This window comes from Gossypium arboreum, chromosome 9 (genome assembly GCF_025698485.1).
Source record: "Gossypium arboreum isolate Shixiya-1 chromosome 9, ASM2569848v2, whole genome shotgun sequence".
NCBI lineage: Eukaryota > Viridiplantae > Streptophyta > Magnoliopsida > Malvales > Malvaceae > Gossypium > Gossypium arboreum.
In genome coordinates, this window is record NC_069078.1 from 54,591,703 (window position 1) to 54,663,791 (window position 72,089).

Consider the following 72,089-nt stretch of genomic DNA (forward strand, 5'->3'; position numbering starts at 1 on the left):
GAAGAATTAACCGACGCATGATTTAGAATTAGCCGCTATTGTGTTTGCTTTGAAAATATGGCAACACCATTTGTACAGTTACAAATGTCATATTTTTACCAACCATAAGAGTTTAAAGTATTTGATGACTCAGAAGGACTTGAACTTACAGCAACGAAGATGGCTCGAGTTGCTGAAAGATTATGAGTTGGTGATTGACTATCACTCGGGTAAAGCGAATGTAGTCGTAGACGCCTTGAGAGCATTGAATACGAGATTGACCTTATTTGATGACGGTTCTATTCTAGTCGAGTTGAAAGCTACGCCAATGTTTATTCAGCAGATTTGTGAAGCCCAGAAATGTAACAGTGATTTGCAAGCCAAGAGAGCTCATTGTGAATCGGTTAGTGATTCAAATTTTCATGTCAGATCTAATGATTGTTTGATGTTTCGAGGTAAAGTTTGTGTATCGAAGAATGATGAACTTATTCAGAAAATTCTTCATGAAGTGCATAATGGTTGTTTATCTATGCATCCAGGTAGTACGAAAATGTATAATGATTTGAAGAAAATGTATTGATGGTCAAGCATGAAAAGAGATATATCTGAGTTTGTTTTGAGATGTCTGATTTGTCAACAAGTGAAAGTCAAACACCAAGTGCCTTCGGGTTTACTTTAGCCAGTGATGGTGCCCGAGTGGAAATGGAATAAGATTACGATGGATTTTGTAACAAGTTTGCCTTTGACTCCGAGAAAGAAAGATGTTGTATGGGTTGTGGTTAATAGATTAACGAAATTGGCTCATTTTATACCTGTACATACTGATTATTCACTTGACAAACTAGCTGAGTTGTACATTGCTAAGATTGTGAGATTGCACGGGGTACCTATTTCTATTATTTCGAATAGAGATCCGAGGTTTACTTCGAGGTTTTGGAAAAAGTTACAAGAAGCCTTGGGTATGAAATTGAATTTTAGTACAGCATTTCATCCACAGACCGACGGTCAATCCAAAAGGGTAATTCAGATACTTGAAGATATGCTTCGATGCTGTGTTTTAGAATTTGAGGGTAGTTGGGAAAAATATCTGCCATTGGTCGAATTTGCCTATAACAACAGCCATCAATCGAGTATAAAAATGGCACCTTATGAGGCATTATATGGCCGCAAGTGCCGAACACCTTTGTATTGGACCGAGCTTAACGAGAAACAGATTCACGTGGTTGACTTGGTTAAGGAAACTAAAGAAAAAGTGAAAGTGATTCGTGATTGCTTAAAAGCTACTTTCGATAGACAGAAATGTGAAAGTGATTCGTGATTGCTTAAAAGCTACTTTCGATAGACAGAAATCATACACAGATTTGAAAAGAAAAGAGATTGAGTTTCAAGTTAAGGATAAAGTATTTTTGAAACTATCTCTATAGAAGAAGATTCTTAGATTTGGCCGCAAAGGCAATTTGAGTCCACGTTTTATTGTGCCGTATGAAATTATTGAAAGAATAGGACCAGTGGCATATCGGTTAGCTTTACTGACAGAGTTGGAAAGGATTCATAATGTGTTTCATGTGTCCATGTTGCGACGATATCGTTCCAATCCTTCACATGTGATTTCTCCTACAGAGATTAAAATTCGACCGAATATGACGTACGGTGAAGAACCGATTAAGATTTTAACTTGAGAGGTTAGATAATTGAGAAATAAAAGTATAGCCCTAGTGAAAATTTTGTGGCGGAAACGGTATTGAAGACGCTACGTGGGAACCTGAGGAGGCTATGAGAAAATAGTACCCAAACCTATTGCCTGGTAAGATTTTCGAGAACGAAAATCCCTAAAGGGGGGAAAGTTGTAACAGCCTGATTTTGGGCCTAGTCGAAACAGTGGTTTCTGGACCACAAATCTGACGTAGGAAAATTTAATTTTATTAGATTTTCATGGTCTACAGTTTCACGGAATGATTTCATGAAAATTTCCTTCGAAAATTTTGATGTTTGGGCACTCAATTTAGTAAAAAGTACTAAATTGTAAAAAGTGCAAAAGTTTAGTTCTACATGCTAGAGGTGTCCAATTGCTATGAGTTTTAAATTAGAGGTCCTTATATGATAATTAAACCATTTTTTAAGTTAGTGGACAAAAATGGACATGGTGAGATAAAATTTTAAAGTTTGGCAAAAAGGGCATTTTGGTCATTTGGTAAATAAAAGAATAAAAAGGGAAAATCAAGTCAAAATTTTTTCCATCATCTTCTACCTTGGCCGAATTTCATAAGGACACCATAGTTAGGGTTTCTTCAACTTTCTTTCTAGCCCCGTTTTTAATGTTCTTTACATTTTTGAAGTCCTTCTAACCCGATTTACCTATTTCTACCATTATTTTGAAGTAGGGTTCATATTTAAAAATTTACCAATGTGTGACATGCATGTATTTTGATGTTTTATGGAAGATATTGTATGTTTAAGGTGTGATAAAAAACTTTTACTAAGTGATTTTTCATGAAAATACCTAAAAAGGACCTATTTGTAAAAAGTTATAAAATGGGTAGTAAAAATATGATTTGATGAAACATGTGGGCTGATATGAGCATGTTTATGATTCGACTAGGCTTAGGCAATAAAGAAATTGAGTACATTTCATTTTATGAGCCTAAGGACTGATTTGTGAAAATGTGAAACTTTAGGGGTAAAAAGGTAATTTTTCCATAATATGATGTTTGGAATAATTTGAGTAATTTTAATATTAAATAAGCTAAATTTTTTATTATAGATCAAGAAAAACGAAGTTCGGACCTTGATCGGGAAAGAATAAGGTGTTTGATGATTAAATCCTTACCTACTATTTTGGGTACCGAGGTAAGTTCGTATGTAAATAATGCATTATTATTTATGCCTTAATTGTGTTAATATTGTATGAATTGTAATTTACTCTTTGAATGAATTCAACAAAGTTCGACAAGCGAGAAAATCCCGGTTGAACCTTAAGAATAGTTAGGATACAAATGTCATGACATTAGGGTTAGTTGAAATTATGTGTAAGACCATATCTGAGATATGGGATCAATATGAGATTTCGTGTAAAACCATAGTTGGGCTATTGGCATTGATATGAGATCCCATGTAAGACCATATATGGGATATGGCATTGGTATGGTATTATGTGTGTAAGATATCTCGAGTATCCTTTAGTATTCCAAGTGGTTCAACGGGAAACTAAACAGCAATGTTAAATTTGGGAAAGACTATGGTATGTTGTGAAAGATTATGGTGAGTTGCAAGTTGGTACAAGTATGTACACAAAACTCATGCTTAATGAGTTCGATATGTGATGAAACCTCGGATTGGTTTGATCAAGTAAGTTATGATGTTAAGATTTTAAATACATCTATGCTAAGCTTGATTATGAATTCACAATGACATTTATGTTAATTTACTTTATGTTAAATTTATGTTAAAGTGTGTTAATTTACTTTATGTTAAATCTATGTTAAAGTGTGTTTGACGCATATTATTTGCATTGGAACTTACTAAGCTTTAAAGGTTACTCCCTTTCTTTTCCCTTGTCTTATAGTGTCACCAAGCCAGCTCGGGGATCGAAGGCGGTCGGAGATCTATTCACACTATCAAATTATCATTTTGGGTACTTATGATTACAATATTTTGAGCTATGGCATGTATAGGGACTTGGTCTTTTGTTATGTGTCATAGTTGATTTGGCCAAAAGTGTTGGCTTATGTTATTTGATGATTCATTTTGTAAATGGCCATTAAAATTGGCTAATGTTGGTTAAGTATATATATGTATATGAAGATGTCTTTCATGGATGTGGATTTTGCATTGTTTGAGATGATAAGTATGAGATGTTGCATGTGAGAAAATAACATGTAATTGATGTGTGGATAACTTGGTTGTGGTTGAATTGGTTGTGTGTATATACTTAGATTTGTGTTCCTTGTTGTTGTGTAGGCCGGTGCAAGTAAGGTTGGAAAAATGGCTTGATAAATGGCCTTATTTTCGTCCACACGGGTAGACACACGAGCTTGTGTCTAGGCCGTGTGTGACACACGGCTTGTCCCATGGGCGTGTGATTTGGCCGTATGTCCCCTGCATTTTGAATTTTAGCTTCGAATTGGACACACGAGTAGAGACACGGCCATGTTTCTCAGTCGTGTAAAGGACAAGGCCTAGGGACATGGGCGTGTGAAGTCTGCACCTATTTTTATGAAAAATTATAAAAATTAAATCGCCTACACAGCCTAAGCACACGGGCGTGTAACTTGGCCGCGTGACTTTAATTTGTTGATGACATCATAAACAAAGAGTTAAACGGGTTAGGGACACAGGCGTGTGTGATCACATGGCCTACCCACACGGGCATGTCCCAAACCACACGGGCGTGTGACCCTATTTTGATGAAAAATTTTCTAAGTGTTGTAAAATTTTCTAAAGTTCTCGGTTTGGTCCCGAACCACCTCTAATGTATGTTTTGGGCGTCGTAGGCTCGTTTAAGGGACGATATGAATATTTTTGAAAAGTTTTAAATTTGAGTGGAAATTCATGTCTCGGTTTTAATTGTTTGTTTGGGTTTAAGTTCGGAAATGCCTCGTACCCTGTTCCGGCGTTGGATACGGGTAAAGGGTGTTACATAAAATCCCTTTTTTTTTTTCTAAATTAGACCTTAAAATTGAATTTCATTCTAAGCTAGTTAATAAAATAAAACTTGATTATGCAACTTTAATTCTTTACTTACTCACTTACAACCCTATGTTCCAATACCTGACTCAACCCTCAGTTTAATGACCTATTTCTACTAAACCGAAACTACTAGGTCGAGTTTTGGGGTGTGGTATGAGCCTTGGAAATTTCACTGATTTCTGTTGGCACAATCCACGTGATATTTATTGAATTCTGGTATTGTGGCAAATGTCATGAGAAATTTTCACTAAAACTAAAACTAAAAATGAAATGGAAAGTTATACTAAAATTGATAATGATTTGATATGAAATCTTCTAATAAATTGAATTAATAAAATAAAGCCCTAATAGCTTAGTGAGTTAGCTAAGATACGACTGACATGTCAATAAGGGATTTTTGTTATTTTTTATAAGAGATGTTGTTTCGACCATGATTTAGCCTTCAGGCATAGTACTTTTGTAGTTCTGTTATTAGTACTTCGATACTTCTATTACTAGCACTTCGGTGCTTTTATTACTGGCATTTTAGTGCGATATTGTTCTAGTCTTCGGATGCTTAGATATGATGTTGCTGCTATTATGATGTGTTGGTTGGTTAGTCCAGTGTATCCAACCTTTGTCTTTAAGTCTACTAAAGTTTTAATTATTTGCAAATTGATTAATAAGATTGATCATGAACATAAGAAAATGAGTATCAATAATGGTACGTAATAAAAATGTAATAAGCTATATGAATTTTAAAGAACCGAATGGAAATATAAGCCACTAACAAATTGGTGTAAATGCATGACTTAACCAATTGTGGTATGACTAAAAAGTTTAATGTGTTATTAAGGTGAGTTAATAATTGTGTGAGACCCTGAGATGAAAACTGAAATTGAATGGTAAGATTCATAAATGAAACAAATGTCAAAACTGGAGTATATGCATAATAGAAACAATTAACAATTATCAATCTATGAGTTGGGGCTTAACTTGCAAATTCACATGAAAGAATTAAACTAATAACAATGTAGCTTAAATAAACTTAAAACTATGATTCATCTAAAGGGCTTAAGGTTATTAAAGACTTAGGATAAAGTTTGATTATCCTTGTTACTTACTAAGGTTTATACCTTACGCATTAGTTGTTTAGAACACATAGGTACGAGCTTGCTAAGAAGTTGTTATGATAGCTAGGGAGTATCACACCACCCGACAATCCTATAAGGTTTTTTTGAAATGTTAAAGTGTAATTTGTATCATATTATGGCATATATATTAATTCTCATGAAGAATTTAAAGAATGTAATGTGAATGGCATGTACTTAGAGCATTAACGTGTATAAATATGCTTATTTCATATTAAAATAGTACTTGAAAACTTGGGTCATGGTATAGTGGTTGAGTGCTTAATAAATTAGTTAAAGTTTAAGAAAATGCAAAAATTGTAAATAGTTTTAGTACCATCTAGGTGGCAGCTTAACAAAATTAGTATTAACTACATCATCGCTTGAGTGGTGGCTTAAGTCGCCTAGTGGCTCCTTAGGGAAAAAAAACTAATAACTTCAATATCGCCTAGGCGAAAGCTGTTACTGCTTGGGTGGCAACTTAACATATTGTTATTATTTTTGTTATACTTAATTTCTTATTAATTCCTTAAGGATTTAAGGTTATTAAGTAACCTTTAAAAATTTAAGTAACTTTACTATATTTTATAGATTACCTAATTCTTTTGTTTTAATTAGCACGGTAAGATTTTTTAAAATTTTGTTTTGGAAGCATAAAACTCATTTTGAATAGAATTTAAATATTTTTTATAAATTTACAAAAATGTTTTATCACTTTATTTTCTTAAATAAAGTATTAGATAAAATAAAGTATTAGTTTTGCTCTAAAAATGTTCCATTAATGTCTCATGTTCATGCCAGCTATCAGGACAGGCGAAGGGCATTACACTTGGAGGTTCTAGAATTGTCCCTATAGCTCTAAAAATTATTGAGAGTTGGTATTCTGGTTTTGGGTTGTGTAAGTTTGATTTTGCTATTGGTGATTAGGGTAAGTTTAATAATACCTCTATTGATATGGGTATGGTGGGGCATAATGATTATAAGGGTCGTAGTAATAGGTCCTAAGATTTTGGTTTGTTTGGGTTTGATTAACATTTTGAGCTTGGTTTCGAGTTTGATCAGTAGAGATATTTGCTTTTAGGTTTTCCATCAAAAAAATATCACGAGAGTGAGTCCATACTCACCACACCAATTGTTGATGATAAATCCAATTGAGAGGAGAAAAATGATGAGGATAGGTAGTTCACCTCGCTCGAAGCAAGGTGGAGAGCCATCAAATATGCTAGTCAAAGAAAAAAAAGGATAGGATCGAGGGAGAAGATAAAGGGAAGATGATGTATTAGGTATGAGAGAGAGAGAGTGTGTCCTTGACCTGTGGGAGCTTTGGGCTTTATATACCCTTAGCTTCAATCTTGATGCACCATGTGTTGAGCTCTTACAAGTGGGTCAGATGCAAGTGAGCAAATAATTTGCCACTATAAATTTAAGTAAGATGACAATTAAAAATGTTTTTAATCATCTTGAATGGGACATAATAGTTGAAGTTGAAAGTAACGGTTATAAATGCTAAATTAAAGAATGTTTCTATGTGTACGATGGGTTTACTAAACTTACCACTTTGGTCCTAAAAGTTAGGGAATAGCACACTGTATCAACAAATTCAATTCCATCAATCCATCTTTTCTTTAATTTTGTATTTTTCTTATTTTATTTTAATTCTTTTTTCTTGAATTAATGGATTAACTTTTGGAAATTTTTAGATTTTAGGATAGTTTAAATCCTAACTAAGATTTGCCCTTATCCATTCGAAATTTCTTCCATTCAATTAACTTAATATTCAAATCCAAGATCCTTCGTCATATATCATCAACTGAATAGTGGATAATAATATACATATGCTTACAATGTAGAACAATTATATTAAAAACTGAATGGTTGGTATTTATCAAAAAAAACTGAACAGTCGGAACTTTTCGATTCCATCTTTAATTAAATTAAATAATCAAAATTAAATTTAAATAAATATTAAATGTAACAAATATTTAAATAAAATATACACCAATCCCATGGTTAATACTAAAGCACAAGGAGGATAGAATTCTAATTTCATTAGTTGCAGAAGGTTTGAAATTTAAAATATGAAAATATTAATACACAATTATTATTTAGAAGATAAATAAATATTTTTTCAAATTTTGTATATGTTACAAAATCAAATAAATCTCTGTTTTCGATTCAACCAAATAATTTAATTTTATTCACCCATCTACAACGAGTATTTGTGAGACAAAAAAATACAATAAATATTTTTGCTAATTGATAAAATTTTTGTACAAAATGAAAATTAAGGGGCCGAACAAGCTTCAGCTCTGACTACGAGAGAAGACTAACATGAAAATTTTCTTCATCTCCTACCTCACTACAAAAAGATGCTACTCAAAAGATTACCGAATAACTACCTACATACCCTAATGAAAATGTTAGAAGTCTAAGAACTATATTACAGTTGAGGTAGTGGATCTCGTAGTGTAGGATAACACTTGTATATAATGGGGTATAGTGTCTAAGAAAAAAAGAAGAGAAATTGATAGTAGAGCCTGTGGCTTAATCCTGTAGTAAAAATTGGAAGGCTGGATTCTCAGTAAGTTCTGCAGCAGGTTTTACCTTGGCGAATTCTTTTACTCTCATAGAACCAATAATGTCCTCCACTGAGAATGGAAAGCTACATTCAAAGAGGAAGCCATTAACCTTTCAATATTAGAGGAACTAAAAAGCAACTTTAGTTTTCCAACTCTTACCTGATATCATCTTCCAACAGAAAGGTACTGCCACCATCATCTGCGGAACCATCTGATAATAGATGTTTCATGCTGGAAATTACCTGTACAATTGAAGAGGTAAAAAAAAAAAAAAAAAAAGGAAGGTCGTCCCTTTGTTGATAAAACTTTGTACTACCATTTAATTTTGGTGTGACTTACATCTGGTGAAACACTTGGAGCGTTGTTGCTGTCATCCCTAAAAAGTGCACATATTCGGTAAAGTTGTTGAACACTCAGAACCTGGAGAAGGACATATGTTTCAAATTCTGAAGAATTTCATATTTTACAAGCAAAGGATTTCCATGGTGAAAACAGAAAGCAAAGGATTGCTTGTATCATGTTTCACTTCCAGGAGGAACATGTTCAAATACCACAAATACATTTCTTATTGATTTTCTAATGGGTATGTTGTATGAAACCATATTTTTCACCATCCCCATCACCTGAGGGATGGTTGAAGGAAGAAAGAAAAAGAGACTTACAGGACAAAGTTCATTTGTGATTTCATTGTAAGTTATGCTGGATTTTTCTTGCAAAACCTGACAAGACAAGAACAGTTGTTTAAACTGGAGAAATGAAAGATATCAGAATAACTAAAACATGAAACAAAGAGCAAGAATTAGTGATTAGCTCATTGCATTCTGTTGTATACAAACTAAAACCAAAATTTGACAGCATTTATAAAGACCTTGCAAAAGAACTGATAAGAACAAAATCACATTTCTTTGAAGAAAAGAACTAAGAAGTTAAGGTTAGCAGATCCTAAATTATCAAGCCTTGAAATTCAAGAAAAGATCATATGTTTTCAATTCCACAACATACCAACCCTAAAAAGTATATTTTAACATAAAAAAGAGACCGAGGCCGGTTTATACACTTCAAAAGCCACAACTGCGACTAAATATTACAAAAACAAAGTAGCATGATTTTTGTCAAGGAAAGAAAAGAAGTAGTGCATATAGCTTGCACTGCGTCATCCGTTTCAAGCTTACCAGGCACACACAATTTAGATTGTTGAGAATCTTTGATTATTTGATAGTAGTGAATAACATGACTATAGAGAATACAGCTGATTTTTAGGGATTTTATTTAGAGATACTTTTTCCTTAATTGATTCAATATTTCATGTATATATAGCTGTACATATATCTAAGAAACACATACTTTTGAGTGAATTTTTCCTCAGATACATTAAGAGTATTCATCTTTAATTTCATAATGGTATCAATTTTTTATCCGATTTTTTGAGATTTTTTTTCTTGATTTTAGATTTTGTTTTAAAAAAATCCTAGAAAACACAAAATTGGTACTTTCCACCCTAGTCTTATATTTTTTCTCTCACTGCCACTACCATTGGAGTCGACATCCATTCGTTGACAAAACCCCAGAATCCGGTGGCTAGAAGACCTATGCGTAGGCCTCACGTGCCGCTGTAAGCTTTTACATCTTTGTTTCACGTGTCGTGCGTGGCCTTCACTTGCTGCCTCTGTGTTTTTTCCGACGCTAACGCTGTGCTCTCTGCTCCCTTCCAGTCATTCTCTTCTAAGTGGAGGTGTTTTTTTCGCGTGGCCTTCACCTGCTGCCTCTGTGTTTTTTCCGACGCCAGCGTTGTGCTCTCTGCTCCCTTCCAGTCATTCTCTTCTAAGTGGAGGTGTTTTTTGGCTAAATTTTTTTTGGTATCTCTTTTGTGTTTTTTTTTTTTTGGGTGTTTTTTCCCCTAATTTTCCAAGTAGTTTTTTTGGGTATTAGTTGTTTTTTCGAGCATTATGTCTAAGGACGAGAAGCTCATAATTTCAACCGATAGTCCCTTGTTGCAAATTAGTCCTATGAAGCTTGATGCATATAATTACCTTGCTTGGTCAGGGTCTTGTTATTTATCGAGGCTCGTAGCTTGCAGGGATACATCACTGGTATAACGTCGAAACTTAACTCACTGATTTAACATTTATTCATGGGATTCAACAAACTTTGTTATTATGGCATGGCTTATCAACTCTATGTAACTCAATATTTTCCAAAGTTAGGTCCGTTTGTTTACATGTAAAAGGTTTTAAGGAAAATATGGAAAATGTTTTTTACATTTTTCTGTGTTTGTTTCACAGAAAATAGTTTGGTCAAGGAAAATGACTTACAGGTCAAAGTAAAATAAGCCATTTTTCCTGTAAAATGACTTACCCTTTTAAAAAACTTAAGTCATTTTTCTAAAAAGAGCTATCTATAGATAATTTTATTTTTTATAAAATTAACTTAAATCAAGCTTAATATTATTATATTGATAATAAAATTTATTTTTATTTTTAAAATATTTAAAATATTATATTTTTCAATATTATTAAACATGCATATTTCATTATTTATATTTAGTCATATAATAAATTATTAATATAATTTATTATTTTAATAAATTATTTAATATTTAAATTTTATTTTAATAATAAATTTTAAAATAACAAATTTAAACAATATTATTCACATTATTTGAAAATATTCAATATTAATATTTTAATAATAAATATTTATTACAATTATAAATATATTAATAATAAATGTTTTGTAGTATAAAGGTTAAAATATGCCATAAGTCTATCTACACTTCATGATTTATAATTTAGCCTTTATACTTTTATTTTCAAGAGTTTAATCCTTTACTTTTCAATTTTAAAAATCAAGTCCAATTGTTGATATCATTAATTTTTTGTCGGTTTTGTTAATGTCATATTTTTAAATAAAAATACTTAGTAGTCATGTAATTAAAAATGACGTTATAATAAATCTGAATTTAACATAACATTTTTAATATTTGCAAAAACAATGTAAAATATAAAATTATAGATAAAAATAAATTCAATGAAAAATAAGAAAATCTCAAATGCATGTTTGTTTAATTGAAAACAACTTTTTATAAAATATTTTTAAGAAATCTACCAAACACTAGAAAATATTTTACACATTCATCCAAACACCAGAAAATATTAGATTTTCTAGAAAAGTAAATAATTTTCCGGAAATTATTTTCCGAAAGTTATTTTCAATGAAACAAACGGAGCCTTATTTGTTGCTTGATACTACGGAAAAAATTTGGAATATTGCTGCTCTCACCTACTCTCGTGTTGGGAATGATGCGTAAATTTTTTTAAATTCGTAATAAGGTCAATGGTACAAAACATAAAAAGTAATGATTTCTCAATATTTTGTTGAATTAAGTGGGTTTTGGTAGGAATTTGTTTATTATCAAGATTTTCAGGCGTCTTGTACCAATGATGCTGAAAAAATTCAAAAGACGGTAGAAAAAAGCACGTTTTTTATTTCTTGGCTGTTGAATACTGAGTATGGTTAGATTTGGGTTCAAGTTCGTAGCAAAACTTCGTTCCTTTCTCTCCATGAGGCATACTCGTATATACAATAAGAGGAGAGCCGTTGTGTTGTTATGCTCTATAATTCACCTCTTGAAAAAACAGGTCTCATTGCTAACCAGGATGGTCCATCAGGTGGTAAGTTTGACGAGGATCACTTGACGTGTGACTATTGTGGTAAGCCTCGACACACTAAAGATCCATGCTAGAAGTTGCATGGTCACCCCAATCGAAATCGTGATGGAAAATAATAGGGTAATTCTCAGCCTCAGGCAAATTTGTCAGACTCTGTGACAACAGAGGACAAGTCCACTTTTGTTGGGATTTTTACCCCAGATGAGATTAACATCTCTGATGCTTCTTGTCTTAATTGGACTCTACCTCGATTGCCAAGTCTAATCATGCAAAATCAGGTACTGTTTTAAATGTTTCATCTACTCTAAATCTTGAATTATTGATTTCGATGCGAATAGACATGATAGGGTCAAACAAAAGCTTATTTAACTATATTACTTGTCCATCTAAAGATAGTGTGCGACTAGCCGATGGCTCTCTAACCTCCGTCTCTGGAACAAGTTCTGTTGTTTGTACTTCCAATCTCACTTTATCCTTTGTCCTCTATGTTCCTAAATTCCCGGTTAACCTTTTATCTGTTAGTACTATCACTAAAGTCTTAAATTATAAACTAGAATTCGTTCCCGATCAATGTGTCTTTCAATATGTCTCAAGCCTTATTTTCATACAATAAAGATGTTAATCGGGAGATAATTCAGTGGCATAGGCAGTTAAGACATCTATCATTTACTATTCTTTGCCGAGATGTTTCCTACTTTGTTTTTAATAACTCAGTTAGACTCTTTAGTTTGTAATGCCTATAAGTTTGCTAAGCATACAAGAAACAATTATCCTTTACGTAATAATAAAAGTACTGTTCCTTTTGATATTATTCATTCGAATGTTTGAGGTCCTATTTGCCTTACTTCTTTACCTAGTAATCATTGGTTTATTACATTTATTGATTGTTCCACTCGGATGATATGGGCATTTTTTTTAAAGTACAAAAGTGATTTTTTTCATGTTTCCGTCCTTTTCATAAATTAATTACTACTCAGTTTGATGCTAAGGTTAAGATTTTTTGAACTGATAATGGAACTGAGTATAACTTTAATTATTATTTAGAATCATATGGGATTTTGCATCAAACCAGTTGTCCAAGTAAAAGTGCTCAAAATGGTATTGCCGAAAGAAAAAATTGACATATTTTGAAGGTTGCTAGATCACTTATGTTCACTATGAACTTGCCAAAGCCTTACTGGGGGATGTGATTTTGGTTGTTTCTTATCTCATTAATCGAATGCCTCTTCGAGTCCTTAATTTTAAGTCACATAAAAACCTTACAAGGCAAGACAGATTACCCAGTTTCACTAAAGTTCTTTGGTTGTGTTTACTTCGTACACCTTCGACATGGGAGCAAACTGAATCCTTGAGCAGTTAAATATGTTTTCATTGGATACTCTCCTACACAAAAGGGTTACAAATTTATCATCTGTCATCTAGAAAGTATGTAAATATGGATGTAACATTTCGTGAGGATGAACTCTACTTTTCTTCATCACACCATCTCTTCAGGGGAAGATTATTTAAAATGAAGAGATGACACCCTGTTCTATTACCCTTCCGAGGGAGAATTTAGTTGCAACAGAAACTTTGGTTCAAGAGAAGACTAGTGGACAGTTGTTGGATAGACCTAATTTAAGAACATATACTAGGAATAGCAAAAAAAAAACAGATGTCATCATACAATCTACTTTATGCCCTGACTTTTCACTATCAGGTCAGTCTTTTTTATCTAAGTTTGCTATTGATTTAGAATTACTAATAGCCCAACAAAAAAGTATTATAACTTCCACTTTACATACTATCTCTGAATTTGTCTCTAATGATTCTTTATCTCTGTCCTATAGAGTTTTTGCACTATCTTTGTTCTCTATGTCTGTTCCATAGGATTGGAAAGACGCTATCACTGATTCAAGATGGAAAGGCTATGATTAAATAAATGTGAGTTTTAGCAAAAAATGAGATATGGGAACTAGTTAATTCTCTTGAAGGGCAGAAAATGGTTAGGTGCAAATGGATGTTTACTATCAAGTATAAGGTTGATGATTCAATTGAAAGACTCAAAACCAGATTAATAGCGCAAGGGTTCATTCAGATATATGAAGTGGATTATCAAAAAACATTTGCTCCAGTTGTTAAATTGAACACAATTAAAATCCTTCTATCATGTACAACAAATCTCGACTGGGACTTAGTAGTTTGATGTAAAGAATGCCTTCTTATATAAAGACCTCAAAGAATAAATGTATATGAAAGTTCCTTCAGGATTTGAGGATAAAGATACTCAAGGTATGTAGACTGAAAAAGGCCCTATATGAACTAAAGCAATCTCCCGGAGCTTGATTTAACAGATTTAGTAAGGTCATAGTGTCGTTTGGCTATCAACAAAATAATGTTGATCATACGCTCTTTATAAAATATCATAAGGGTAAGATTACTCTCCTTATAATTTATGTTGATGACATAATTATGCCAAGAGATGACAAGGAAAAAATGACCCAACTAAAGAAACAATTGGTTCAGAAATTCGAAACCAAAGACTTGAGAAAGTTACAATATTTCCACGAAATAGAAGTGGCTAGATCGAAAGTGAGAATACTTATTTCCCAAAGAAAATATGTCTTACATCTTCTGATAGAGACTGGCATGTTAAGTTGCAAACCAACAAAATCTTCTATTGAAAGTAACCACAAGTTACAAGCAGGGATTGGTGAAATGGTGGATAAAGGGAAATATCAAAGACTCGTCGAACAATTGATTTATCTTGCTCATGCTTGACCTGATATAGCCTATGCGATTAGTTTGATAAGCCAATTTATGCATGATCCTCGCGAAACCCATATACAGGCCAGGCAAAGGTATTCTCTTCTCCAAAAATAGTCATCTCAAAATAGAAGTATTTACAGATGCAAATCAGGCTACCTCTCTTGATGATAGAAGGTCTACAATGGGCTATTGTACTATTGTGGGAGGAAATTTAGTCACTTGGAGGAACAATAAACAAAGTGTTGTGACTCGATCAAGTGCATAGGCTAAATATAGGGCCATGACTCAAGGTGTTTGTGAGCTTTTATGGTTGTAAAAGGCATTGAAAGAGTTAGAGTTGTTGAACGAAAATGGATTAGCTTTGTACTGTAACAACAAAACAGCCATCAGCATAGCTCAAAATCCAGTGTAGCACGATAGAACCAAATACATCGAAATAGATCATCATTTTATCAAGGAAAAAGTAGCCAATGGTGCCTTAAGCCTATCTTATCTAACATCCAAAACACAGTTGGTTGATGATTTTACTAAAGGGCTCAATTGTAAGACTTATCATAATTTTCTTTACAAGTTGGACTTGCGAGACATCTATGCTCCAACTTAAGGAGGAGTGTTGAGAATATTTGATTACTTGATAGCATTGAATAACATAACTTTAGAGATTACAACTGATTTTTAGGGATTTTATTTAGACATATTCTTTCCTTAATTGATTCAGTGTTTCATGTATATATAGCTGTACATATTTCTAAGAAATACATACTTTTGAGTTTTTCCTCAATATATTAGAATATTCAGCTCTAATTTCATTATAGATAAAAAAAAAGCATTGAACGAGAATGACACATTCTTACAACCTTTTATGATTGATAGTTTAACTCATTAAAGGGAGATTAGAACCTTAGGACTAGTTAAAAAAAGACTTAAATCTCTTTAGGATATTTTTATAGAAATTTTGCTTAGGGTTTATTAATCTATACATCCATTTATATAATGACCTACCTTATTACATAAATAGGAAACATATTCTAAAAAAGAAACAAGTTAACTAAAAAAAAACAATAAAAAAACCTAACGAAATAATTAAATTGTAGTTAAAGCCATAATTGGGAATTGGAATTAATGGTTTGTCTCCTTTTAAGGTTTGGTACTCCTTTATTGAAAGAGCTTTTCCTTAAACTCAAGATAAACTTGGCTAACGGTAACTTGCTCAAGATTGATTGACAGTTGTCTAATGCTCACAAATCTATCAGTCATCACCAAAGTTGAGTCAAAAGCAATTTTATTAGATAAATCTACCACTGCCACACAATTATTTTTTCCCATTACCAACAATCGAAATCGATAAAAGTTATGAACCTCCACGAACTCATTCTCATTTATTAGCACCCGTGAATAAACCGCTTCAAACTTCTCACCAACATTAATAATTTTAAAAAAATAATCCTGCAATGCTTTCTCTATCAGCAACTCCCATAAACCAAAGCATGTCTTTGGTAATAAAAAATAGTGTATTCTTGATGATAAAAGACAAACAATTGAGTCCCTTTTATCTCCGATACCCCTTCCACTAGGTAATTCATCAAGTTTAGACCCATTAAACCTTTCAGATTTGGACGTTTATAGGATTAGATTTAAAGAAAAGGATGGTTGTTGGACATGAATTTAAAAGCGGTTAATAAGATAAGGAAATGAACTTGGTTATGATTGCCATCGCTTTTGTCTAGATAAGTTTAGGAGTGTTTGATGCATAGGATACAAAAGATATATAGGTAGAGACTATAATTGTTTGGTCCACCTTCATATTCTACCATAGAGTTACCAACCTTTTACTGGTAATCATTTTATCTATTCCTTGCGCATTTGATTGAACATTTGATTTCCATTTCAGTAATAATTTCATCAACATTCCGCAACGTACAATCAAGCATCTGTCTATCGTCACTTGCATATGTTTGAGCTCATTGTGTATTTTTCCTCACCACTCTCCATCCATTGTTCTGCCATTATAAAGGATCATTGGCTCTGATGCCAAATTGTTACGACCTATTGTGGTTAATAGTCGTTGATATAGTTCAACTTACCAATGGGAGACTGAAACTTTAAAAGTCATTAGAGAAAGATTCAGATATCTTTCAGGCTTATTATTCCATATGTCCCTTTAAATAAGGGTTGATCTTATTACATGAATAGAAAGGAAATAAATTAACTGACGAAAATCGAAGGAAAGAAATAAAATCACAATCTAAACCTTAATTAAAGAATCAGAATTAATGGTCTAACAAACCGTTTTTAGTGAAATAGGAGCAGTAGTTTCAGAACCACAATTTTGACGAGTAAATTATTATTTTATTATTTTAATGTTTACAGGAATATATTAAGGTCATGTTAATGTTTACATGGTTAATTATATAAAAAGGACTAAATCGTAAAATAGATAAAAGTTAAGTTCTACTAGCTAAAGGGATCTAAAAACTATGAAATCTTAAACGAAAGGAATTAAATGGTAAATAAACCATTTAATGAATTAGTGGATGTACATGGCGTGGTTTTATTAAAATTTTGTTAGTTTTTAAGTAATTAAAGTTAAAAAAAAAATTAGGTATCATCTTTTATTTTCACAAACCTAAATTGATTTTGAGAGAATGAAACCTCCACGAATGAGTGCTTTGTTCGGAAAGCTTCTTTATAGTGCATGGTATGTGTTCTTCATCCTATTTTTAATGATTTTTTATGTTTTTGAATTCGTTATAGTTAAATTTAGCTAACCTGAGAGTTAATTTGTAAAACTGTTAAAGGTTGAGGGTTATGTCATGAATGTTTTTTAGTAAGTTTTGATGCTAAATGATAGATTATGCATCTTTTTTTATAAATAAACAAATTTTGTTAAGTGAATTTTAATGAAAATGGCAATTAAGGATAAACTTGTTAAAATGTGAAACTATAGGTTTTATTATGAAATGATGGTAATTATAAGTTGTTTCAAGGTCCCATGTATATGTGGTTAAATTGGATTTAAGTTAAAATGGTTCAATTACAATATATGAACTTAAAGATTAAATTGTAAAAAATTAAAATGTTAAGGGCAAATTGATAATTTTGCATAAACATAAGTTATGGATGAAATTGAATATTAGAAGTACTAAATTGATTGAAATTACTTATCTAGATCAAGATAAGCCACGTAAGGACCTACATCAAGGCAAAGAAAAAGCTTCGAATTAGCTCGATTTAACTTCTATGCCCCTCGTCGCTGAGGTAAATTCGTATAAATAGTTATCATATTAATGCTATTTAAATCGTAAGTTATTATTTTATTTATAATGTGAATTGATCGATGCATAAACAAATCAATACTATGATGGTTAACAAATCCCAATTGAACCTTAGGAATTCGTAGGATACAAATGATATGTCATTAGAGATTTCATGTTTCAAGTGCTGGTCTTTAATATCCTACTGATGAGTGAGGTCCTACATTTGTTGCAGATACTCCACAACTCATGTGAGCAGCATCATGTAGCTTACATTCCGACCCACAGCTCGTGTGAGCAAGTCCATTTCACAACTCGTGTGAGCAATAATATAAAGAAAAAAGTACGGTTATATGTAAAGGTACACTTCGTATAAGCTTTCCTGAGTATCCGATTATTTCCTAGATGGCTCAATGGGTAAGAAAAAGGATTAAAATGGTAAGCAAGCATGACCTTATGAAAAGAATGCATGAACTAATTGATGTATTCTATATGAAAAATGACTTATATTATGGTTGGTTCATTTGATTTATATGCAAGTGTGCTAACTTGTATATTGATAGTGATGTATAAGCTTATGGCAAGCTAATGATTTGAGTTATAGTATGCTTATACTTTATATTATGCAAATGAAATGGTAAGTTATGTTTTAATTTATATGAGTTTACTAAGCATTAATTACTTACGTAGTTTCTTTCCTATATTTTATAAATTATCAGAAGTTCAAATTGTTTGAAAGCTCGTCGAATATCTATCACACTATCCAGCAAATATATCGGTAGTTTTTAAATGTTTTGGCCAAGGTTTATAATGACATGTATAGGGTGAATCGTAATGGCATTTTCTTAAATGTTTAGTTGGTGATTTGGAATGTATAATTTTTTGAATGTATAAGTTGTCATTTTGGTTATCTTATAATGCATGGTTTGAATGACTTCTATGGTATGTTTTGAATTGATATGATTATGGTCAAGTTATGGCATGTTTTGGAAAATATTGAACTAGTAATTGATTATTGAAATGTGGTAAAATTGATATGTTTATGTAAAAGCTATTGAATGCTTTTGAGTTGCCTTTAAATGGCATATTGGTTAGTTGAATTAGGGTCTTGGAATAGCATCTACATATGTATGTTTAGGTAGGATTTTGATGCCTTGAAAGTGTACATCCAAAAGTTTATGCATGAAATGGTGTTGGAAAGGGATTAATTTTAGGTAAATTTAGGTCCATACAGCCTGAGATACGGGCATGTGCCATCTGATGATATCCTAAGTTGCAAGTCAAGGAGTTACACGACTTGGCACACGAGCGTGTGTCTCAACCGTGTGAGCCACACGATCGTGTGACCCCTGTTTCCAAATTTTTGTGACTTTTTCTTAGACTTTCCAAATGATTTAAAATTGGTCCCGAATCATTTATAAGGTATTTTTAGGACCTCGAGGGCTCAATATGTATATGATTGGTTTATGATTTGTTTATGTTATGGAATGAAGTTAAGTTTAAATAACTCTGATTGTACGGTAATACTTCGTAACCTTAATCCAACGACGGATACGGGTTAGGGGTGTTACAAATGGTGTTTCTCTTTCTAGGGTTTGGGCCATAATACAAGTACTACATTAGACCACAAGAGTATAAATTAGTAACTCAACAAATTCTAACCTAGTAAATGAATAGAAGAAACATACCAAGAAAGCAACAGCTTGCCTTGTGTGTTTGAGTTCACCCCATGATGATCCTGCATACTGTAATTAGAGGAATCATCAAACACTAATTTTTAACAAGGAATTGAAATTCAATAAGGTGATACAAGCCTAAAACTAAAATAAAGAAAAGGTAAACTTTTCATTGAATGTGACAATGCGACCAACAATAGTCCTTAGTGAATTAAAGAAATTACCTCTTCTGTCACTTGGGCACACCATAGTTCCAGCTCAGCTAAGCCATACTTCACATATTGCCCATTGCTAAATGTGCAGCACTCTCTACGAACAAGAAAGCTGTAGCAGAAAATATTAACTTTGATTTTTTGTAATATATTCTTATTATTATGTTAGGAATATAAAGATAAAATAGTGATATACCTATTAAAGAGCTGTGTATTTATATATGCAAATATTTGAATGAAAATCTTCTGAATAAGTGTTGGAGGCACCTGAAAAGAATCTGTAACCATAAGTTCAAGGTTCATTAAAATGATGGCACTACTCCACTTTAATATCATTAAGACAACAAGTTACATACAAAATTTTCTTTTAATGTGCTCAGATGCTTGTTCAGGGATTCAATAATTCTTTGCCAATGACAAGCGGGAGAGCTATCGACTTCTTCTGACTCTTCAAACGTTTTAAAAGCAGTTCCCTTTGATGCCCTAGGTACCTGACATGAAGGGTAATGCATTAACATTCTAAAAGTTCAAACATAGAGCACTATAGAAGCTGGGGAGATGATTTAAAAAATAAGCCTCACAATGGTTTCTCATGTATATAGAAATCAACAAAAGTTTGAAAGTAAATCAAATAAATCAATGGAGAGATTCTGCATGGCTCCTTATACCTGGATGCAACAAGAAAGAAGCAATGACAAGTCCTTTTTCAAGTTGTCTCTAATGATTCCATAGATTTTTTCTACATATGCTGTGAGCTGCTGCTTGAAAAGTAGAGCTGGATACTTGGCCTCAACCTGGCGTACTACACCAACTGCTAGATTCGCAGAAGATGAACGAAAACTCTGAAAAGGAACAACACCTTATCGGATAATTTTCCTAGAATCATTCAACACTACATCCACAAAATAAAATATCCAAAGGATTTTGAAATATGAAGTAGATTCTTTCTTTCTTTCCTCTTTTGGGATCTTTTCAACAAGTGTTCCGAAATATCATGCAAACAATTTACAGACATTGTAAGTGAATTATGTACTTGGGTCATCCTGGAAAAAAATGAAGTTGGAGCAGGAGGCTTCTGTACTGCAGCAGAGGATTTCAAACTACTTTGAAGCAAAAACAACAAAGCAGATGTGTTCGACAGCCAATAAGCCATGTGATCATTGTCATCTTGTTTCTGCAGAACATCAAACCAGATCAAGAATGTCATATTTGATTTATTTATCTAAGTCCCTAGCAAAGAGAGTAATTCAACATTCATTCCCAGTCTCTGAATACGACAATAGTACAGTGATATCATAGGTACCAGCAAGAAAATGGTAGTTAATATTGATGAAAAAGATGGGCTTTGTGTGATAAATAAGTTACCTCTAGTGAAGAGCCAATCATCTGAATAAGATTATCAAATACACTTGTCCTTTCAGCTTCTAATGTTCTCCAGTGAACAAGGCATTTGTATATTGTAAATGCTGCAACAGGCTTTTCTTGGCTGAATCCAAGATTCTGTGTGGTACATTTTATTAGAGAATCAACACCCTCTTGTGCCTAGGCATACGACAAAAATTAATCCCAAAAAACTTCGATCCAATACAAGTTGAAAAAAACACAAAAGTAGAAATCCATATCATTTGAGTTAATACTTGTGGCAATTCAATCTTAGATCTCCTCATTCTGCTATCTTCTCTACCAAACCTTTTTGATGGACCAGAATTCAATTGAGCCTGTCAAAAAGCTCTTTCTATCTCAGGTTCAAACCAAGGATGCTGATATAACTGATACACTGAAGTTAAAAGCTAATCATAGAATCTCTTCATTCTTCACTTACATGATTACCATTTTGCAAAGGCTGCAATGTGAAAAAAAAGACCAACAATGAAAAATAAGGAAAATGAAAGTAACCACAACCAACAAACCAACTGGAGAAAGATAAGAACATGTTTAAACGTAGCTTACTGTAGATGACGCAAATGACGATTGTGGTGACATTTTCCTACTAGGTGCACTCTGCAATGCTTTCTGTCTCAAAATCTTGTCCTCAGTTTCCATGTCTGAGATCTTTTCTTCTAATCTGGTAAATATAGATAATTACTTGAATGGAAGAAAAGGAACAATTCAATTGACTAAATAGTCATACTATCATAAACATCAAACATCTATTACCACAATATAAAATAGGGATAAAACCTTTGCATTGCAGTTTTCAGCTCAATTATCTTCATCTCAGCCTCCGAAGCCTGCTTTAGCCGCTCTTCACTAAGCTTGTTTGTTTCTTCAATTTTCTTTTCTAATGAAGTTACCAGAGCCTGAAATGGCATTTTCGCAAAAAAAAATTCAAGAAACATAAATGAAATATCACTAAATTTAAAATGACATTAAGCAAGCCTTCTGTCCAAGTAAGGTCCTATTCAGAAGTAATAACCATCTAACAATACCTTAAGCTGTTCATTTTCAGCAGTAAGCTTAACCATAAATTCATTATCAATTACTGGGACCTCCTTAATTATAGGAACTTTTCCAGCAATGTTCTTTGTGCCTCCGCTTTCCTTCATTAGTAACTCTTTTTCACGTTGCAACTTCTTCAACTCCCATGTAAGTTCTTCAACTTGCTTTTCCAGCTTAGTGTTGGCTTCTAGGAGGGCACCAGTTTCCTTGGCAGCCTGCAGACAAGCAAGGAGAATCAACTGCAACAATCATGCACAGACTATCACCTCATGAGTGAACCTACGAGAACATCACATCAAACAGGTGAACGCAATCAAAACCTATAAAGGAAGCTCTTGATCATCCAGAATGGAAGCAGTTTTAGAGGAGATGAATGCACTGAAAATGAGCTGCACTTTGGAGATAGTTGACTTACCAAGAGACAACAAGACCGGGGGATGTAATTGGGTATTTACTATTAAATGCAAGGACAGTGAGAGTGTAGTCAGTCATGAGGTACAAGGCAAGACTTGTTACAAAAGGGTTCACAAAAAACCATGGAACTGATTACCAATAAACATTGCCTGCAGTGGCTAAGGTGAACTACATCCGTGTATTACCCTCACAAGTTGTGATTTCAAGCTGGCCATTACACCAATTAGATGTAAAGAATGCATTATTAAATGGTGATCTAGAAGAATTGTTTATGGATAGACCACCTGGTTTTGAAGGTAACTTTTATAGTTAAAATGTGTGTAGATTAAAAAAATCTTTTTATGGCTTGAGACAATCTCTTAGAACTAGATTTAAATGTTTTGGGAGAACCGTGAAGATTCATGGGTGTTCTAAGAGTCAAAACCGATCACACCATGTTTTATAAGCACTCAAATGAAGGTAAAGTTGCTAATCTAATAATCTATGCGGACGACATAATTGTGATAGGTGATTATGGTGTTGAAGGGTTAAATAAGGTATCAGCTAATGCCTTTGAAATCAAAGACCTAGGTGCTTTGAAGTATTTTCTGTATTTTTGTTTCTAAGGGAAAGTATGTCCTTGGTGAAACAGGTTTTTTAGGGTGTAAAGCTGCTGAGATGCCTATTAAACCTAATCTGCAACAAGAACAGGTCAAGAATGAGGATGTACTGAATAAAGATCAAGCTCAAAGACTTTTTCAGAAGTTAATTACTTGTCACATGCATGTCTAGATTTAGTTGTTAGTACCGTAAACAAGTTCATTTGATGCAAAGTATGTCTTCATCTGCAATTCCTATAGGTGGGAAACTCATTCTCTTCAAAAAACCCAACACAAATATAATAAACCAATTTTCTTGAATGGTCTCAATTGGTTAAGTTCATAATTCGAGGCAAAGGAAAAATTGATTACTTGCAAGATGAAAAGGCAAAACCAAATGAAGAAGTAGGTTACTCAACTTGGGAATCAAAGAAGTCAATGGTCACATCATGGTTAATTAATTCCATGGAACCCAAGATTGGCCACACTTATGTATTCCACAAGACAGCAAAGGAGATATAGGACATGTCCAATGATATGTAGAAGTTAGAAAGCTAGAAAGGTGTGATGTTAGGAACGAAAACGGAAACATAGAGGCTAAGAAAGCCTCTTAGAAGTGAAATTGAAATCAAAGACCTTGGGTATTAAGACACTTTTTAGGAATGGAAGTGGCAAGAAGCAATAGTGATATTTTTATCTCACAAAGAAATTATACTTTGGATCTTTTAAGGAAACTGGAATGTTTGGTTGCAAGCCAGCTAAGACACCCATAGTTGTGAATACGAAGCTTGGAGAAGCAAGCAATGGAATTTCAGTAGATAGGGGAGATATCAACGTCTAGTGGGAATAATGATTTATTTATCTCACACCAGGCCAGATATCACATTTGCTGCAAGTGTAGTCAGCCAATACATGCATTCTCCACGGGAAGAGCATCTTGAAGTAGTCAATCAAATCATACGGTATCTAAAATTTACTCCAGGTAAAGGCTTGTTCTTTAAGAAAAATGAGGAGTCAAGTGTGGAGGCACTCACTGATGCAAATTGGGCAGGTTCAATTGAAAGTATGAGGTCCACATCAGATTATTTCACAATGCTTTGGTGGAATTTGGTTACTTGGAGAAGCAAGAAACAACTGGTTGCAACTCGCAGTAGCGTAGAGGCTGAATTTAGAGCCTTTGCACAGGGACTTGTGAGCTGATTTGGTTAAAGAGGTTAATGGAAGGAAAGGCAGCTGTAAGTATTGCATATAATCCAATTCATCGTGACCGAACAAAGCATGTCAAGATAGATCACCATTTTATCAAAGAAAACAAAGAAGATGGGGTAATTTGCTTCACTAACTTAGCCTAAGATGTATACTATAAATATGTATAATTTTTCCTCATTGAAGTTAGAGAGCATAAAATAACATTAGTATTAACATGGCAATGGAGTACATTACTCAAAAATATCATTTATTAAGAACTTGTTGAAGCAAAAATTGAGAAAATGCCCATGCAAGACATCATGAGGTTAAACTAATTCAAGAATAGAGAAATGAAAAATCACCATTCTTATATTCCGTAATTCTCTACGTGCAAGTTTTCCTCTCCAAGCACATTGTGTGGTGATTGCTGCTTTCTTTAACCTCAAGTAATGACGGCTGGCTAAGAATCGGCGACATTGACTCTGTTACAGACATGAAATCGAATGATATCAGTATGTTGATAATGATATACAACTATAACAAAAGAAGAAACCAGACATTGCAGAAACAAAAAACAGCATTAGTAGTATTTCTTTTGTTGAACTAACCAGCATCAATATTTATCGCAACACAACTAAGATAACACTTCAGTGAAGAGAAATGAGATTTCTTAGAAAGAATGAGTAAAATCTGAGCTATTAGTATTTCATTAATTGAAAGAAATTTTATCTTTACCTGAATTACTGTTACAGCTCTCATCTGCTTCCTCAATAGAAGTTTATCACGAGCAATCATCCCACGAATACCCGCTTGGATGGTAACAGATGAGAAGTACAAATTCTTGTATGCTTTCCTAGCAAGAAACTTGCGTGAATGTTTTTGAATATTCAAACAAGCAGCTGCTCTTCTCATCCTAGCATACTGATGGCGTACTGCTTGTCCTGCAACCAGGTTATAGAAAATAATAGGGAAAATAAATAAGTCACTGGATACAGGGCAGCAATTATAACTAATGATACTATCACAAATGCACAATATGAAATGCTTATTACCTCTACAGAAGGCTTGAAGTTTTATGGAAGATAACCGCAACAAGATAAAGTGTCTGCGACTCAAATATGCACGGACTTTTCTCTGTATAACAATTGCTGATACTCCTAAAACCGCACCTCGACGTGCATCTAGTTCAGCCATCTGACCCGCCCTCAGAAAAACTTTTGTTTTACCAACCTACAACGGCAGCAAACCTATAAGCCATAGTATTAAGCGGTGGAAGAGCATAGCGGAAGCAATAATAGCAAAATGCAATATATGCAAAAACTGATATGATCAACCAGCCAACAAGAGATGTGACATGCATGATATTCAAGAACGACTTAAGAAACAAATGGAATGACAATAACTTTTCCAAAGCTATTTTATGAAAATATATAAATGCAAGAAGTACCTGATAACCACTGAGGTTACTCTTTTCCAGAATCCTCTTGCTAGCAGCAACATCATTATAGCTACCACAAAATAAGCAACAAATAAAGAGAGTAATGCACCTCATAGGTAACTTAGGATTCTGGTAACATAATTCTAAATAATAAAAGATACACCAACACAGAAGTAATAATTTTGAACTACAAAAGAAAATCTTGGAAAAGCTACCTCCCATTGAGAACCTCTGGAGCCAATATGGAAAACCGATTTATAAATTCACGAAACATCTTTCGAGAGGGAAATCCAGCAGTGCTAATTCTAATTGCTTCCATCACTCCCTGGAATAAAATATGTGCCAAACCATCATACAAACAGGCTGCTCAAAGCAAGGATTGACCAAAACATGAAAACTCACCCCACAACGAAGTTGTTGTAGTATATTATTATTTTCAAATATTCCTGGCTTAAGAGCATTATTTGGCTTTATACAACGTACATAGTGTGGTTCAGTGGCATTCAAAGTCTCAAGTAAAGATTGGAGTTGTTGCTGTGTAAAATAGATAGTATAAGTGAAAATCCAATAAAACAAATGACGTATATAATTTGCCTTTGATTTAGACAAAGGAGCTGTGACAGACCTTGAAGCCAGTAGCTATTGAGGAAAATTTTGATGATTTGGAAGTTTCCTCAGGTAAAGGAGGAAACAAGCTTGAAACAAAAGAGCATTTGGAAGCATTCAAGAGAGCCTGATGCTCTGGAACAACTAAATCTTTGTTCTTCTCCAGGAATAGCTCAGTTTGGTAAGTCACCTGTAGCAAAAATCACTTTATAGTAAATGCTCAAGAATTGTTTGTTTCATAAGTAGATTACAGAATGATATCTGATACTATAACATTTCTAGCTAATATTGAGACCACTTTACATTTATATAATATCGAATATTGTCGGTTGAATTACTTGCAGTACAAAACAATGCTACCGGTTTATGTTATTTAATTTTTCAAATCGAGGCTTTTTAGGGGATTCAGCATTTGCTAAAATGGATTGTTAATTGAAGTTTGAGTAGAATTAGCTAATTGGATTTGTCCTTTAATCTTGACCAGTTTAGGCAGTGCTTGTTAGTCAAGTTTAACTTGTCTTTTCCAAGCTGGAGATCATCATGTCAACGGGTATAAGGTGTCATAAGCAGAAAAAATCACTAGATAATATAAATTTAGTAGAGCAAAATAGATATTTCCAACAGCCTTATGTTTTAGCTTAACATTAAATGCCTCTTTGATGTGATTCATAAGGATGCCACAGCATAAAGATACTTACATCACCAGCATAATGGCAAATGGTGAAGTCAGTGCGTGACAACTTAGGCTTAACGAAGCGTTTATGGTCCTTAAAAGTCTGATAGAGTTTTTCCGCAAATGTCTCATGTGTTGATCGAGGAAACATGCTTGAAAAATAACAAGAGTTATTGTCACAATTTCAAAGGTTATAAAATCAAAAGAAAATAAAAATTAGATAAACCAAATTTCTTAAAAGGGAAATGGTGGTTTAACATTGTTATGTATCAGATACCTACCAAGCCTCGTCAAGAAGAGCAATGATGCCACCAGGTTTCTGTAAGCAGAAAAGTAAACATTATAAGATAAAACTATCCAATAGAGTACTAAAATATGGATTAATTCCACCAACCCCCTACAGTTTCAACTTCTCCCACATAACACTTTTTTTCCAATTAGCACCATGTGATTAAGATATATTTTGAAAAGATGTTAGACTGTTAATCTTACCAAAAGAAAAGTCAATCTTATTTGTTCACAGTTAAGGGTATTTTCATAACTTTCTCATGTAAAACTAACAGCTTAAACTCTATGAGAACAGTACTTATTCATTAGTAGTTATTAAGCATGTGTTTAAATCACAGTGTTATGGGAAGAATTGAAACCAAAAGGGAGTTTCCCTTGAAATTTTCATGACATTAGCTTGTTATTAAGCATGTGTTTAAATTTTCAAGTGTATCCTTTATTTTAAATTTTGCTGGTGTTATCATTTATTTTGAATTTGCTGTTGTTGTCGTTTTTTTTAAATTTTGTTGTTTGTTAGTGTTTCGTAGAAATAAGTCTCCTACAGAATAGGAGTAGGCTTTTTTTCACCTATAAATATCTTGCTGCATTCAACAATCATCTTTCTTTAACACTGTCACTTGCATTTATAATTGTAACATAAATTTTCTAAAAGATTCTCATTAACATAAGCAGACAATAATCTTTCATGATTTTAGCATCCAATGTATAAAACCACCATCACCCAAGTTATAATCTTAGTCATCAGAAAGCATCATTTAGAGTTCCTCATACTCCTTTAAAAGGTTTACATATCCATATGAATTTTAGAAAAACTACCCCCACCCACCACCCCAACACACACATATTCAAGGCTTATATGTGTATTATATATATATGCAGAGTTTTTCGCATAAATTGCATATTGCAAATAAGACACTGGCATAAAAATGACAAAATGGAATAGGACTGATGTTGTACCTTTTCAACAAGATCAAGAATATCTTGATTATCAACAAACTCTATATAACTCCAGTCAATTTGTTCCTTTTTATATTCCTCCTGCTCCATCTTAAAAACATGCTGGAAAAATGACGGTATTTGGTCATTTTAAGCATTGCTTTAAAAGCTGAATATTACCTAAAGACAACAGCATCAATGTAATGTATAAACCTGATTAAAATGCTGTTGCAGCTTTTCATTCGTCAAATTGATGCAAAATTGCTCAAAACTGCGTACAATGGAAATGAATCATGTAGGTATTTACAGAACCAAACAAAGAAACATTGTCTATAGATCTGCACACTGTAAAACTTGAATAACAGACACAATGTGCAGGAAGGATGAATCCAAACTAGCAAAGAAAGAGCAATAGTAATACCCACAAATTTAATCAACAATATAGACCCTGCATAATCGTTAAGGAAATTTTTAAAATCTCGTGGACTTAAAATACTAAATTGCCCTATCTAGACATCCCAATCATGAAAAAAGCACGGGGATGCCATGAAAGAAATTGATGTTTGTAAATGATGAAAACAAAGCATACCAGTTAAGCACCTGTTTGTCTTGAAACTCTCAAATCCATAAATATCCAGGACACCAATCAAGAATTTTGATTCCAGATCCTGACCAATAGAAATATTTATCTTCTGAACGAGCCTGGGAAACCAAAGTGCAGAATGTCAAGAAAAATCATAAATGAGATGTATTTAATATGTGCCTTCACATGTTTCTCTCCAGAATGAATCTACTGGTACATAGAAAGTTACCAGTCAAATAATTTTGAATAAACAATTTTGGCCAAAGCATCCCTGCTGATAGCTGCAGTAGCTGGATCAAGAGATTTTGTAATGCGATCACCACGAGTCACAATAACACGTTTACATAAGGAGTCTTCAAGAGACTTTTCATCACACCTAAACAAGAGAGGCATATTAGTGTTTTTCCATTCAAATATACCCTTGAAGACAATAACATGGATATCTAAGTATAAAACTAGCAATGATGAATTACATGAATAAGTCTGCAGCAGTTTTTAGATGCATCCGAGATTTATCATCTTTAGGTTCAGCACCATCTGTTTTCTTTCCCTTTACAAACTCAACATTTCCTAAATGTAGAATAGCAGCCACAACTCGAAATATTGCCTCCTGAGATAGTAACAAGAAGAGGTTTAAAAGAAAAAAAAAATCATAGTCAAATATCCGAGCTAAAATAACAATCAAGATGCATTACCTGCTCTGCCTGGTTGATCCCAACAATATCCATAGCTCTCTTAGTCTCAAGATACTCTTTAGAATCATCTAGTACATCCAGCTCAAAACAATTTGACTGATTCAAATAATGAAAAGTTCGTGGATTTCCAACTTTGAACTTCTCAACATCCTAATAAAATGTATTAGAAAATAAAACCATAAAAGTTTTAGATGCCTCTTTAGTAACAAAAAAAAATTCAATGGAGGCAAAAATAACACTTGATGTTAGAATAATGGAGTTGACTTTTTTACCACTAAAGGTATCAGCAAGGTTAAAAAAAAGTTTTAGTCTCATGTAGCATTAACTGTGTCCTTTGCAAACCTAGATTATGGAGCTCTAAACATGGCTATTATAACACATTTTAGCTTGGAAAAAAATTCAAAAATAACAACCAGAATTTGTCACCGCTAACCCATACAACTTGAAAGTGCTGCAGGATATATTATTAGAGATCTTTTGAAGCAACTTAAAGATCACCGCTTTTCTTATACCCTACATTTCAGTCTAAAAAAATAATCATTTGTTTTAAAAAAACCTATATCTAAACAAAAGAGCAAGTCTAATGCAAATAAGACTTCTACTTTGATTTTTTTAGAATTCCTTACAAAATAAAACCTGAATTAAACTGTGAAGACCAAATCTAAACCAAAAAGCATTAGTTCTAATATATATGGGGTCAGCTACTGGAACCAAAACATAGAAACATTTACTTCGGATACACAAATTCTCCCCTTCCAATCATTCCTATCCACCACCATCCTCTCTTCAAATTCTAATAGTTTCACATCATTATGCATCACATCCAACCTTTTTATTTCTTGGTTTCCCTTTCAACCTTTTACCATTTGCAATGTCCATTTGCTCCATCCTTCTAACAAATTGAATTCCCCGATACAGGCCCTATCTGGCGAAACCACTATAAACAATTTTCTCTCACCTTGTCCTATATAAGAGCTATTCCAATTTGGAGACAACTATCCTCATTTCTAACCCTATCCTTCCGAGTCTTATCACGCATCCATCTTAATATTTGCATGTCAGCCGAACTTATCTTTCGCGTATGTTGATTCTTTTAGCCCAATATTTTGCACCATAAAGCAAAGCCAATCTGGTAGCCGTCTAGAAATTCCCCTTCAACACAAAAGTATATTACAATTAATAGAATTCCTATTGTGATTCTCCACTAAAGCCACCAAGCCTTGATCATATGATTAACTTCTCCATCAATCAGCCCATCATTAGGAATTATTGACCTAGGTACTTAAAGCACTCAACTATTGATTTCTTTGTCCAAATATATATATATTAATATCACTTGAACATCAAGTGTAATCACATTTTATCACTATTCCCTTTCTACTAAACATAAACTTCACGTAATCAATCTTCAATCTGCTCAATCTAAGTCTTCAAGCTTTTATTGTTTATCAAGTTGTTTAATTTGGAATGACTTTCATTATTTCATCCATTAATATTCCGAAGAGAAAAAGACTCAAAATCAATCCTTGATGCACCTCTACTTTAATCAGAAACTGATCTGTAAATCCACCACTAGTTCTTATGTTAATTACTACATCCTCTTACATATATTATCCTAACATATTTGAAAGAAACTGTCTTCATGTTCAAAGCACACCAAAGAATGCCTTTAGGTACTCTATCATAAGATTTCTCTAAATAAACAAAAATCATGTCCAAATCTCACCATGACACTCTAAACCGCTCAATGATTTGTTTCAAAAGATGAATCACTTCAATGGTGGATCTCATGGCATGAAAACAAACTAACATTGCCCTTGTTTTTATATAAAGGCAACAAGGTAGTTTGCCTCCAATTATCAAGCATCTAATCACTTCTCAATATCCTATTAAATAAGTTTGTCAACCACTCAACCCTAACATCACCGGTGAATTTCCAAACATAGATGGGAATTGCATCCGAACCCACTATTTTTCCAATCTTCATTTGACAACAAGGCCTTTGACCTCAAAAGGCCTTATCCACATAAAATTGCAATTTATGTCCTTTAACAATATATTCAAGACTATAAGAGGAGCTTATCAAAATATTTCCTCATCTCCTTGTAATCTCTTCAACCTTCAATGAGGACCACAAGATTGTTATCCTTGAACACCTACTAGTTCCTAAATCTAGTCTTTTTCTCCTTCCTCTAATCAAGACTATAAATATACCTCTCCATCTTTTAAGTTCAATTTGTCAGAAATGCCTTTATAGACTCTCACTCTAGTTTCCCTTACAACTCTCTTGGTCTCCTTTGCTACATTTTTATTCTCAAAACTCATTGCATCCATATATAAGATTCTTCAATAGATTCATTTGTTCTTAATAGTTTTGTTTGCTTCCTCATTCCACCATGATGCATTCGTATATGGCTGAGCCATGCCCTTTGATTCACCAAGTTCTTTCTTAACACTTGTTAATAAATCATCCATCCTATTCCGCATCACACTAGCATTGACATCCTTTTCCCCATTAACATCTTTGGTTAGTCTATTCATGAAAAATGCTGGTGTATCCCCCATGAACCTTCCCTATTTGATCCTAGGTTCTAGACATGTTTCACTTTCTTAATGTCTTTCTAAAACAAACATCTTAAACTAGTTGCGAATTATTAAAACTTAGAGAAACTTTTACCTCTGGCGGTGCAGCACAAAGCATGTAAAAGCAATGATAGTTTCTCTCTGGATCAGACACTTGGCAAACACGAGATCGTTCAAGCAAATAAGTCCTTATTGCAGCTCCAGAAATTCTCCCCCTTCCATCGAACTGAATTTCCACAAACTTGCCAAAGCGACTAAAATTACATTATATTCAATCAGTGGTAGTCTTTCATCAAATAAATCAAGAGACTTGCACAAACACGAGGAATGAATAATGAGAAAAGATTTCCAACCTTGAATTATTGTTTCTGACAGTCTTTGCATTCCCGAATGCTTCTAGAACAGGATTCGACTACAAAGGTAAGAACAAAAAAGATATGACAAAGAATACTTTTATTCAAGAAATCTTAGTTTCCAAGAAGGGGAAGGGGGAACCTCACATCCAAGAATGCAACATCAAATTGATCAATTTCACATATTGCAAAACTGAATAAGTTATGGAGTTTGAGATACCTCCAAGACCTTTTGCTCCACAGATCGTTCCCCTGTGTTGTTATTTCTCCCTCCCATAAAAGCTAGATACTGCATAAGCATCTTTGTACTCTCTGTTTTACCAGCTCCACTTTCCCCACTTACCAAAATTGCTTGGCTTATTTGCTCCTTAATCATCTGTCTGTTTGCGACATTTATTACACTAATAATGCACATAAACAATGCAAAAGAAAAGAGAACACAAAAACAGGTTACCTATAGGCAGAATCTGCAATAGCAAATGGATGTGGGCTAAGTTCACCCACATTTGCCCCTTTGTATTTTTCCATCACGCGATTTTCATATAAATGTGGCAATCTTTGAAAAGGATTTATAGCAATCAATATACCTCCTGTGTAGGTCTGGAATAACACATCAACACATTTAGCTTCAGAAAACAATGCATTATGAATAAAAATGGAACAACCGTGCAACAAATTAAAGCCATATGTTGACACTTGGACATCATAAACCATGCTCAAAAGGTCTGCAATGTGTGAAACAAGATGTGAAATAACTAATCTGAGTAAATAGTTCCATAAATTCATACTAAATTGAGCAAGGTAGAAAAGGAATGCAATCTGACAAACATGCTATGGAGCAAATAATCAAGTCTATAAATCAAGGATGTTAACTGATACTTGGCAGAGATATTTTAGGAGTAAGTTTTGTTTACTAATGATGGTAAAGATATTTTAAGAGAAATTGCTGCATTTTGCGCCCTTTATTAGGGACTTAATACATGCTTTGTGATTGTTTCCTGTTTTTGGATTTTTAGCAAGTATATAGAGAGAGGCTATTGTAACTAACGAAACCGTATGATAGAGAATAAAACTTTTTTCTCTCTAAAAAATCCACTCTCAAATTGTTATTAGAGCAGGTTCGGAATCATTCCTAAAAAGATAAAACCAACAAAAATCCTAAAATCAGCCATGGTGAACAACAGAAGAAACTCAGTCTTAGAGATAATTTCAACCTGAGAATCTCAATAGCACAAAATGGTAATTATCCAATTACTATAAGTATTAGACATGGGAAAACTAGCTTGTGGTTTTTTGGATTCAAGGACTTTCAATCATAAGGCAAGAGATTTCACTATTTTTCATAAATATAGTCCATGTTGTGATAATGCATTGGTACTTATTGCTCATCATTCTCCCTAAGGTGGCTGGTACAACTTCAGTTATTACTACTAAGGATATAATTTGTGGTGCATTACTGTTTGTGCTCAATCTTGATTGTAAATTGCTACATACAAGTTTACAAGAGCCACCAATTGTGTTGCTTGATTCCTCCCAATTATGTGTGCATTTCAGATATTGGACTTGTGGAGGACAATTAAAAATGCTAGGGCCACCAATTGTATTAATAGTCTACCTAGCTACATGTCACCAGATTACAAACATTGTTAAAATGGCATTACCTCAAAATATTTTCAAGAACTTGAAATCCACGTAGCACATGATAGACATTCATAGCCCAACTTGAGGGGGTGTGAAAATCAAGGGATGTGAACTGGTGCTTGGTAGAGATATTTTAGGAGTATTTGTTGTATTTTGTGCCCATTATAAGGGCTTGATATCATGCTTTGTGGTTGTTTCTTGTTTTAGGATTTTTACCATGTACATATAGAGCCTATTGTAACTAACAAAAATGACAGAATAAAAACTCTTTTTTCTCTAAAAGATTCTCTCTCAACATTGAGAAACCCGTGCCAACTCTAAACATTTTAACAATAAAATGAAATGGATAACAGGATGCAAATCGTCTTATATACTTACATATATTTCATTAATATCAAATCGACATCTTAAATTCTGCAGAACTCCAGGTTCATGTAAATATGCTAGCTTTGTCATATCATCAACACCAGAGGGAGGAAATTCAGGGTCCTTTGGATACACATTAGATGTCTTCCTCACAACCTACATAAGGTAAAAGGGAATGAAAAAGCCAAAAGCCTTTCAGACTCTGATTTCATGCTATATAGTGAAGGAAAATTAGAGCTTGAAGAAAGATGCCTATTGCTGAAAGTGAACCATGTCCATAATCTGAAGGCATATGTTTTACCATTGAAAGATTTTACACAAGAAAAGTTTAACAAGAAGTTTTAAACCAGCAGCAACAATGAAGCATGACCTCCTAGAAGAAAGTAAGAATAAAAGTAAATATGAGGAAAAATCCACAATTCAAGCCTTTTGTTGTCTTTACCATATTATACGCTAGCTGAATATTATGAGCCCTAATATTTCTTGAAGTTACTGCTCCAGTGAAGATCCTATTCTTAATTCCTTAATAATCACTATAATAGATCCTTCTCTAAAGCATAAAACATATCTAGGATTAGTTTGCTTATTGCAGTATTTTGAATGAATGGAAAGCCTCTTTTATTTATTCATTTATTTATTTATTTATTTATTCTTTTGCAGGAAATGAACAGTTGAATATCTGGACAGCCAACATGAATTGTTATGCAACAAGAGCTGTAAAATGACCTTCCTAGTGCATATTTAGCACAAATGATACATGATCAACATGCATTTATCCGTTCTACCACCCTTTTTTCTGTTCAAAAAAATTATTATCTCATGTAGCCTTACACATTTAAATAGTTCCAATTTCTCAGCATTAGCTCATATTTTAAAATAAAAATTACATTTTGCTTTCTAACCCAAAAACCAAGCATAAGCAATATCCCCTAATTTGAAGGGTTAGCAAGACTACCCACATTTGATTCAAAATGCTAACACCTCCTTGCACTTCCAACTACAAAAAATTAACACCCTACACTATATATGACTTAACAAAGGAGCCCGTCTATTGCCACAGTCCATCACATTAGATACGATGGCACTATATATATATACAAAAAAAAAAATTATGAGTAAAACATTAGGGGGTTTAACTTATATGTCAACACTAGCATAATGGTCTCAAAGTAATTTTGAGCAGCAAACTAGACGAAACTCAAAAGTTAGAAGGTTTCATTTCTAGGTCTCTACATGTGCTTATATCTTATTTTACCTAAAAGTATCCTATCAACAAAGTCAAAAGAAATCCCAGCTTAAACTAAATTCCACCAACTTATCTTGTAACATATGGTAAACCATTGGTAACCAAGTACTAGAAGACCAATAACATCTTCTATAGTCTTCCACGTTTGCCACATTTGTATTTTTTTATGGAATGATATATTGTTTAGCCTAATCTCTAGATATTCACAAAACATAATGAAAATCATATCATCTCGTGAAGGAAATTCAGTAATATAATTTAGAACGTCCAAGTTCATTAAACTAGGATGATAGTGATTTTCTGTATGCCAAGTCTTCGATTCCCGTTTAATAAACATAAACAAGTTTCATAACCGCAAGAAACAAAGCAAAAAATCCTTCATGAAATAAGCAAATCATTGGTTTGCATCTAGACTATTGTTGGAAGGAAGTTTAACATATTTAGCAATAAAAGGTAATCAAAATATTATATTTTGGTCCTTCCATAACATAAAAAATAAAAAGAGTATAACAAACACTCACCAGTTTCCCTGATGTACATTTTACTGTAATCTTTTCCCCTTTAATTTCTTTAACTTCCCCATCTATCCAAGCTACCTCAGGGTCCTCCACCCAAACAATAGATCCAGCAATAATATTGGATGGAGCAACCTGTGACACCATGTCGAATCATCAGCATATCTAGGTGAAGGAATAGAGACTCATTAACATAAAATTAAGTTGCATTGTGCAATTAGATATATAGGGCTAGCAAAAGGGTTATACAGTGCATCTTCTGACCACCATCCAATGCCTCTGTTCTTTGGTTTTTCTGCATCTCTCTCACCCTATAATTATCTAAAATAATTTTGTAACATCCTTCAATTAACAAGTAAAACATTATTAATTTTTTACTTCGAAATCACATATTCAAGTCAATAAAACGAACTCTTAAAAGACAGGGCTAAGGCTGTCAACACCCTAAGCTGCCGTAAGTTCTACTAAGCTAGCTGCTTCACACGAGGCTAGTATTTTATGCTCACACTGCTGTGGGAAAATTATTGACTGAATTGCGTTAAGAAAATTCCAATAGTGCTATTTTTCAATTGATTTCAAATAAGAATTTCCAGATTACTATCTATCAAGAATCCTGACTACCAAGAAAAAGAGAAATGAGGCTCTAGAAACTGAAATTAGTTAAAGAAAACTAATTTTCTCTCATAAAAAAAAGGGTATAATCATAATGAACTTTAAAAAAAAAGATAGCTCAAAACCCAATAATTCACATTTAAACAGTAAACATTTCTGAATCAACCCAAAACGAAATAGAAGAAACAAACAGCATCCAGGAAAAAAAGTAGAAACAGTTTTCAATTTGATTACTTCATTGGAGTTAAATGAGCTACCTCTTCATTCACGAAATAGAATCCAAAATCAACAGAAACAATTAACGGTACATAGGCAAAAAGAGGAAAAGAGTGAAAATAAATAAAATCATAGAGGAAACAAAATGCAAACCATTTTTCTGATTAGATTCAGATCCAAGGCAGAGCCAATAAACCCTTGATATCCTTCAACGTAAAAATGCGAAACGAATCGTCATAAAAAAACAAAAAAATTCCCTTCAAATCCCTGCCTCTATGTTCAACCAAGAAACACAACTTCCACACTCCTCGCTTCCTCCCTCTATCTTTTCCCTAATTGGACCAAATGCATCTCTTCCTTGCCTCTCTACAATTGTAGACAATCATTATCGGCAATGCCGTTCCTTTCCATTTCGTTTTCATAGGAAAGCGAAAGGGGTGAAGAAGAGGTCACATTGATTATCGAATAATATGATATATTGTCTTTTATTCGGTAATATATTTGTATAAATAAAACAATTGCAGACCTTTAAACACCTATATGTCAATTCATGAGAGTGCAAACATCAAAAATATAGACAAACACTCCCTCGTCTCTGTAACTTTTCTTCGTTCTTCTCCCTCCGTTTTTTAGTTTTCCAGAACGACGTAAAAGCGTGAACTCAACATTAACAATACAAAATGCCTTATTTACCCTTGAAATTGGAGGATATTTACTGAGAGTGCCTTGATTTTACTGGATTTGTGAATTAACAAAACGCCCCCGACTGGATTCTGAAGGATATATGTTTTACAGGGAGTGGAAAAAGTTTCCGGACTATTGAAAATGTACAAGTTCATAATATTTTTAGATATTATTATAGCAATATTATTACAATTACTTTGATTAAAAATTATTATTTATTCTATATATAAAATGGTTGATTAAATTAGTGTCACGATCTAACTCAACACCGACAATTATAAAACTACTAAAATATTTTTACTTCATTTATATTATACTATATATAAAACAATCGACTAAATTGGTATCACAAGTTAAATCGATACCAACTAAATTGTGAAATTATTAAAATATTCTTACTCTAAAAGGTAATTAATATTATTACAAGTTTATTTTTATCTTTTCATAATTTTATATAGCTCTCAAAAAATAACTGAAAAATATTATTTGAAAATCGAACACAACACCAACAAGATATAAAAATTATTTACCCACCTCATCAATAATCATTTGCTGAAATATTTTTAATGTAAAACATTTTCATTCACCCACATAATGAATATGATAAAATCTAATTACAATTACATATATAAATCTCATGTACTAAAAAAATCTCAATAATTTAAGAAAAAAATTGCTATCTATCAAAATAACTTGTGTAATCGATGATGTTAGCTCAATTGATCAACCGAAATAGCCAAAAGGGATGAATTGGGCTTTTAAAAATTTTGTGGAAGGAAGGATAAGAAAATGAGACAATGAACACAATGATTTTAAACTCGTTCAGTTCCAATTGCCTACTTAATTACCTTAGCTTTATACCACCAAGGATTTTCTCAAATTCACTAATTTGATGAACCTTTGATGTCAAAGTTTAACCATACAACTCCCTTAAGATTTCTACACAAATCTTAAGACATAAACCCTCTCAAACAGCAAATAAATAAGCAAATAAATAAATAATCCTCATAAGATTAGAATGTTTGCAAACGAAGCACACAAAAAGAGAGATGAAAATATAATGAATGTTCATAAGTGTTTACAAGAGAGATGAAAATTTTAACCACAAAAAGTTGGTAATAGATTTCTTAATGTTTCTTGATAGCTTTTTAATCTCTTGTAATCTCTCTTGTTGTTGTAGAAGCTTTGGAATTTGGTATTTATAGCCTCTTATTGATTTCCAACAGTTGGGGTTGTTGGGAAAATGAATTCAGCTGTTAGAGGTGTAAAACTCAGAGTATTAATGACTCCTGCAACAAAAGGTATCGATACATTTGAAGAGGTATCGATACTTTTGGCATTTAATGCCTAAATTCAGTGACTGTTAAGCCTAAAGTATCGATACAACAGGAAATGTATCAATACTTGCTATGAGATATCGGTACCTTAGGGAGAGTATCAATACTCGGGCAATTTTTCTTTAAGTTTTAAAATATCAAATCGTAAAATGGTATCAATACTTTGTGTAACACCTCAAACCCGGCCTAAATGTTATGGCCGAATCTAGCGATGTTCGAAAATGGAGCTAAGTCGATAAAAACCTTAGAGATATAAACCCTTAATTTCTAGCTAACTTAATAGAGCTTCCGTTTGGGGAGTTCGACCTGGTTCTAGGTATGGACTGGTTGGTCAAGCACTGTGTCAGTCTGGACTGTGCAACTAAGAGGATCGTCTTGAAAACTAAGGGGGATAATGAGGTAGATATGATTGGAGAACGTCGAAATTATTTGGCTAATGTGATCTCTGCACTGGTTGCTGAGAAGTTGGTTTGTAAAAGATGTGAAGAGTTCTTGGCCTATATTAGCGTTTTTTGTTTTTGAGGACTCTACTATAAAGGATATCAGAACTATAAGGGATTTTTCGGACGTCTTTCCTGAGGAGCTGCTGGGTTTACCTCTGAATCGGTAAGTGGAATTTGGGATTGAGCTTCTTCCTGGTATAGCTCCGGTGTCTATCGCCCCCTACCATATGGCACCGAAGGAGCTTATAGAGCTTAAGGTTCAACTGCAGGAACTTTTGGACCATGGTTTCATTCGTCCCAGTGTGTCTCTATGGGGAGCACAGGTTCTGTTTGTTAAGAAGAAGGATGAGACCATGAGGATATGTATAGATTGGTGGCAGTTGAACAAGCTGACCATTAAGAACAGGTATCCACTTTCGAGGATCGACGACTTATTTGATCAGTTTCGAGGGGCTTCAGTATTTTCTAAGATCGATCTCCATTCAGGGTATCACCAGTTGAGGGTTAAGGAAGTGGATGTGCATAAGACTGCATTTAGAACTCGGTATGGGCATTACGAGTTCCTAGTTTTGCCTTTTGGATTGGCAAATACACTGGTCGTATTTATGGATCTGATGAACCAAGTGTTTCAGCCCTATCTGGATCAATTTGTCGTAGTTTTCATCAACGACATCTTGGTATACTCTAAGACTGAAGATAAGCATGATGAGCATATTAGAGTTGTACTTCAGATTTTGCGTGAGAAGCAGCTCTACGCTAAATTCAGTAAGTGTGAGTTCTAGCTTCGTGAAGTCACTTTCCTAGGGTACGTAGTTTCTGCTGAGGGGATTCGAGTTTATCCTCGAAAGATCGAGGTTGTATTGGATTGGAAACAACCTAAGAATGTGTCGAAAATCTGCAGTTTTTTGGGTTTGACGAGTTATTATCGGCAGTTTGTGGAAGGGTTCTCATTGATTGTAGCGCCCTTAACTAAGCTACTACATAAGGGTGATCTATTTGTCTGGACTGATGTGTAACAGAAAGCTTTGAGAAGCTCAAGACTGTTCTAACTGAGGCCCCTGTTTTGATACAGCTTGAACCTGGGAAGGAATTTGTGGTTTACAGTAACGTGTCGCATGTGAGTTTGGGTTGTGTTTTGATGCAAGATGGTAAGCTTGTGGCATATACGTCTCGTCAGCTCAAGACGCATGAGGCAAACTATCTGACGCGTGATTCAGAATTGGTCGTTGTAGTCTTTGCTTTGAAAATCTAGAGGCACTATCTGTACGGTGAATGGTGTATTATCTACACTGATCACAAAAGCCTCAAGTACATCCTAACGCAGAAGGAGTTGAATCTTAGGCAGCGTAGATGGATTGAGCTGCTTAAGGACTATGACTGTACTATTAAGTACTATCCTAGCAAGGCCAATATGGTGGTCGATGCGTTGAGTCGTAGGGTTATAACTGATCTGAGAGTAATGTTCACTCGACTTAGTTTGTTCGACTACGGAAGTTTGTTGGTTGAGCTGTAGGTTAAACTGACTTGGATAGGACAGATTCAGGATAGATAGTTAGAGGATGAATCGTTGTGTCTTCGGTTCCGTTACATTGAGAGTGGCAGCACTACAGACTTTGGGCTGAATAATGATGGGGTACTCTATTTTCGTGGTCAGATTTGTATATCGAATGATACTGATCTGAGGCAGTCTATTCTGAGAGAGGCGCATAGTAGCCCTTGTGCTATGCATCCTAGTGGGAATAACATGTACCGAGATCTTCGAAAATTGTACTAGTGGCCGGGGTTGAAACGGGGGGTTACTAATTTTGTGGCACGATGTCTGACTTGCCAGCAGGTTAAGGCTGAGCATTAGTTACCTTCGGGATTGCTACAGCCGGTTAAGATTCCACTATGAAAGTGGGAGCGAGTAACGATGGGCTTCGTTAGTGGGTTGCCTTTAACACCCACAAAGAAGGATTCTGTTTGGGTCATCATGGATCAATTGACTAAGTCTGCGTACTTCATTCCAGTTAGGACTGACTATTTATTGCAGAAGTTGTCGAAGCTCTACATTTTTGAGATAGTGAGACTGCATGGAGTACCGGTTTCAATCATTTCTAATAAGGATCCTCACTTCACGTCTTGGTTCTGGAAAAAGTTGCATGAGGCTTTGGGTTCGAGATTGGACTTCAGTACTGTGTTTCTCTTCAGACCGATGGTCAATCCCAGAGGGTGATTCAGATATTGGAGGATATGTTGAGGAGTTGTGTTATCGATTTTTAAGGCAGTTTGGAGGATTATCTATCGTTAGCCGAGTTCGCCTACAATAACAGTTTCCAGTCGAGTATTCAGATGACACCTTACAAGGTTCTGTATGCTTGTAAGTGTCGTGCTCCTTTGTGTTGGTCTGAGTTGGGTGAACGTCGAGTTTTGGGTCCTGAGTTGGTTTTGGAGATTGAAGATAAGGTTCGACTGATTCGAGATCGTTTAAAGGTTACTTCTGATAGACAGAAGTCTTATGTTGATCTAAAGAAACGTGAAATTGAGTATCTTATGAGGGACTTTGTGTTTCTTAAGGACTCGCCATGAAAGAAGGTTCTGAGGTTCGGTCGCAGGGGCAAGTTGAGCCCTAGGTTTATTGGGCATTACTAAATTCTGAAGTGAGTGGGAACGGTCGCTTATCAGTTAGAGTTACCTTCAGAGCTAGACCGTATTCATGACATATTCCACATCTCGATGTTGAAGCGTTTCCCTATTGAAGAGATTGAGGTTAAGCCAGATTTGACCTTCAAGAATGAGCCAGTTCAGATTTTGGATCGTGATGTAAAGGTTCTTCGAAAGAAGTCTATCCCATTAGTAAAGGTACTGTAGCAGAACCATAGCACTGAGGAGGCCACATGAGAACCTAAAGACTCGATGCATCAGCAGTATCCTCATTTGTTCTGATCAGGTAAATTTCGAGGTTGAAATTTCTTTTAGGGGGTAGAGTTGTAACGCCCCAAATTTGATATTTCTATTTTTGTGAATATTAGACACAAATCTGTATCTGCTTCAATGGTTAAGTATTCTGGGTGTGTGTGTGAGGTCTCAAGTTCAAGCCTTGCATTTGGAAAATTTTGGTATTTTTCTAACTTAAGCCTTATACTTTTTCAACGGGCTTATATTAAATTATTTGTAAAATCATATTAGAATGAACCTGCTGGTTTGATGGTTAAGTTAAGTGTTAGTTTGCTGAAAGCCATGTGTTTAAATCCCTGCATGATTTTTGGGAGTTTATTTTTGTTCGTTTGATTGAGAGAGTTTCGGTCAAACAAAAATTCTAAAATTAACTGGTTTGGGAAGTTATCAGTTTTTATTTTTGTTTTTGTTTTATTCTTCTTCTTTTTGAAATTTCGGCTTCCCTTTCCCAAAATTCTGACGTTATTCAAAATTCCATTTTCTTCTCTACTGCTTCCTTCCTCTACTATTTCAATTTCCATGTTGCCTCCTTTTTGTTTAACGATTGAATTCGCTTGTTCAGTAAGTGTCGTTTTGTCTCTATCTTATCGTTCCATAGTTGGTTTTCTGAAAGAGGGCTGATTGTTTTTTGTTCTTTTGATTAGGTGAAGATCAAGCAGTAATTAGTGCTTCTGTAGAGATTTGAACGTTTGGGATTTTGGTTCGTTGTCGGTAAATGACCAAGTTCACTATTTGATGTTCTAATGTTTCGTTATGAAATATTCCCAGGTTAGTTTTCATTTGTGTTACTAAATTTGGACTTTGATAATGTCGATTATGGTTCTAGAGATCTTAAGATTGTAATATCCGTGAAAACGAGCCAAGTGTGTACCCGAAACGCAGAAAAGCGAGATTCAACGAAAGTAAAAAAACCCTACTGTCGACGCCATAGGGCGTGTGGTAGGCCGTGTGTGACAACACAGCTGTGTGGTCGACGAAGACATGATTGTGCGCAGTACACAGCCGTGTGGTGGCTGAAGTGTAGCCGTGTGGGCCACACGACTGAACCAAAATAGGCGTGTGAGCCCACAGGGGTAGTCCACACAGGCGTGTGGAAATTTGGGCCAGGTCATGTGATCCACACGAGCCTTGTGTAGGCCCACATGGGAAACCACATAGGGGTGTGGGCCCATTTAGCTAAAATGTTTCCTAAGATTGCACGAGTCACCCAAGTTGACTGTGAACCTGCTGTAGGGTCGGTAAGCGATATTTAGACCTTAAATTGTATATTCTGAACAAACAATATATGTATTGAGCATGTTAAATTTATGCATATTTATTGATCTATATGTATGACTGATAACTGAATAATAGCATGTAAGCATGTATTTCTATATATCTACATTGAGTATGTTTAGTTGCATCTGCATTGGGGTGGGATGATTGATTATTGGAGGAAGTGTACTAAAAGACTTTTATGCCTATTATCTGGCAGCTCAGCTACAATATTACTGATAAGTGCTGCATTCGGTACGACTTGGAATGTAGGGCTTGGTGGGTGTTTTAAACTTCCAATGGTGTGTAGAGATGGTCGGAGATGGAATGTAGAGGCTGGTGGGTAGGATACTGATTTCTATTACTGTTGGGATGGGCTAAGGCCTTAATTTATATCTGAAACTGTATCTGAATGGGCTAAGGCCTAAACTGCATCTGAATCTGTAATATGCTTAGGCCCAGACTGCATTTAACTGATATCTGTTGTTTGGCTGTATGTATTTCTTCTGTGGGGATTACAGATTGAGTTTATATAAACTCACCCTTCCTGTTTATCTGTACAGATAATCCTCAGACTTAGACGGATCGGTGCGGTGGAGGGCTCAACGATGACCACTTGATTATTGAACTATTTTAATTTCAGTTATGGTATTAATTTCCTATTTGTTTTCTGGAGTATTTTAATGTAATTTGGGACTTTAGGACTATTTGTCTTTGTTTTGGATTTTAACTGTTTTCATGAATTTTAGAACTGAAACGAAAACTCAGTTTTATTAAATACAACGTTTTACTTAAAACGCGAACGATTTTCTTAAAATATTAATGTTTTAAAAGCTTCCGCTACAGAATATGTTTTTAAACGAATTAAATTAACAAGAAAATAATTTTGAAATTGACGAAAGATAAATAAAAGCTAACAAACAGAAACAGTTTTAACTTGATGAATTCGATTTCAAATTCCATTCCATCTGACATCGTCAGATTCGGCCATAACATCTAGGCTGGGTTTAAGGTGTTACACACGGCCTACCACACGGTCGTGTGGCGTCGACAGTGGGATTTTTTGACTTTTAATGAACCTCATTTTTTTACATTTCGGGCACACACATGGTATTGATTTGAGGCGAAAGCACTCCAGAGCCTCTCATAGCCTAAAATAGAGTACCCAACAATTATTTAGCGAGTTGACTATCGAATTCAGTAACAAGAAATTGGTACGAAACTAACTTACCACCAATGCCAAACACTGACCGATAAAATGTGATCCTCTGCTCCACAATCTGCTCCTAAACACGAAACAACACCCTTAAATCTCCACTGATTACTCTCACCAATTAAGAAAATCCCAAATCAAAATTGATGACAGGAATTTACTTACCACACCAAAGAGACGAATCCACAATTTGAATAGTACGATCGAACTACAGAGTTAGGAACCAAACGAAAGGAAAGCAAAACGATAGATCGCAGAGATGGGGAAGATGAGCAACAGGAAGGAACACAAAAAAAATTAATGTTACATTTCTTGAAGAGAAAAAAACAAAATTTTAAAACAAAATAAAATAAAATACGATTGATAGATATTTGAAGTCCCTTAAATTTCTTTCCACTATCTCACTATGCAACTACTTACTCAGATTTCCATCTACACTGAAACACTTGTACAGAACTGAGTAAAAATAAATTCTTATGCCTACGCAGGGATTCGAACACAAGAACCCTAACACCCCCAACTCCCTTACCACTTGTACCAGCAGGCTCGTTCTGATATGGGATTACAGATAATTAAACATAAGCCCACTGAACAAAGATAGGGCTTTATTCTAAAAATAACAAAATTTGCCTAGAGTGAGCCTTGAACCCAAGACCTCACCCACACACCCATAACAATTAACCACTGAAACAAATACACACTTGTCACATTTCACAAAAACATAAATAAGAAATTTAAGGTGTTACAACTCTACCCCCTAAAAGAAATTTCGACTTCGAAATTTACCTGATCAGAACAGATGAGGATATTACTAACACATCGAATCCTCAGGTTTCGAGGTGGCCTCCTCATTGCTATGATTCCACCACATAACTTTTACTAAAGAAATGGACTTCCTCCTCAGAACCTTAACGTCTCGCTCCAGAATCTGAACCGGCTCTTCCTCCAAGGTCAAATCTGGCCTAACCTCGATATCTTCAACGGCGACTATATGAGATGGATCAGATCGGTACCATCTCAACATCAAGATGTGAATCACATAATGAATACGATCCAACTCAGGGGGTAACTCCAACTGATAGGCAACTGGTCCCACACGTTTCAAAATTCGGTACGGCTCAATAAATCTAGAGCTCAACTTACCCTTACGACTGAACCTCAGAGCCTTCTTTTACAGAGAGACCTTCAGAAACACAAAGTCCCCCATATTGTACTCAATCTCACGTCTCTTCAGATCCGCATAAGACTTTTGTCTATCAGAAGCTGCTTTCAAACAATCCCGAATCAGTTGAACCTTATCCTCAGTCTCAAAAACCAATTCAGAACCCAAAACTTGACATTCGCCCAACTCAGTCTAATATAATGGAGTACGACACTTAAGACCATACAGAGCCTTGTAAGGTGCCATCTGAATACTAGCTTGAACTCATTGTTGTAGGCGAACTTAGCTAACGGTAGATAGTCCTTCCAACTGTCTTTAAAATCAATCACGCAACTCTGAAGCATATCCTCTAGTAATTGAATCACCCTCTCAGATTAACTATCGGTCTGAGGATGAAACGCAATACTGAAGTCTAACCTTGAACCCAAAGTCTCGTGTAATTTTTTCCAGAACTGAGACGTAAAGCGAGGATCCTTATCAGAAATAATCGGTATTGGAACCCCATGCAGCCTAACTATTTTGGAGATATACAACTTCACCAACTTCTGAAGAGAATAATCAGTTCGAATCGAAATGAAGTGAGCAGACTTGGTCAATCGATCCACGATAACCCAAACAGAATTCTTTTTAGTGGGTGTCAAGGGCAACCCACTAACGAAATCCATTGTTACTCGCTTCCATTTCCACAAAGAAATCTTAACTGGCTACAACAAACCCAAAGGCAACTGATGCTCAGCCTTAACCTGCTGTCAAGTCAAACAGCGAGCAATGAAATTAGTAACCTCACACTTCAATCCTGGCCACCAGTATAACTCATGAAGGTCGCTATACATCTTATTACCACCTGGATGCATAGCATAAGGGCTATTGTGTGCCTCCCTCAGAATAGACTGCCTCAGATCAAAATCATTCGACATACAAATCCGTCCTTAGAAACACAACACACCATCACTGTTTAACCCAAAATCAGTAGTAGTACAACTCTCAATCTGTCGAAACCTCAATCTCAGAGACTCAACCCCTAACTGCTTATCCTGAATCTGTTCAATCCAAGTTGGCTTAACTTGTAACTCGGCTAATAGACTCTCAACATCAAACAAACTAAGGCGTGCAAACATCACCCTCAAATTAGACATTGCCCTATGACTTAGAGCATTGGCCAACACATTGGCTTTACCCGGATGATACTCTATCGTGCAATCATAGTCCTTAAGCAGCTCAATCTATCGACACTGTCTAAGATTCAACTCCTTCTGAGTAATGAGATACTTGAGGCTTTAGTGATCAATGTAGATGAGGTACCTCTCACTATACAGATGATGCCTCTAGATTTTCAATGCAAAGACAACTACAGCCAACTCAAGATCATGCGTCGAAAAGTTCCCCTCAACGAAACACCGATAGAATCCCACCAAACCCAGAAAGTTATGAATTTCAAATACATTTTTAGGCTGTTTTCAATCCAGCACAGCCTCAATCTTTCGAGGATCAACTCGAATCCCCTCAGCAGAAACCACATACCCCAAAAAAGTTACTTTACGTAGCCAGAACTCATACTTGTTGAGTTTAGCATAGAGCTGTTTCTCATGCAGAATCTGAAGCACTACTCTAAGATGCTCATCTTGCTCATCCTCAATTTTAGAGTATACTAGAATGTCATCAATGAAGACCACGATGAATTGATCCCGATAGAACTAAAATACTCGGTTTATCAGATCCATAAATGCAACCGGTGCATACGTCAACCCAAAAAGCATAACTAGGAACTTGTAATGTCTATAATGAGTCCTAAATGCAATCTTATGTACATCAGCCTCCTTAAACCTCAACTGATGATACCCAGAATGCAGATCGATCTTCGAAAACATGGATGCCCTTCTGAACTAATCAAACAAGTCGTTAATCCTCGAAAGTGGATACTTGTCCTTCATAATTAACTTATTCAGCTATCAGTAATCAATACACATCCTCATGGTCCCATTCTTCTTCTTAACAAATAGAATTGGTGTTTCGCACAGAGATACACTAGGACAAATGAAACCACGGTCCAATAACTCTTGTAATTGAGCCTTAAGCTCTGTAAGCTTTTTCGGTGCCATTTGATAGGAGTGATAGACACCGTAATTGTATCCAGAAGAAGCTCGATCCCAAATTCAACCTCTTAGTTCGGAAGCAATCCTGGTAACTCCTCAGGAAAAACATTCGAAAAATCCCTCACAATTTTGATATCCCCAATCAAAGAGTCTCCAAAAGTAAAGACACTGACATAGGCCAAGTATGCCTCATACCTTTTCCGAACCAATTTCTCAGCCACAAGCGCAGAAATCACATTAGACAAATAATCTCGACGCTCTTTGATCACAACCACCTCATCATCCACCTCAGTTCTCAGAATGACCCTCTTAATGGTACAATCCAGACTAACCCGGTGCTTGACCAACCAGTCCATTTCCAGAATTATATCGAACTCCTCAAAGGAAGCTCCATCAGATCCACCAGAAAAATAGTTCCTTGCACCACTAAAGGTACATCCTTATAGAGTTTACTAAGCTAAATAGATTGTCCCAAGGGACTCAGTACAGTGACCTCACTCGTAGTACTCTCCACAGAAATCCCCAAAGTCTCAGATACATTATTAGCTATGTATGAGTGAGTAGACCCTATGTCTATCAAAACAAAGTAAGGTACATCAAAAATAAGAAACGTACCGATGATGACGTCAGAAGCATCTCTGTCCTTTCGGTGACATACAACATAAACCAAAGCAGGCTGCCTTGCCTCTGTCTGACCAGCACATAGGCCCGGTACTCTCTACCTTCGGTTCAAACCATTACTACCCCTAGCCGTTCCACGTCTCCTAGGTGGCTGTTGAATTACTCTCTATTGTTGTGCGGGACCTGATGTCAGAGCTTGCACCTGATCAGCCCTCAATGGAGGCTCTCGAATACGGTGCTTTAAAGATCCATATCTCAGACAAGCCTCAATCCTCCTCCAACACTCGCCCGAATGGCTCTACCGCAATCACTACACGATTGTAACCCAGTCGAAACAACAGAAGAAATAGGGGCCCCCACTCTAACTGGCCCATTAGATCTGGCCTTTTTCTTAGGCCTCTACACAGAACTCAAGGGCTTCGAATCCCTCTTGTTCTTACTTCTCCCACGGTCTCTATTTTGGCGCTCTGCGCGCTTAACATCCTTAGCAATCTTTCCCTTCTCTACTAGAACCGCGAACTCACACTCTCTTTGCAGAGCTATCAGTACCCTTAGATTATCCCTTAAGCCATCCTCGAACCTAACACATCTCTTATACTTGGACGTCACTATGCCTTGAGCGTAGTTGTTCAACCTCAGAAATTTGGCCTCATATTCGGCCACAGATCAATCACATTGCGTGAGATTCAGAAACTCACGCCTGCGAGCATCCACATAGCTTGCTCCCACATAATTGCTCTAGAAGGTAGTCTTAAAGAAGTCCCAGGTCAGTCGATCAGGCTGAGTGCTTTCCTTCACTGTCAACCACCACTAGTAAGCCTCATCGCGAAGTAAGGAGACTGCACCCTTCAATTTTTACTCAGGGGTACAATCCAAATCATCTATAATCATCTCAGTGGCCTCCAACTAGTACTCAACCACATTAGGAGTGGCTGCTGTTACACCCCTAAATAACTCAGCTCTATTAGACTGAAGTCACTCAGTTACCAACCCTCGGCCCCTAGATCTAGAATTGGGTTCAGTGACCCACTCCAATATCCTCAGCATCGCTTGGAACAGTGCGTCGTCCCCAGCCGAACGACTTTGAGACCCTGTTTCAGTAGCAAGTGACACTAGTGTCTCACTAGTGTCTAGATTTGGCATGCTGCCCAGAGATGCGAACTCAGCTCGAGCCCCCTACGACCTCTACCTAAGCCTCAAATACCCCGACCACGAGTATCTCGTGCACTCATTGTGACTTAGAAGTTTTATCTACATTAGAAATTTTATGCATCAGTTTTGATATTTATTAACAAATATTTTATGCATAAGGTATCAAAAATTTAGTGTTGTTTTCGAAAGTTTTCGTCTCAATCAGTTTCACTATAGTTTCAGAGTATACTAGCTATAGTGTTTTCAAGTAGACTGTCAATAATGTTTTTAAAATTTTCTATCAGAAATCAGAAATACTTACTGGATCGGCGCCAGAGACTTGGTGCACCATATAATTAATCGAAAGGTTTAAAATCATTTGAAAACCAATTTTTTTTAAAACCAAATTTTGGAACCTAAAATTCACAGTCGAGTTCTGCAACCTGACTCTGATACCACTAAATGTAACACCTCAAACCCAGCCTAGACATTATGGTTGAATCTGGCGATGTCACATAAAAGGGATTTCGAAAACGGAGCTAACTTGATAAAAACCTTAAACATATAAACCTTTTATTTCTTTTGTTAACTTTCAAACATACATTTTATTAGTCGACTTACCCTAAAACATATCAATTTAGCAAAAGCTTAGGAAAATCGTCGTGTTTAAGAAAAACAGTTCACATTTTTAGAAAACTCTTGCTTTTGGTAAAATTCGAGTTATGTCACGTTTTGTAGTTATAAAATCATAAAATCACAGTCCAACCCAACTTAGAGTAAAACAGTAATAAAGTCCAAATTACATAAAACAATCCAGAATAAACCAGAACATATAAAATTAGTTAACACTATAACCAGCTCGAACAAGTGGTCGCCGAGGGACTCCGCAGCACTAAACCGCCTAAGACTGTGGGTTACCTGTACAGTCAAATAGAAAAGGGGTGAGTTTACATAAACTCAGTGTGTAACCCAGCAGAGTTAAGCATGTATACATACATAATATCACAAATCACACAGATTCACAATTGAGCCTGAGCCCATGTCAGATACAGATACAGATTCGGGCCAGAGCCTATTTCAGATACAGATGTAGTTATAGACAGGCAATTAGATAATAGAATCCTACCCCCATCCTCTACACACCATTTCTCACCATCCCTACACATCATGTGGGGTTTAAAACACTCATCTAACCCTATACACCAAGTTGTGCCGATGCGGCACATATAAGATATAATGCAACTGTGCTGCCAAATATTAGGCATAATCTGCCTTTCAGAACACTTCTTCCAACATATATATATCATCCCACCCCAATCACAGTAACAAACATGCATACAGAATTAACTAATAAATCATGCTTAATCATGCTTTTACAAACAGATAACAGATAAACAAATATAGGCATGCTCATAACAGTACATCAGTCTAACAGAATACATAGGTTTAGGGTTTAGTAAGCCTTTACCGACCCTACGGCAGGTCCACAATCGGTAAGGACGACCCGTGCGACGTTACGAAAAATTTCAACATAATGGGCCCACATGCCCGTGTAGGCATACACGCTCGTGTGGCCTACATACCCGTGTGAGCCCACACGCCCAGATTGGCCTTATCCGTATGGATCACACGGCCTGGCCCAGATTCACACGCCCATGTGGCGTGCCTGTGTAGGCCCACACGCTCATGTGGCCCATACGCCCAATTTGGTCTAACCCGTGTGGCCCACACGGCCACGCTCCAGCCATCACATGGTCGTATCTTGTGCACGACCTAGTTTTCGTCGATCACACGGCTGTGTCATCACACACAGTCTACCACACGACAGTGTAGAGTTGACAGTGGGATTTTTTGGCTTTCACCGAACCTCATTTTTCTGCGTTTCAGGTACACACCTGGTATTAATTCAATGTGAAAGCACTCTCGAGCCTCCAGAGCCTAAAACAAAGTACCCAACAATGATTTAGTGAGTTGACTATCTAATTTGATAATAGGAAATTGGTACGAAACTAACTTACCACCAACGCCGAACACTACCAACGCATTCTAAACCAATAAAATGTGATCCTCTGCTCCACAATCTGTTCCTAAACACGAAACAACACACTTAAATCTCACCGATTGCTCTCATCAATTAAGAAAATCCCAAATAAAAACTAATGGCAGGAATCTACTTACCACACCAAGGAGACGAATCTATAATTCGAATAGTACGACTAAACTACAGAGCTAGGAACCAAACGAAAGGAAAGCAAAACGACAGATCACAGAGATGGGGAAGAAGAACGATAGGAAAGAACGCAAAGAAAATTTCCTGAAGGAAAGAGAAAAAAATATCAAAAAAAAATACGATTGATGGATAATCTTAAATCCCTTAGATTTCTCTCCACTATCCCACTATGCAACTACTTACTCAGAATTCCAACTACACTGAAACACCTGTGCAAGGATTCGAACACAAGACCCCTAGCACCCCCAACTCCCTTACCACTTAAACCATCAGACTTATTCTAATATTAGATCACAGATAATTAAACATAAGCCCACTAAACAGAGATAGGGCTTTATTCCAAAAATAACAAAATTTGCCCAGGGTAAGCCTTGAACCCAAGACCTCACACACACATCTAGAACACTTAACCACTGAAATAAATACACACTTGTCACATTTTCACAAAAGCAGAAATAAGAAATTTGGGGCGTTACACTTTGTTAAGGGTATTGTTACTTTTAATTTTTGCTCAATTTTTTTGAACTTCAAAGCTCAAATTGGTATCAATACCAGGCAAGGATATCAATATTTGGGTCAGGGTATCGATACCATATAAAAGGCATCAATACATTGATCCTTAAAAGCAGTTTTACACTTGATAAAAATATCTCAAAAAAATTATTTATCAAAGTGTTTGAAAGATAGATTTAAAAGTTTCTCTCTTAGAAATATTTTGAAATAAATTGTCACTTGAAATTTATCAAATTTTATTCAAAACATATATTTATTATATCAAAATATTTATCAAATAAAACTCAACTTAACAGATGATGCATTTACATAAACAAGTATTTTACATTTTCACTATCACTAAGTTTTCGATATTACATGTTTATATTTTTATTGTTTAATAATATATTTTTATTCCGTAATTATTATAATAATGTATTATTTTCAATTATAAAATAAATGTTATATATGTCCATGCTTATAATAATGCCTCTTTGTATATTGTATTATTTGTGTATATCTTTTTTATGTGTTTTGTTGTCTAATAATAAAATTAATATTGGTTTAAATAAAAAATAATTTAAAATAATAAGATATTATTTTTAATTAAATTGAATAGTTTAAATTATAATGAAAGTATTGTACTTGAGGATAAATTATATAAGTTTGAATTAAAATTTTATGTAAATATCTTAAAGATTAAATTCTAAAAGAAAATATTTTGAGAATTGAAATTAGAGTTTGATTCAGTTTAGATGTGTGCATTAATAATAGATGAAATTAATTACAATTTTAATGTATTAATATTATCAAATTGATTATTAATTTTAAATTCAATGTTAAAACATTAAATTCATTTTTAGTTTTAATATTAAAATTACTTTCAACATTTTATATTAAATTCTTTTTTCTAATTTAGAACCAAATATCAATGCTATTAAATAAAAAAATAACTTCAATTTGCATCAAATATAATCAAATTAAATTGTATGAATTCTATTCAAAATCAACTTATTTAATTGAGATGAGATTATTACAATATAATTTTTAAAATGTTATAATAGTTTGTTTTTATAATTGAAACAACTATTAAATCATTTAGTTGTATTATAAAAGTATGAAATTAATTAAAAACAAATTTAAAAACTTCAAGTTTCTAAAAATATTTAAAATAGAAGTATATATAGACAATTTAAAAATTCTAACTTCCTAAAAATTTAAAATAAAATAAAATTTATAAACACTAATAATATTAAAATATATTTAAATTTTCTATTTTAATATTTTATGTCAATCTATTATTCTCGTCAACATCTTCTATCTTGATCATCTTCTTAATTTTATAATTCTTGTCATCATCTTCAATCAACATTAGACTTCTAATATCAAAAATTACTTTATAGTTACAAATTACTTAAACAATTATAAATTTATAATAAGTAAATATAAATTTATTATCACTGTAAATTTGATATTTTTATAAATTATAAGTATAATAGTAATAGTAATTAGAAAATGGCATAAAGTAAAACTAAAATTAATAAGAATGTATACTTTCACACTAAACAATAGAATGATAGGGAAAATGAATAAGGGTAAGTTTAAAATAAACGTAGTATAATACGTAGAATTGACTAAATAAGTGTGATAATCGATTAAAATAATTATCTTTCTTAGGTGTCATTGTCATACTCTTTTGAATATGACTTGAAATTTCTTTTTGAAAACCATTATTTAATACTCTATTATTTTTGAGACGCTTCAAACTTACCAATATTAATAATATTCACTTTTTATTGATATTGTTTAGATTCTATTTGTTTGAAAATACTTAAGTTTGAATGATATTTATAATTGTAAATCTTAATTTTAATTAGTGTTTAACTGTAACATTAATTAAATGATAATTAATATATTTAATTGTGTAGTTCAAACTAATAAAATTTATGCAAAAATAAAAAAATGTTAAATTTTTTTATTTAGAAAATAATAGCATCAAGCAATTACATTAGATAAAACTATAATCATTAATAAATAAACATGTTGCGATCTCTTCCCAACAAGTTCATGATTGAAGTCTGTGGAGATCTAAATAAACGTATCAAAGAGCTACTTGTATCACCACATTTAGTCATGTGATCAGCAACACCATTGAAAATTCTTAGGATATGTTGGATACGAATCTCCCATTTCCAACTCAACTATTAATATTACTTATTCTTAATATTATTGATATGATAGTATCTATTATTAATAATTAATATTACTTATTCTTAATATATTGAATTCAAATCCAACTCAACTATATAGTTCAAATGAATAAAAACTCTTTTATTTAAAAAAATTTATTCTTTTAATGTCAACTTAGTAATATAATGAACAATAAAAGGTATTCCTATTAATAAAATATATACCATATGCAAACATTACTACATTATTTACATATATACTTATATTTCTATAAAATATAATTTCTACAATTATATATTTAATATACAAAATTTTAATTATCGCTAAATAAGTATGAATCAAATTTTAAATTGATTCTTTGAAACATTCGATTGAATCTTCAAAGCCTATAACAGGCCAAATTTGTCCGGCCCAAATAAAATAAAACTAAAAAAACAAAATAAATAAAATAATAAACAAATAAAAATTCCATTACATAACAGTCTAGTTACAAAAAAATCCAAATATACAAACTCAATAACCCAAAACTCAATCTGCTAACCTAAAACCCTAAATCCAAAAAAATCCAAAGCACAATAGCCTAATATCCTAAATTTAAAACAGAAAACCCTAATTCCCTTAAGTCTCTAGTTGCCGCCTTTGCCACATTAGTAGGCACACCTCTCGAAGTCACCCACGTCCCGAGGTTTGCCTCCTCTGCCACCATTTCACTGAAATGGCAAGGGGCACGGCTCCCACCGCTATTGACTCGACCCCCTTGCCATCACCATAAAGAACTTGCAAAAATGGAGAAACATAAGCAGAATAACAAAGAAACAGAGAGAAAGAAAGAAAAAACAAACAAAAAGAAAACAATATTGTAATGTATTCAGCTATAAAAGCCAAATTTATGGACTTCTCTATAAAACTAATCCAAAAAAATTAATTAATTACGTAAATGACCTATTTTTTTTATAAAATACATAAATAACCTAAAATCTACAGTAAAAATTGGTGGAACCAAAGTGTTTGGCACCACTAGCATACCATATTAGCAATCGGGATAAAAAGATCAATTTTTTGGTGGAGCCATGTAGAATGATGCCACCTATATAAATTCTAAGAAAATGTTACGATTTTTGAAAAAATTGGATGCTTTAAACAAATTTTCTTTTTTTTGGATGAAGCAAATAATTTGGTGCCACAAGATTCCAACGCCTTTACTACCTTTTGCCTTTTTCTGTTTTTTTATTTGTTTTTCTTTATTTGTGTATAATTCTTTTTTAATTTATTATTATTATTTTATAATATTTTAAATGTTTTATAATATTTGTTTATTCAATATTTTTTTGAAAATTTGTTTTTTAATTTTTATTATTTGTTTTATAATATTTTAAATATTTTATAATATTTGTTTATTCAAACGTTTTTTAATTATATTTAAAAATTTTAAAAATAATAATGGCTCCAACACTTTATTACAAGTGTAATTTTTTAAAATGTGTTTTTAATATAAAAATTAAAATTTGATATTTTATTTTGGTAGAGCAATTCTTTATGGGTCCACCAACATATATAGAATGGTGAAATTGTTGTGTTTAGTAGGAGAGTCCAAAAAATCTGTTGAAGATGAATAACAAGATGTCTTTTGTGTACATTTGTTTTTGGTGTACGTTCTTTTTTATGGTGAAATTGTAGAAGGTGATGTTGATTGTGTATTTCAAGGTCAGCAAAGAGTAGGATTGTGATTAAAAAAAAGTGAAGCTGACAGAAATGAAAAGGAAGATCAGTGTGAAAATAGCAATCTATTGTGGAAGGGCGATGTCTAGATTATTTTACAAGTTTCCAATCTCTACAAATCCGTTGAAATTTTGTGAGATGCAACTGTTAGATGATGATGACTTGGGCACTATGATGGAAATATGGTGGTCAACTGGGAGTGAAAACCTTCAACCGGTTGAGCTATTTGCTGAGTTAGCAGACTTAGAGCCTGTTGAGAATGTTAGTCCAATAAGTCAACATCGTGGATTTGACTTTGATCTTAATGTTGAATGGTCAAACCAGTAAGAATGCAGAGGGACATCATAGATACCCGAAAATCTAAATTATGGTAGGAGTTCGTATAACAACCATACCTTCGGTCCCCGTTTACAAATACATCTAGAGGTGATAATAAGCAAGAGGCAAATGTCGGAGAAAGGACCAATAATGGTGAAGATTCTGACCAAGACGTTGAAGATTTTCATGACCTCGATGTTGATGAGGTTCCAGACAATAATGATGATGAAGGCCCGGAAGAGGTTGAAGTTATTCACGGCCCTTCATTCAGTAACCCGAGTCGTGGCATTGTTTTATGAAATGAACCTGGGGGTGACATGTTGAACGTAAATCCTGATGCAACGCATGCATCCGAGTTCTCTCAGTACGCCAATATAGTACATGTTCATAGATTGGCGTCAAATCCGCAGTTGGAAGAGTTGTTCGTTGGGTAACGGTTTGAGAGCAAGGCGGACTGTGTGTTTTCCATCAAAAGGTACAACATGAAGTTGTCAATTCATTACAAGGTTGCCAAGTCTATACTGACATTATATGTTGGGGAATGTTGGAGAGCCGACAATAAGTGTCGCTAGCGGGTTCGGGCTGTATTTATACGAAAGACTCAAAAGTGGCAAATACGAAAACAAGAAGGGTGTCATACATGTGCTGTCGCACGTATGTCTCAAGACCATCGAAAATTTGATGCCAAAAGTATCTGCAACTGAATCATGCCACTAGTGAAAGATAGCCTAATCGTTCTTGTGTTGACATTGATTGCAGACATGCAAGCCCAATTCCAGTATAGAGTGTCGTACAAGAAAGCGTGGTGGGTGAAACAAATGGCCATGCAACAATTGTACGGTGAATGGGATAAGTCATACAATAAACTTCAAGGTTGGATTTCAACGATGGTGGAGTACGTCCCATGAACTATCGTGGACTTGCAAACATTGCCTTATAGAGGCTCGAATGGACAATTGGAACTAAAGAGAAGTTTTCCGTCAATTTTTCTAGACTTTTAATCCATGTGTTAGGGCCTTCTTTCACTGTAAACCGCTAGTGCAGGTTGATGGAACGTGGCTTTATGAAAAATATACACAGATACTTCTAATTACAGTTACGCAAGACAGTAACGAAAGTGTACTACCGATTGCTTTTGCCATCGTAGAGTTGCAGAACTCCAAATCGTAGGCATATTTCATTCGGAACTTGTGGAGGCATGTTGTCAGGAAAGACAACATTTGTATTAACTCCGATAGATCGAAGGGCCTTGTTGCTGCGATTTGACAATCCGAGGTTCTGTAGAGGTTCATTTACTATATTCGTCACAGCGTTGTCAACTTCCATAATGAGTACAAGAACAAAGACTGGTGCAAATGAATTGTGAACATGGGTAAAAATATCATATTTAAATTCATATTTGTAAATATTTTGAGTCAATTTCCTAATTGGGATGATAACATGTTTTATCAGAATACATACGTAGGATACGAGCTGGAAGCACACCGATTCAGACATAAGTTGGCGAGGTTAGAAACTGATATGACGGGGTCCAAACCTTTTCTCAGACAGTGGTTGGGTAGGATGGAGCCATGAAAATTAGATCAATATTTTGATGAGGGGTACCGATACGATTATATGACGACTAACCTCGTTGAAGCCGTTAACTCTGTCTTGAGGCGAACACGTCACTTGCCAATTTCAGCAGTTTTTCTAGCCATATTTTACAGGGTAGCAACCTTAATGCCAAAAATAGGGTTGAAATAAGTAAAACAGTTGGAGGCAGGACACGTGCACGTCGAAGATATCAGGGATGCCATGAAAGAGAACGTTCAAAGGGCCAGGTCGATGAATGCAAAACTATATCTCGAAACTTGGAAACTTTTCGAGTGATAGAGTACATTGATCATCGATCAGAGATTTCGCTACGATCCTACGGAGTTAATCTCCGAAATAGGCAATATAAGTGCGGGATGTTCTAAACACTACGGTACCCATGTGCGCATGTGGTTGTAGCGTGTACTACCTACAATTTAAATTGTCGAACAATATATTGATGATATGTACACCTTTGAATGTATGTTGCGTATTTGGGGCAACAAGTTCCTTGTATTAAGGGATGTATCAACATGGGAAATGCAACCGCCTGTGTTCGAGATGTTGCCATATCGGTCACTACGTAGGAAAGTCAAATGTTAACTGACAACAACAAGGATTTAGAACGACATGGATATCAGAGAATAGGTCGATCCAAAGCATTGCACCATATGTAGCATTGTTGGCCACAATCGAAGCAAATGCCCTCATAAAAATGTTTATACTGGTCAATCTTCATAATCTGAAGGAAATTAAATGTTGTACCCAATGTTTGCATTTTATGGTCTTATGGAAATGAAGTTTATATTGTTTAGTGTTAAGATTTTATTTAAAATTAACTGTTGCAACTTTTAATACTTTAAAAGCTATTACAAGTAATACAAAAAATAAGTTGCGGAATTATAAACCAATACAAAAAATATTACATAACACTTGAAATTTATATATATCAAAATTGGAATAAAATGGGAGTGGTATTTGGTTCGAGGTATAGCGGTTTACTGGCCTTTATTGACAGGGTGGACGTTGGGGTGTACCGTACACATCAGGAGGATTGGCAACAGGATCAAACGTAGCCTGAGGCGAGGTAGAGTACATGTTATTACCAAACATATCAAATAATATCGGTGGTTTCTTTGGGTGATATTGACTCAAACCATCACAAAAAGTGTCAACCCATTGGTTCTATGTTTTTAAAGGTTGGTCCTCCGAGTCGGGCTCTGCCATATGTTAAACCTCTGGGTTGAGCTCCCCCATAGGTTAACTTTCATGTCTGTAGCCATGATCCAATACTATCATAAGTTGCCCACCATATAAATAAATGAGCTATTGAGTCATGTACCATTGCATGTATTCAGTTGAGGGACTGAAGTCAAACTTGCAAGAGTGCATATCAGGCCGCTTGTCGTACCGGGAATTCTATAGTGCTATATACATGAGTCGTGTACCACGCTCCAATCTGTTGCATCTTTCCCCCTCATGGTCTTACCGTGGACATCAGCAAATTATTGTGGATAGATCGACACAAATTTTCTACACCCAAATTGTCACATAATTCGATTGGCATTGTACCACTCAACGGCTGAGAAGTTGAGCACCGACGTGTTAATGCACCAAACATGGGTTTTGACGTGAACCCATTGAAGAATAAGGGTTGTAATGTTCGGTGCAAGATACAACATCTACAAGAACTGCACAATATAACATAATGAGTCAAGTCACATCATATACTGCAAGTGGATAAGTTAAATCAGCGTTACTCAAACCATATTAATATATATTACTTTCTCTCCAATGGATGCCTCTATCATTTGGCGGTAAATAATTAATGTCTGGCTCGCACCAATTCCTGGAGACGTAGCCTATCTGAAATGGAAACAAACACGTTAACACTTAAACTTGGGAAAATATTATCTACATTTATGAGTCGTTAAATGTTAAGTATAATTTTGTTTTTACTTATTTACAAGTGACCACGAATATGGTTGGTGTCTAACAGTTACTAGAAACGACATCTTGCATAGAGCCTATGATTGCAGCAGACCAAAACAACCAGCCATGTTACTAACCCCATGTTTTGTTGTTCGTCAAAGCTCACGGTACAAATTGGCCAACATGTTGATCCCTAGCTGTAAGTATTGGCATAAGAGAAATCCTCCAACGGAGGCAAGTACTTTAAGTGGACCTTATTAGACGTGTTCTCCGGTATAAGTGCCCTCTGATCACCTATATAATATAGACTCGAGCAACACATATCACCTTATGCTTAGTGGCAATGCTTGATAACTCCTTAAAATTTGCTCTTAACCATGCCAATGTCAAGCATGTGAAAATTCTGTTCCCCATCACTAGGGGACCGTCTAAGCAATCTGTGGCATAGTATTGAAGGTTCCAACACTTTGTTTCAGTCCATGACCACAGCACTATCAACTCGTAACCCAAGTTGCATAGTGACGTCTTCCAATGTGATAGTGCACTCCCCGCATGGTATAATGAAAGTGTGGGTCTTCGTACACCACTGCTCAACCAAGACGGATACTAAGTTCGCCCTTAGGTCAAACCTTCGAATCAATATGACATCCCCAAATCCCACTAGCTGTAAGTATGACATGATCCGCTCGTTCGAATCGTATTTGGAAAAATAAAACTGTGACCTCAAAACCCGATATCCATCCCGTATGGTAAAATTTTTATAAAAATATGATAAATCAATTATCTAAATAATTTAAACATAAAATTATATATTGAAGAGTAAAATTGAAAGCTTGAGAAAACAAAAACATCACATTTATATTATACCAACATAGTCATTCTAAGTTTTTATTATTTAAGTTAAATTAACGAGTAATAAAATATTAATAATAGAACGAAGATTTGTCATAAATATTAATAATAACACGTAGAGATCAAATGTAATTTCCAAATTTGTTTGAAGCTTAAGTACCATTAATTTTTTTATTATTATGTCCTAATCATAGTTAAACATTAAAACATAAGGCAACCATATAACTACAAAAGTACATCAAAAAAAAACAATAATGTCCTAAAAACCATAAGTGGGATGGGTAAATATTAAAATAAAAAGACTTACTTTATTGAATCGATATCTATAATAATACGTAGAGTTTTACATATAATATAAATCATACATATTCAAACTCGAAAACTTATCTTACATATGAGAACTTTTATAAAAATATATATATTCTTTCTTTAAAGATAAATTTAATTGTAACTCTAATAATTTCGAGCTTGATTCAATTTGATTTGAACACTTATAATATGATATATAAATTAATTGAAGCCAAATTAATATATATTCCTAGTTTCCTCATGTGAATGCGATTTTTAGTTTTTATTTAGATGGTGTCAAATTAGTGGAAGATAAATGTAACTTTTTGTTCCCCACAAATGAAACCAAGCACACTAACAATTAAAATTAAGTAGAAAGATCATCATATTAAAAAATTAATATATAAATTTATGAATGTGTAATAAATTTTTAAAAAATATTATTAACATATAGAGATCAGTTTCATGAAAAAGGAGTTAAAAAGGTTAACAACAAACCAAATAAAAATCAGTTTTATGCAATCAAAACACGTTAAGTAAAATAGCTACTGAGCAAGAAAAATGAGAAATTAAAACAAATTTTTATTTCATTTATAATTAATTTTACTATTTCATTAATCCTCAATAAAGTGTGATTTTATTTACTCGAGAAGACATTTTGAATTTACATAATTTTAAAAAATTACATAAATTAAATATAATTAATTATTATGTTACAATAACTATAAAATACAAAATACAAATTATAAAAACCTTATGAGTTTTTTTTCTTTTATTCCTTCTCTTCTTCTACAAAATACAAAAATTTGAAGGGTGACTAAACCCAACCTTCTTAAATAGAGATGTTGATTCTTCTTCTCCTTTCTATTTCTTTTTTTTAATTAACAATTATTAATATTATAAACCTATTGATCAGTCACATCATTGATGCCACTGACACGAAATGACTAGTCATGATATGTATTTTAAATTTTAATATATTTTTAAAAAATTCATGGTTTTTTAACAAATAAATTTTTTTTATTTTTCTAATCAATTCAATTTTCACTTTTTTTTCAAATTTTAATTTTTGGTCCTCCATTTTTTTATTTCTATTAAAAATGTTCCTTTAATTTTCTTGATTTCACATTGCATAAATTATTTACATGAAAAATATATTTCATAAAATAACTATCAATTTACATTATTCAAAAATATATTTTATAAAATATAATTTTACATTTCAAACATTCTAAATAGTTTCACTTAACTTACAATATATCATTTTACAACACGAACAACTTTCTCAATATTAAAAATAAATAAATGATTTTTTCAAGACCGACAATATTGTGTCTTACAAACAAAACATAATCAAATGATTTTATTCAAAACTAACATCATTCTATCTTACAAATTGAAAAATAAATTTTTAACTGTAACAAAAGCAACTTTCTAGGTGTTATTAAATTGTAGCTCGAATGCTGTCGATATTGATGATCTCACCTGTGCGGTTCGATTTGGGATTCCTTTTAACCTTTAAGCATCTCATTTACTTAGGGAATCCCAAATAATCCACTCGTTGGTTGCATAACCAATTTGAACCTGTTATCATCCTACCACAACCAACGAAAACACTTACATAACCAATTTGAACCCATTACCAAATAAATAATTGGCATTCGAAAATAACCATTAAATTTACCGTGTCAAAGCTCCACTGGATTATCGTTAAACAAAACATACCTTCAAATTAAAAAAAAAAACACAAATACATAAAAGAAGGCTTATCATATCTCTCCCATCCATCCTTTAACAAAGTATAAGTATTTTTTTTTTCTTTCAACTCAGATTCATATGTCATTGAGAGACTTATATATACAAATTTGGTCAAGCCAAATAAAATGGCTCCACTAAATAAAATATTATTTTTAAAAAATTTTAAATATAAAAAAATAAATTTAAAAAAAAACATACTGGTGGTGCCATTTAGAATGGCTCTACCAAAAAATACATACATAAAATATTATAAAAAAAATAATAAATAAATAGAAAAACAAATAATAAACAAATAAAAAAACAGAAAAAAGACAGAAAGTAGTAGAGGCGTTGGAATCTGGTGGCGCCAAAATATTTGGCTCTACCAAAAAAAGGAAATTTTGTTTAAAGCTCCCCATTTTTTCAAGCATCACAATATTTTCCTAGTATTTATATAAGTGGCGCTATTCAACATTGCTCCACCAAAAAATTGATTTTTTTATCTCGATTGCTGACGTGGCATGATGGTGGCGCCAAACACTTTGGCTCCACCAACTTTACCATAGATTTTAGGTTATTTACATATTTTATCAAAAAATAGATCATTTACGTAATTAATTAATTTTTTGGAGGTTAGTTTTATAGAAAAGAAAAAACAACAACAAAGTAAAAAAGGTAGTCTATTTTTTGTTCTTTTATTTTATTTTTCGAGAAATATAAAGAAATAAAAACCAAAAGTTTAAAAGATTTTACCTGTTCATCTTCCATTGCGGGCTCCGAACCCATTAGGTTTCGTCGATGGCTTCGTCGGAGAAGAGAAACCGAAGGGTTTCTTGACTCCCAGTCGAATTTTGACTAGATTTTTAGAGGATTTAACCCTAGACCCACAATCTGCGTGAAAAAGGGCTTAAAGGGAAAGCTTTTAGGGAACTTCGGCCACCGGAGGCAGTGGTCTCCATCGCCAATGACTAATGGCCACAGTGGAGCTCTGCCGTCCTTGTGGTCGGACAAGGAGGGGACTTCAAAGAAAAAAATAATAAAAAGAATTTTTTTTAACTGGACACAAAATGATTTTTTTTTAGTTTTTTAGTTTATATAACCCTCTGAAACGGTGTTGTTTTGGGTTTGACTTTCAGACGCCCAAAACAGCGTCGTTTTGGGGCCGACTCGATGACCCGATCTGGATCCATCCAGGATCCGTGTGTTTTCAAGGGGAGGGTCTATTTGTTGTTTTGGTCCTTCCATTTTTTTGCTATTTTTCAATTTCGTCCTGTATCTTTTATTAATTTTTTTACCCCTTTAATTTTATTTTCTTACAAATTAGTCCCTTGACCCATTGTTGACCCATTAAGGAGGTTGGGAAAATAACACCCTAGGTCCATGTATTTTCTATTTTGTTTTAATTTAATTTTTTATTTTCTTTTTCATTTTTGCAATTCATACTTTAAATTTTGTTTAAATTTCAATTTAATCCTTTATTTTTTAAGTTAGCCCTTTTACTTTTTATTTTCTTAATTTTAGCACTTATAATTTACACTATTTACATTTTGCCCCTTTAAATTATGCATTTTCATTCTCACCCTTGAAAGATTATTTAGTGTTCATTTTATCGTTAAACACAGTATTGATGATGTCACAATTTTAATTACCATTATTATTATCATTATCATCCTACCATTATTATTATATTGTTATCTACCAACACAATTACTAATATTTTTATCTTTTTATTATTGTTTCACCATATCATCATTTCGTTTTTTCCCTATATAACTGTTCTGTTTTATTTATGCCATCACCATATCATATCACGTTTAAATAATCTTGTCGAATTTCGTACCATACTCGAATAAATTAATTGTATATCAAATTAAATGTTGTATCCGTTTTTATACAACAAGTAAATAAGTAATTAGAACCGAGACGATGTTCGTTATTTTGGGAATTTGAGGAGTCGTGCTCTTAACTTACGGAGTATGGTTTCCTCCTAGAACCAAGATAACTAAACATCCTTCAAAATAAAAAATGCGTAAGATTTAAGTAATAATTAAACAACGAGCATTCTTGTTTTCGGGGATCCGAGATGTCGTGCCCTAACTTACGGGACACGACCTTTTCTTCTCAATTAACTCGAAATAAAAGAACCTTCTTCAAAAGATTTAATTTAGATAGTAATATTTTTAGTATTATTATCAGGTAGTATCATTTACATGCATAAAAGGGTCATATTTTTTAATCTTTATCAAATTCGCAATTTTCGACATTAAGACATCAAGTAATCAACTAGGTACCAATTCTGGGCGTTATGAGGGTGCTAATCCTTCCTCATATGTAACCAACTCCCGAACCCACTTCTTAGATTTTGTAGGCCGAAAATTATCGTTTTAGTATTTTTAACCTACGTTAAAATGATTAAACTTCGAGGTGGTCCAACCACACCTAATAAAAAGGATTGGCGGCGACTCTATCTTCGTTGTAAAATAAAAGTCGAGTTCCAAAAAGGTTTCCACACTGCCATTTCATTACTTTTTCCAATGACACATGACCAACTAAATACTAATTGTGTCACATGTTAGTATTTTTTGTTTTGTTTTCTCTTATATACTATATTTTTATATTAATCACTCTTTTATAAATAAATAGTAATTAAAGTAATTTTAAAATTTATACTAATTTACCAAAAAAGGCCCATTTCCCAAAAAACTTACGAGAATAGGTCATTTTACTTGATATGTACTGGAATGGCCTGCTTTCTGTAAAATGCGCTGAGTTGGAGTCGTTTTCAGGGGAAAACCAAAAAAGCTTGTCCAACTCAGTACTTTTTCCCCTTTGACCTATAAATAGCGTCCACATCAGTGTGCTTTTGCCCTTGTTTTCTTAGTGGTTTAATTGCTAAATAGGGCTTAGGGTTTATGAAATTGGGGTTGTGGAATTTTAAATTAAAGTAGGTTTTTTTTATTTGTCAGTGTTTAGGTTTAGGGTTTTATTTATTTTTAGGTGTTTATTAATTATAGGTTGTAGGGTTTTATTTAATTTCTAGGGTTTAGGGGTTTTGAAAAAAAATAATTTTGAGGAGATGGATTCTGAAGAAATAAGCGCTCCAAGTAGGATGCAAAATCAACAAAAGTACAAAAAACGCTTCCAGCTGGACGCCCTTTTTAGTACTGCTACTTTTGAAAAAATAAATTTGTGGAGATGGTTTTGAAAAAAATATTCCGAGATTTCCAGGATTTTTGAAAGGTTTGTGAAAAATGCCCCGAATAGTGGGGATTGAGGTTTATAGAGAAAAAACACTCCAAGCAGGATGCACTGTCAGCAAAAGTACTGAAAACGCTTTCAGTTAGACGTCCTTTTCAGTACTGCTACTGATAGTGCGTCTTGCTTGGAGTATTTTTGCTCTATAAATTTCAACCCCCACTATCCGAAACATTTTACAGAAAGGAGTGGGATGTTATCTTTTAGGTTACAAATGACCCATATTTAAGTCTCTGGTGGCATAAGTTGAAGCAATAGAAATTGAAGCAATAGAAATTGAAGAAGTTTAGAAGAATAGAAGTTCGTAGGGAATGTATAAGCTGATTTTTCGTGTTAATATTTATATGAAGCATTATATTTTTAGCATAATATTTTTGTTTCGAATTTCTCTCAATAGATAATTTGGTTAAAAATGAGTGGACAGATTAGTACTATTATTTATTATGATAGTGAGTTCTGTGACACTGAGAACGGTGTGATTTTTTATCGAAGAACACAGTGCGACTGGCTTTAACCAAAACATAGAGTTGAAAGAACTTTGTAAAAGAATTAGGCGAAAAATCTTCAGATCTATGGCAATGAAAGTTTTGTCTATTAAGTATCGATTATGTGCTTTGGTTGATCTTGTGAGATATGACTCATTTGATATCAAAGGTGCTCGGGGCATGGAGGCGATGGTGCAGACGTACCTTAATAATGGATCACCGTTTTTTAAGTTATATATGGAATTTTTAAGGCTAGATGAAAGACTTGCGACTTCAACATCTCTTCCTGTTCGAGAGGTGGGAACGGTTGAAAATGGCAATAGTCCAATCACTTTGTTAGAAAGTTCCCATTATGATAACCCAAAATCATCAATAGGAAAACACTCATCTGTCTCGGCCTTAGATTTCAATCGTGAGAGGCAAAACATCAAACTATCGAGGTTTGGTGGTAGAACAGAATACATGACCCCTGTACGACACTCAGTTAGTGGATAGGACATGCACCTCGATGGGTCGATGTTCAATGCTGGGAATTCTTACTGGGGAATGGCATCAACTTCCACTTGTTAGCAACCGACATGTGATTTTGGATGTTCTGAAACATACAAGGAAAGGGATGATTTACTCCCTACAATATCCACCGGTGAGGCGACCTCTAACATGTCATATGTTGGTGGGTTGGAGAACGAAGATGATAATGAATCTGATGTAGATCCACCCCGGGAGTCCAGTGTCAATGGCTTAGAAGTTGTATTATTTTCTGAATCGGAACCTGTTCCAACTGAACTGAAGGCGGTGAAAGGGGTGGAAATGAAAAAGAAGAAGATCCACGATTGAAAGTGTACTCGCCTCCAGCCCACATGCATAATGTCGATCTTTTGGCAGAGAATGCATTGGTTTTGTAGAACTACCACACAGAAGGCCTGGCCACAGAAGTGCATCGTTAGATTTGGGTGATTTAGAAGTGGGCTAGGAGTTTTCCAGTAAAGATGGTTTTCTCGCTACATTGAAGTGATACAACATTAAGAATGGGGTTAACTTCCACGTGGTTAAATTCAAATTTGATAAGTTTAAGGCCAATGTGCATTGTGAGACGGTAGCTGTGCATGTAAAATCATGGCTTTTGTTAAGAAGAAGACGGAGTTATGGACAATAAAAAAGTTCACTGATCTGCATACATGTGTTACCTCTGGTACAGTATAATTAGATTCTTAGGGTTTTATTTAAATTTAATGTTAGTTCCAATTAATTTAACGTACTCGTGGGGTTGCAAGTGTTTTACAGGATTATCCACAGTTGGATTTAGATTTGATCGTACGCCCAATATTATCAATGGTAAAAGTGGATCCAATGACTACTGTATCAGTTTTAATTGCCAATATTTGTAGCTAATTCAACTACACATTTTCGTACCGCAAGGCATGGATAACTAAGCAGAAGGCCTTAGAAAAGATACGCAGTGGGTGGTACGTGTCATATAACAAGGTATGATAGTGGTGTCAGGTGTTGGAGAGGTACGTACTAGGTTACGTAACAAATATTGAAATGGGTCCCATGTACTACAATGATTGCTTACTTCATAGGTTTCGAATGTTCAAGCGTCTATTTTAGACCTTCAAGCAATGTCGGGATGCATTTCAGTACTACAAGCCATTGGTACAAATAGACGATACCTTTATATATGGTAGACATACCTATCGGCTGTTGTTGGCTATGGCACAAGATGGTAATCAGATGATCCTTCCAATTGCGATTGCAATAACACTGGGGGAGAAAATATACAACTATATTTCTTTTTGTCTAGGTTGATGAGGCATGTCTGCCCCCAACCTGATATATGCGTAATCTCAGATCGAAGAACTAAAATACTATCTGCAATTGAATGACAAGAAAGCCTCTGAGACCTTGCACACCATCAATATTGTCTAAGGCATATTGCGTCTAACTACTACCAGTAATATCGATCTATTGCTGAGCGACGACAAGCGACCAACGTGGGTATTTAATCGCCACTAATATTATTTGGTTTGTAATATTTTGTTTTTTTATTTATATTTTTAGGTATGTAATTATCGTTATCCATTTATATTGACAGGGTACGAGATCATGAAGGATTGTCTTTATGAGATGTTAGAGATATTACGGTCAACTAGGTCAGTAGGGACAACATACCTCACTAACATACCCTTCAATCAGTGGATACAATCATACAACGGTGAGCTACAATATGGCTACATGATCTCAAACCAAACGGAATGCATCAATTCTATTTTAAAAGGAATGCATCATTTGTCAATAACCTCGATTGTGAAAGAAACATACTTTAATTTGGCAGAACTGTTCCCAAAGAGAGTAACGAGTTATGTCAGGAAATTGCAAGGAGGCCATGTATGGTGCCCGGCGAAACTGGAACAAATTAATAATGGTAAGACATGAGCCAATTGCATGATGGTAGTTTGTCACTCACGTGACGACATATGGTTTCAAGTGACGAAGTTCGACAGGTCATACCAAGGTATTGCCAAGGGAGTGTATCGGGTACACTTGAGAAATAGGACTTGCAACTGTGGGATATTTGACGCACTTCATTTTTCATGCACTCATGCAATTGCAGGTTGTATGAATCCCTATTTGGATCCTATGAGCTTTGTTGACGAAGTGTACAAATTAGAAAACATTTACAACGTGTGGAGATACGTATTCCTATCAGTCCTAGATGAACGTAAGTAGTCGTCTATATCGATTGCTCTGTTTAAGTTGTACTTGATAGAAAATTATGTCGCAAACCAAAAGGTCGACTGTTCTTGCGTGGGCACTGATGATAGGCCCACCTCGCCACCCCTTGGATTTAACGGGCACCATCGTAAGCTACTCGTGTGGGGATGCCGACGCCTCACCTCTTCCCCGTACAAATATGGCTTGTCATGTATCTTAAACCATGGCATGTACTCTGGATCGCATGCTAACTCCGGAATGATAATTTTTGCATGAGTAGGTAAAAAATCATACCGATTATTTCACATGTTGATATATTGTGAGTGGAATATAGGCCAATTCGTATTTGGTCTCCATAAGTCGATATGATGCAGATCATCAAGCTTCTGAGGTGCCACGGAAATCAATTGTTGGAATATGATCTGCAGCAACACTCTATCCGTCTCGTGCATCTCTACGGTAGTGTACATTACCAATGGGACCTTAACGTGACAAGCGTTGGGATTCATAAAGAATTCCTCAAGAATTACTGCCCGAATTACTGGGTCCTCATATGGTGTCCATTCAAACTATATAAATGTAATAAAAAAATATTAGTTATATATTCTACTAAATACTAAATACAAAATCGACTACGTTATTTGTATATAGTTTAAAATTAAATAAATACATACATCCACTTCTGATCGTTGATCTAATAGAAGTCTATATCTTCAAGCTTGGTAGGTAGTCCCACGTAACTCAAAGCATAGTTCCACCTATTTAAGTAACTTATTAGCATAACAATTTTATTTTTAATCAATTCAATAATGGTAATATCTACTGACTTTTACCTTGTTACGAGTGAGAGTGTATACGAGTAGTTCACTCGAGGACGTAAAGTTGGAAAGCAATACCGAGTCCATGATTGTAGTAGTAAAAGGCAACTAACAATTTTGATTTTTCTGGTTACGACGCCCGACACATCTCCCGGTACAATGTCGCCAACACGGTGGGCCCCAAATTGAGTTCACTAGCTCCTCTAAAATCTACGAGTTTCAGCAGCCACCTTAAATGTACGAGGTTTTGTGACTTATTCGGCATCAGCATACCCCCGATAATCTGAAAGATGTATGCCCGAGCATATCATTCTCTTTCCTCTTCAGTCAAATCCTCTGCCAACTCCACGAGATTATTTCGTAACCAGGCTATTTTGATCCGAGCTCCGTAAATTTTCTTTGGAACCACACCCAAAAGATCGTAACATATGGTTCCCCAATCACAGACTAAACAGACCTGGTGACTATTGACCCGTCCACGGGTAACCCAACTGTAGATGCACATCCTCTAGAGTGATAGTACACTCACCGCATAGAATATGGAATGTATGTGTCTCGGGTCTCCACCTATCCACCAACGCGCTTATGAGTTCTAGGTCTAATTTACACCCCTGGCCTACAAGGGCCACGTGCAAAAAACGGGCTTCCCTCAAGTATGTTTCGATCAACGGTGATAGAGGACCGAGTAGATTTCGAACATGGCATTGCAAAATTTGATTTTTCGGCTATTTACAAAAAAATTATAAAAAAAATTAAGTTCAATTATAACTATGAAATAAGTAAATTAAAAAAGGATTAAAGTTTATTCTTACCATTTGCAACTGATTGATGGAGATGTGCTTGTTATTAAGACGGATTAGAGACCGACTATTACTAAATATTTTTATTTTATTTATTTTTACTTGTTATAATTAAATTAGTGGAAATAAAATTTATACAAACTTATATAAAATAGTACCTTTTTTTCGTATTTGTTTACATACAATAAAAGAAAAACAAGGTAAGAAATATAGGAAGGAAGAATACAAAATATATTGAGTATTTTTATGAGCCAATATAATTTATTTGTTTTTGTTTGTAGTTTAAAGGAGAAATAAAGGAATACAAAGAAAAATTATTAAATTTTAAAATATATTAAGTTCAATATTTTTATAAATGATCTTTTAAAAATATTAATTTAAATTTAATATAAATATATTTTCTAGAAAAAGAAATTATAAATATTTTTATAAAAATAATACAACTAAAAAACATTATAATTATTTATAAATCTAAAATTGTTTTAACTATAACATTTGTTATTATTTATTTTTCTTGAATTTATTTA

General features: G+C 34.2%; 1 protein-coding gene across 1 annotated transcript; it reads right to left on the reverse strand.

Annotated features, from left to right (window-relative positions):
* Positions 1–7,941: 7,941 nt before the first annotated feature.
* LOC108457236 (myosin-8-like) lies at positions 7,942–36,600 on the reverse strand. The gene is made up of 37 exons (XM_017756189.2): positions 36,460–36,600; positions 34,705–34,848; positions 33,140–33,285; positions 32,906–33,065; positions 32,686–32,744; positions 32,427–32,586; positions 29,750–29,899; positions 29,528–29,664; positions 29,284–29,430; positions 29,072–29,173; positions 28,685–28,742; positions 28,493–28,594; positions 27,529–27,566; positions 27,273–27,399; positions 26,594–26,764; positions 26,371–26,502; positions 26,184–26,293; positions 25,978–26,038; positions 25,583–25,760; positions 25,266–25,471; positions 24,893–25,012; positions 22,341–22,565; positions 22,093–22,211; positions 21,862–21,976; positions 21,734–21,754; positions 21,549–21,629; positions 21,277–21,453; positions 20,945–21,085; positions 20,580–20,753; positions 20,268–20,402; positions 20,108–20,178; positions 19,924–20,023; positions 19,712–19,768; positions 9,016–9,072; positions 8,693–8,773; positions 8,513–8,595; positions 7,942–8,436 (listed from the first exon to the last, which is right to left on the reverse strand). Exons 1-37 carry the CDS (start codon positions 36,598–36,600, stop codon positions 8,319–8,321), a joined length of 4,404 nt encoding a protein of 1,467 aa, XP_017611678.1. The 3' UTR covers positions 7,942–8,318.
* Between the last annotated feature and the right edge of the window lie 35,489 nt (positions 36,601–72,089).

What these genes read in the sequence shown, in the direction of transcription:
- LOC108457236 (XM_017756189.2), bottom strand. Translation starts at nt 36,600, where the DNA reads ATGGTGTCACAGGTTGCTCCATCCAATATTATTGCTGGATCTATTGTT. An exon ending in GAGAGTTTCAAGACAAACAG is followed by an intron (nt 28,743 to 29,071) that starts GTGCTTAACTGG and finishes CATTGTACGCAG; the next exon opens with TTTTGAGCAATTTTGCATCA. An exon ending in GAGCTGTAACAGTAATTCAG is followed by an intron (nt 25,013 to 25,265) that starts GTAAAGATAAAA and finishes TGTCTGTAACAG; the next exon opens with AGTCAATGTCGCCGATTCTT.